Genomic DNA, 72089 nt, shown 5'->3' with positions numbered 1-72089 from the left:
AATTTTACATTTTTATATATTTTATTCATCTTATATCATATTCAACTTTATTATTTGCTTATGTAATACAGGGCTCTCTTGTAAAGCAGTTTTATGTACTGAAGAGTCTACCCTGTATAAAGAACACAGAATAGATAAATAAATAAATAAAAAAAAATGAATGAATGAATGAATGAATGAATGAATGAATAAATAAATAGATAAATAAATAAAAATAAATAAATAAATAAATAAATACATAAGAATATATAGACTGATAAATAGATAGAAAACAAGAGAATATAAGAGCGATTGAAAGAGAGAGAGAGAGGGAGAGGTAGAGAGAGGGAGAGAACATGCGAGAGAGAGAGCAGGTTAGTCTTTTTAATAGGAATCATGAGTTTTTAATGTTGAACAAAACAAGGCTCTCTCGATGTGAGAATTCCTTGTAAGTATCTAAAGAGTCCAATGGGGCGTTGCAAGAAAGTCGAGTTGCAATCAATTGCATCTTTTTTTTTGCAACAGAATCGATTGTAACTTGCAATTGATTGCAAATTTGAAATCAATTGCAGCATGTGCAAGATTTGCCATTGATTTGGGGAATTTGAAATTGATTGCGACTTTCTTGCAACACCTCCTCATATAGAGTAGGGGGGCTACGTGGTGAGCTTTTCGAGAGCCAGATACAACGTAATATACCAAATGGTGTTCGGAGCGATAATTATCTTGAGAACAATAACATGGATAGCCTAAAGTATACGTGGTAAATCGAAATTCACTGTATTTTCGAACACGTCGTGATTCAGTTTACTTGAACATCAAGACAAGGAGGAAGGAAAAAGATATGTAAGAGATGATAGGGGGAGACGGGGGGGGGGGGAAGAGAAGGAGAGAAAATCATACAGAAGAAAGTATTGCATATCAACATTATCAAGTTTTGGAAGAGGGAAGGTAGTGAAAGTGAAGGATGAGTATCGTGAGCATGGAACGATCCGGAGAGTTTGCTCCTGGCCCGTATCGAGTTTAGTCGCCCTGTCGTTATTTTGTTATACTTGCATTCCATGCGGGGAGCAACTCAATCCATCACCAGTTGCACCAGTGCACGTTATGTTTGTATAAGAGACAATACAATTGCAAATTTTGATTTATTTAAAGTTGCACAAAATTTGCCCATGCCGCATGAGAATGGGAAATCGCAAAACCGACGAAATCTTCCATGCATGGGTGTATATAATGAGCTCATGGAACAAAGCAGATACTGAGCCTTCAAAGAAAGGAATTTCATGATGTACTTGAGTGTATCATGAAGATAAGCGCATAATGTGAATATGAAAGCCATGTTTTTCCAATTACAAATGATTTGAAGTGACATATAGAATGTGCCTCAAGCTTGTATAGCCAGAACTAAATCCGAGAGATCTTTTCCAGAATCGCGTTCCGGGATAATGTTCGACGGTATCTTTGTGTGCCATTGCCTACGGGTGACGCGTTGCTTGGCAACCACTTGTCCTGCTATGGTCAGATTTGGCGAATTTCTGGCGGGGATCATTGTAAGCTCCCATTTTTCTCTTTGGATTGCTTCATCGGCGTGGGTCATTTGTCCCGGTCCACAGAGGTGCTTGCTCTCCCTCGCGAAGACAATTGGTCTTTTGTCGACACACTGTCTACCAGTCAGGAATCGGGGATAATGGCAAAATGCGGGAAAAAAATGTACAGCAAACCCATAAGAACCAAGGATGTTTGTAAAGAAATAAAAAAAAAAAGAACGAGACATTACAACATGTGTACGGAACTCACACTGACGCTAATGCAAAGTAAGATGAATTAGCTTTTATTTTTATTTAAACCAAAGACAGCTAATTTCCCTTTACATAAAGTCCGAGGATTATCTTAAAGTCATTTCTTTATCACAGTCTATGGGATGCTGTTACCTCTCCAAAAATAGACAGTTTGACAATAATTCTTCTTCAAAAAAAGGAGAAAATGGACGAAAATGCAATCATATTTGAGCTAAACAGAAGCCATTCTATCAAATTGATTAAGTTCAATATCAAGGCTAAACATTAATGTCTGACAAGGCCGTAATACTTACTAATACTAACACTAACTGTAACATTAGTCAAAGGCAGAGGTAAGGCAAAGTGAGCATCGGATCTCGGTATACATGGGCCTGATCTCGATTTCTTCGTTGAACCTCTCACCACCACGGGCGCTTAAATTTCAACTGTTGACATCAGCGACCTTAGGCACGCATCCTATTATCCTCCACTCACATCAACGACAAAGCCCTCGACGACGAGCGATGCCCTCGACTCACGCCGTGATTACCGCTTAATGGTCCGCTTCGTTCAGTGTCGGAAGCGATTAGCATCGCCCTCGATCTCTGCGTCATCGGACTCGGCTCGGATTAGAGCATCAAGAGCAGAATGCTGTAACTGTGCCACTTTCTCATCGTGGCGATCAAGGAGGCGGAGGATCAAACGGCGAGTCGGTCATTAGTCTCGCATCCAGTCTCATGACAGAACGAAAAAAAAAAAAAAAAAAAACAATTACCGAACCTCGTCCAAAGCATTTTCGTTATCAATATTGTGTTACTTGCCACTTCCCGAATAATTCATCAACGTTCATAATGATGTCTGATACGTGAAATAGCAAATCCAAAGCATTTTTGTTATCAATGTTATGTTATTTGCCATTCCCCAAATAATTCATCAACGTTCATAATGATGACTAATACGTGAAAAAGCAAGTTTGTAAAAGTTCATTTTGCATCCGTCTAGGCTGTCAGGGTACAGAATTAAGCAGCTAACTTGATGATAACGCTGGTCTTACGACATCCCTCCCCACACCCTGGCCATATTATGTGAATTAATGTAATGGTTTAAGTACAGTGTCTCGAAGCACAACATAAGATCCCCCAACATGTACCTAAGAACAGAGACAGATGATGAGACGAAATGCTACTCATGACTTATTTACCTCACGCACTCATTCATGGGAGTTAAACACGGTGAGAACAAAGAGTAGAAAAGGAAAGATGAGAAGGAAAGGAGGATTTGCTAACCTGTAGATGGGAAATGAGGAAGAGATGTAACCGTTTCTTCTGTGACATGCGCACTGCTAACAAAGCTCCACTGCCACAAAGCAACTTATTTTGCAAATGTTTTACATTTAAAGGATCGATTCAATTGAAATCAGCCTAGAGTGTATAGCCTGATGTATTCCTACCAATATAAAAAAAATGACAACGGAATTTACGTGCCCCGTTCTCTTGGATAAAGGAAAAATTCAACCAAAGAGTGCTAGGAGCAGCACTGGAAAAGGGATCACACCTGCTGGCGTAACTTAATCAGTCAAGCAATTATTAGATAAATCAAACACTTTACAGAGGAACTAAATGAAAACAGAGGATTAAGACTGTATCACTTTGCTGGTGAGAAGCCGATATCTGCGGTTCCCAGCTTTAAAAACAAAACAAAACAAAATAAAACAAAACATAAACAAACCAACCAAATAGAAACCTTATTGGACACTGTAACATACACTGATGGATGAGACAAATATTATTCATTTCAAGAGTTTAACTCTTTCCCTTTTTATTCACTTAGATCCTGTCGTCTACAATCCTTGATATTTCAGAATGCTAATCCAAGCCACTTTCAAAAGTAAGTCTACATTATATCAATGCACACCAGAATCATTTTGTATGATTTCGCTCAACATCCATGATATCGAATTGATACTCATTCATGTTATTCATAACCTAGCAAGTGTTTTTGTGGGTAAACGGTAGATTGACATGCATGGTAAGTTTGTAAGCAAGTTCTTAGAAGGTTACCAAACGGCATGATATGCGTATTTTGGCTGGGTCTTCATGTCACTAGGTATCGTTAAAAGAGCCTCCCCCGCCAATAGTAAAAACATTGTCATGAAAGACCAAGACAGATCCAGTATAAGATTTTTGATGAAATTCTATTATGATATAATAATGTTATATTTGATTTAATTGAATAAACCTTTTCCAACTGATCCTTCTGACAGGAAAGAATGAATGCTTTGAAGCAAGCAATGATGGGACTGACTGCTTAAAGTCCTCTCTAAACATACTAAAGATTTATATAAGCAATGGAGATAATAAGCTTCGCCTAGGGGCACAATCACGGCAGTCAGGAAATTCGAACCATGGACCTTGTGACTGATAGTATGGGGTCTTAACCACTGAACCACAAGAGCTCTATGCTACCCTCAAACAAGTGTGTTAGTGTTTGAGTAGAATACATATATACAAATCATAATCCTGCAAGTTTTTATTCTTGTTTTCTATATTCTTTCAAATGATACATGATGATCATCACAATATCGGTTCGCCCATCACACATGTGTGTGAAACATTAATGTATATCGTCGGTGCTCGGGCAATAATGCACTATCCATACTTTTTTAAAGTGCCTCCTAATTACCTAATGACAATTATTTGATACTCAGTAGCGTTATGATCATTATGTTCTCTCGTCTTGTTTCGCACGCTACAAGGTGAGTAGAAATCATTAAAAAAATGTTGTCGCAGACGTAAAAGTGGAAGGTACGACAGCGGCCGCTAAACGCTTTTCAGTGTTAGGGGGCTCCGGAGGAGGAGGGGGGGGGGGGGGAGGGAATAATGTTTACGTGTGATGTGGTCAAGAGTTTATGTCCGATCATTTCCCCCTCCTTTTTGTGTGGAAATAATCTCGAGACGGACTTCAGGAACAAAGTTTCTTATGTGCGTGTTCTTTTTTTTTTCTCGATTTTTTTCTTCGTTTCTTTTTTTTTCTTCCTAGAAAGCGCCTAATGTGCGTGTGTGAGGGAGAGGGGGGGGGGGACTGCAGACCCCTCCCCATCGCTTCCGCAGCACTTATTTTATTTGTTCGTTGGGGAACGATTATGTAGAAAGAGTGTGTGTATGTGTGTGGTGGGGAGGGGGGGAGATATTATATATATATATATATAGATATATATATATATATATATATATATATATATATATATATATATATATATATATATATATGTATGTGTGTGTGTGTGTGTGTGTGTGTGTTTGTGTGTAGAGAGAGAGAGAGAGAGAGAGAGAGGGGGGGGGGTGGGAAGGGAGAGAGAGGTGGCAATGAAATTCCCATTGCTAATCTAAACTCTTATCTGTTAATCTAAATGGCATTACTACAGTCAACATCATTCAAACTCAATCAGTTATTTTCAAAACAACAACAACAACAACAACGTAAACGACGACAACAACAATTAAAGCAATCCAAAACAATCAAAAATAATGTTCAGCGCTGAGTGCTTCATGACACATTGGGCAACTGTTGAATACTGGACTTTTCGAATGCCAGTCTATCAGAAAAAAAAAAAATCGCATTATTGTATTCAGCATCATCCATCTCCAGTCAGTCACTTTCAAAACAACGACGACGACAATAACAACAACAACAATGATAACAACAACACCAAAAAACATCATCACCGACGATAACAGCAACAATCAAAGCACAGATGAGAGTCGTTGTCGAATCCCTGAAGGGGAAACACAATACACAAGTTCGATATTATTATTTTCAGAACGACCTTCTCCTCACTGTGGGATGGTGGGTATATATGGAGGGTTTAGAAGGAGGAAAGCAATTTGCACGACGGTTTATATTGATCACTTTTCTTACGTGCTCGAGACACTTCATTCGATGGAGTGCAGCTAGGGGAGATCTGTCTTCCCATCTCTCCCCCTCTGTTTCCTCTTCCTCTTTATTCACATCGCTTTCCCTTACTCTCCCCTCCCCCCCCCCCTCCAGCTCTCTCTAAGAAGGGGATGTTTAACGGACCCCCAGCTATTTATAATCAACCTGGCCCATACCCACGGGTGGGGACTGCGGGGGTATCTGTTAATCCACACGTTTCGTGACAATGCATGAAACGAAGAGATTGTAAGCGGGAATATATAAGAAATGATATCCAGCCCCATTCCTTGGGGAAATATTGATCAAGAGGGAGAGAGAGAGAGAGAGAGAGAGAGGTAAGAACAGATAAAGAGAGAAAAAACATCACATTGCATCCTTTTGTTCATTCCAATTATACGTTCTAAAAAAATCAATACATAAAGATATACCGATTAGGCCTACACGGCCATACTTCTATGAAGAATCGATGAGCGATGTGGTACTGTGAAAAGTGCTTCCACACGAGGAGGTTCTGAGTTCGAAACATGCGCGGAGAACGTGCATTCCTCGCCAAGATGTATTTATTATCAACAGACCTCAGTTTTACCCACATATGTTTATCTTAATGACAATGATGGGAAGCTGTATTAAGAGTAATCCTATCTCTGCAGCCTGAGGCACTGTGTAGTATATAAACGTGTCATCGAAAAGAAAATGCTCAAGTTTGATTCAGCCTAATTAGTTTTTAAGTTCTTATCACATTGGCAAATTGTGAGTAATTCACAAGAGCATTTTTCCTTTTCTGTGCATGTCGTCCAGCCATTGGATAGACTAGGCCGGGAGTAGTGGCGTGTGCCTGTAATCCAGCTACTTTGGAGGCAAGGACGGTGATATGGCTCAGTTGGTAACGCGTCTATTTTCAAATGCAAGGGTACCGGGTTCGATTACCAAGCCTCACTGAGCAATGTTGTGTGCATTCCGTCCCCTTGTAAAGGCAAAACACTTTGTCCCTTGGATAGGACATTAAAATAAGAAGGTCCCGTGTGTGAGTTAGCCACTACTCACGCATGTAGAAGATCTCTCTTCATTCATTAATCGCAAAGAGCAGGGTATCAACCCGGTGAAGTGGTCCCCCTACCCACCCACACAGGAAAACGGGCGAATGATGCCGACCCCTCTCGGTTCGCCCCAGGGGACCAGCAATACTCGGCAAACGGTATATCAACCAGGCGCATTGTGTCATACGCTTGAATGAATAAATTGGGTAGACGAAAGGTTTGTCTCTTTTCCTGCAGTCATCATGTCTGCCATTCTCTCCACCTCTCAAGTTGTCAACTTCGTAAAGTTCATCAACACTTTCCTGCTAAGTGATACTCGTGGGATCATCCCACGAGACTGACACCCACGAGTCATACGGCCCACGAGTTCGACATTGAATAAAGGTACATGAGTCATACAACCCATGAGTCATACGACCCACGAGTCATACAGCCCATGACTTCGACACTAGGTAAATAAGACCCATGGCCGCCATGAGTCCGACACTCGGCAAAAAAGGTCCACGAATTCGACACCAAGCACAACAGGCGCACGAGTTTGACACTAGGTAAAAAAGACCCACGAGTTCGACATTACCGTACGGCGCTTAATGTGTCGGTCTCGTGGGCCTTGTTTGCGTAGTGTTGAACTCCTGAGCCTTGTTTGCTTAGTGCCAAACTCGGGACCTTGTTTGTCTGTAGAATCGGACCCTTGGGCCTTATTTGATTATATAGTGTCGATCTCAATGGTTGCGTGATTCGTTTGTGTATGACTTGTGACGTGCACCCCTAGTCACTGCTAGTAGCAGTCTCAAATCTTCCCGAGGCCTGTCTTCGCAACTACTGAAGGCCAAAAAAAAAAAAAAAAGGAGAAGAATTACATCCAGGCTATAAGAATAGAATTCGACCAGATTACAGTGCTTTCAAATCTATGGATCACAAAATTGAATAAATGTTAGCAGTAAATGGGACTAATTTTCTTCTCCTCAAATAATTCTACGACAAGTGGCCCTCAAACAGGTGCTAGCCATTGGTGGGAACAACTTTACCAACAACGGAATGTAAAAAACGGGGATGTATTCGTGTCTGCAATATCATTTTCTATCAACTCCTTGTTAAAGGACATTTAATATGATCAGAGACAAGTAAACATTTATCATGTTTATGAATGCATTAGATTATAACAGTTTCTCCGGAGTCATGCGAGCTAAGCTCGTCGGACTTCGAAAATACAGGTCATGAATATCGACACATGAGAAAACTATCCATCATATCAACGGGTTGAGTATCGCGGCAAAGGTCAGAGGAGGATAGTGTAGAGACCTTTTTCTCTCCCTCCCCTTCTGTCTCTCTATACCTCCTCATTTATTCCTCCCCTCAGCCACCCCCGCCCCCCCCCCCCACCCGCTCTTTCTCCCCTGTACAAATGTACACATACTACATCTGGTTTTCAAAAACAAGGCGAAGAAAAATGTATCTCACAGACAGTGCAACTTATTGGCGATGGCTTCTCAGTTTGCAAACACTTCGACATCCATCACCAAGGAGCTGCGCAGGCTCGTGAGGAGGAGTGAAATTTAGGAAAACTATTAGGCTTTTGATCTCGTAACATTCACAGGAAAAAAACAAACAAACAACACGAGGCCATAGCAATCGAAACTATGAAATGAATAAAACTGTCTTTGTTAGCAAAGTAAAGTCAAGCAGACAGTATTATAGTAGTTTCTTACACTGCATGTGACACTTTACAAATATCATGGGTATAGTTTTATAGTGTTTATGCTCTTACGAGGGAGTGTCATTAGTCGCAACCTATTATACCACCTGTTATGATTACGGTTTACGCGTGATGATGTCATCGCTGCACGAGTTTCACTTCAACCCTTTTTACTTATCATGACGTAATTTTTGTAAATCCTCAACTCTTATCCTGTCTTAGGGAAAGTTATCTACTTAATAAATTGCCTCTTTTTGAGTTTAGCGATGTCTCCATCTTCCATCAAGTTACTAAGACACGTCATTTGTACAAATGCCAGACGCCGGTAAAAGAGAGATGAAAATGGCTTTGAACTGAGTAAGGATGTTCGATAATATAACAAGTGAGAAGTGAACGTGTCAGTCGTCGTGGCGAGACGGGCAAATTAGTCTTGTGATCAAAAGCTACCCGACACATATCGGTTTCAATCTAATATACCAAAAGGAATAACCCTCTTTCGAGTCATTGCTGAACTATTATAGACGAAGGATTAACAAAAGGCGACGAAAGACGCTGGGGTGCAAGAAAAAAAAAATGGTCGCAGTCATTTTGATATCATATAGAAACAATCAAGCCGAAGCGTATCTTTCTGTTTTTATCATTTCCCCTTCCAACACAATTCACCTATTTAGTTGCACGTGCGGATGAAATTAGGTGTTTATACCTGGTTAAGTATTAAACGCATTGTCATGTTATGATTGATGTTGAGTGCGATGGAATGGGAAAATGACGAGTGTTTCATGAACAATCATCTGGTTCCTGGATTGTTTTGCTCCATCGATGAAATGCCAAACATGTTTTTCGTCTTGTATTTCACATAAGCGATGAGCAATTTAGCACTTTGTCATTTCAACTTTATACATTTCTGAATTTCGATCAAGAGCGAGCGTAATTGTACCGTAAATATCGTTTGTATTGACTTTTACTCTTGAATATGAAGACATCAGGTAAAACAAAGGTGTGATCATATTCCTGAATTCATATCAGATGAGGTTTTAAGGAGAATTCTTTGTTTACTTTCAATAGCCTTTAAGGTGTCTTTGATGTCTGCTTATTATTTCTTTTCAAATATTCTCTGCACACTCTCGTAGTACCCTATTCCATGTTTAAAGTAAGCCTTCCCTTATTCTCCCCATTCTTATAAATTTGTCACAACGCGGTTCACTCTGATTACACTGCACTTTAGAAGTTATGATGTGGGCATGGGCATTCAAACAGTATGGGGTGGTCAACCAAAGTTTGTTGCGCTTTTATTTTTGCTAGTTTGTTTACTTTAACTTCACCCATTTCTTTTAGAAATTCAGACAGACACGATCTTATTCGTAAGTTTAAAATTGTATTCTAGTGCGGCATGCGTCTTTAATGTCGGCCCTTTATATATGGCCGCTTGATAATGCGATCGATGGAGCAATGCATTCGTAAATTTTGAACACATCGTTTCGCCGTACTTTGTTTTTAAGCCTGCGCGGCGTAAATGTAAAACAAATTGTACCGGGCTCTATGCGCATATCCTGTGTAAGCTCGCAGAGTAAACACGGCACTTGTCCTTGATTACCGTTGCGCCCCACATCATCAAAATGGACATCAACTTGTGTCGACAATTGAATAACCGCGGATTCAATTTCACTATATCTTCAAGCTTTCATTATCTTTTTCTCCAGTTCCTGCTTTGCATTTGTTTTCTTGTCTTTTTCATCTGATCAAACCGGCAGGGTGTTCGATACATGAAGTGAATAAAATTTGTGTACTAGTTGCAGTCTTTACTTGTGCCTGCGGGACAAAGTGATGTTGGAAGAAATCGGAAGAGGACCGAAGTGGAACAATAGAAAGAGAGAAAGATATATAAATTATTATATATATATATATATATATATATATATATATATATATATATATATATATATATATATATACAAACAGATGGGAGAGAAAGAAGAAACATCATAGGAGACACACACACAAACAAACACACGCATACAAAACTATTTATCGTGTTGAATAAATCGAGTTTAAGGATTTAATAGTATGAGGGATGATATCATTTATCTTCCGCATAAACCTCAGTGTTATAGGTCTCGTACGCTGCCATGGCGTCGGCCTTATGCCAAAAGGGCCTTAAAGAACTTCCCCTGTTATGCCAAAAGGACACTAATAGAATACAAAGTATACAGCGTTAAGGGCCTTTTGGCATGAGGCCCACGAGGGTGACACACTTTTAAAGGGGCATTCCAGATGATTTTCATAAATTCACATCGTGTAGTACATAAATCGACAGCTCAATTTATAGATTTGTGGAATTTATTTTATTGTGATCTTTGAGCAGAGAAACCAATACTTTGAAAAGTCTTACACAACACTGAACAGTCTTGATGATATTATGAGCCTCAGGTATTTCAGAAATGTAGCAGTGTAATTCCATTAAAATGCCGCTTGATTGACAAGTTCACCTGTGTAGAATGTATGCATACCTTCTTCTTTTGTTCTGTTTCCTTCAGCCCCAACTCATGCATTCTTATGGTGAGGCTGACATGTACTCACTCTTGTTAATTGCAATTTGTTATAAATTTTGAAAACATTCTTATTTCTCATCCCAATCACAATACATTCTGAAACTCTGTACTCGGTATAAGTATCGTTGTTCGAAATTGTAAAAAATTAGAAAATCAAAATTCTCTGTACCTGGCTTGTCCCAAAATGAATCTCTGATCGTTCAAGAATCGTTTAAGATATTTCTTTTCACAAGACAGAAAGTGTTTATTTAGATCATAAACCTATTAAACTACGCAGTTCCACGTTTCAATCGTGAATCCAAGTATGGAGCTATATAGTGATTAGAGTGATCGTGTGTGATATTATTTTGTACAAGAGTGTGTGCGTGCGCTCGCGTAAAGTGTATGTATGTGTGTCTGTATTGGTGATGATGTACTTGGGATGCGGGCGTGTGTGTGTGTGTGTGTAAAAATGTGTGTGTTTAGGTAATGGTTTTTGTGATGTGTCTGTGTGTATGTAAGTATATGCATATTACTAGTATGTGCGATCTATATGTGATTGTGCCGTTTGCCTGATGTGTGTGTGAACGGTGTGTGTATTATGTGTGTGTGTAATGGTACATTGCATTGTGTGCAGGGAGTATTACAGATGACTTTCTATGTTTAGAGGATATCCAAACAAAAATAACAACAAAAACACCGGTCAGTCACTAGGCTCGAGTTTCAACACCTTCTGCGATCACGAGGTTTGTCAAGGTGTAGGCGTGCGGATCGAACGAAACCCGAGCCCGAAAAGCTCCCAACACCCTTGCTGAGACTCCGTGCCCTCCCCCTCCACCCCGTGGTCACGCTGACTTGGCGATTCGAAAATCCGATAGGGAACGGTCGATACGCAAAGGCAACGACCGCCCAGTGCGTCAGATTACCTTTGATATGATGGAGCCTACAAGAGTCAGCAGGGATTAATAACATTATCTTCTGCAAAATAATGGTTATACCATGCACAATTATTGGCGTCCCTTCAGTTTAGGTTCATTTTATTTCATTCATCATTAAAAACGACAACAACAACAACAACAACAACAACAACAACAAATGCAGAGAAACATGAAACTACATGCATACGGAACATTTCATTTCATGTGAATGGGGATTAACAAAAGCAAACAAACAAAAAACAAGGACAAACAACTAAAAAGTGTTTGTATGAAATGCACGTTAACCTTGGAAGTACAAAAATATCATATTGAGAGGAATTTTACAGCAGAATGAAACACTCAGCAAAAAGAAATACTACTACTAATGATAATAAAATATAAAGATAAACATATCTTCATGTTCAAAACTCTTATAAAATGAAAACGCATTTATGAGTATACATTTACTCTGATCCATATTTAAAGTAATGGAAGAGTTTCAATCTCGCAAATATGAATATAACAATAGTTATTGATAGACCAGTTCGCAGTTAGCAAAGGTTCAAATGACCCCGAATGTTAAACAATGAAAACAAAACAGTTTTAAAGCTAGATATCATAAACTAATGAAATAATTTTTTATATGTTAGCAAGCTTCCTTTGATATTTAGCAATGTTTTGTACAATATGTTGTTCATGTATTCCTACAATTTATACATACTTTACGTGCAGAAATATATAGACTAAAATGAAATGAAATAAAATGAAAATGTTCGTTCACTGCAACGTAAAGAAACCGTTCAGCCGCTGTATGACATCTCTTACTACAACTCAACTCTTTCTGTTTATGACATCACTCATTTTTATTAGTTGGAGCGGTCACACTGGCAAAACTTCGAGATCTCAAAGATCGCGATCTTAAACTTCTCGATCTTTTTCCAGTCTGACAGAGCCTATTATTATGTGGTTTTTCTCAGACGAACCTTATCCGCTCATGTGCAAAATGTAAAAAGCTGCCTTAACACTTGCACGCATATCAGCTTGCGCCGTGTTTTACCCATCGGCACGTACCATTTCTTGCCAGTGTGCGAAACATTCGTAGTACCCAACATGCTGGAGGATGCATACCAATGCGGTCAATGCGTGAAATGCGTGACAAAATTGTCGGCATGTTCAAAATTTTGGCACGACTAAACTTTTCATATTTTTCAAAAGCAAATTTCGTGAACTATGCACAACGTAAGTTCAAACCAGAATTACCAGCGCGTGCCATATATTATGCGGGGGTGCAGAATTACATGGACCAGTTGAAACAAGTCACGTGACCCCCCCGAAAAAACAATGATAATTGCAAGTATGTTATGACGTGGAAAAATACACGTGAATAAAGAATGTATGTGATATTTACATGCGCCCTCAGAGGCTGCATACACAATTCTTAAGGGCTCCTGGATAGGTTGTGGAATTTTGCTACAAAACCGTTTTTATAGGAGGAAATCGTGAGTTGTGTTACGTCATTATGTAAGGACTCCATTTCAGGATATCTTGATCATGATATTGTGCAATATTAATCTCGCGATTCCCTTTTTAAGTGTAATATTTTGTATTTCATAGAATAAGTCGTACACTTCATTTGAGTTTATCATGGATATTCATGTGTACAGTTCATCTTTTTGTACATGTATTCCTCCTTTGAGCTATTTTATGTATTCTTTTCTATCATTTGCTGTAAAACGTCACAATTCGGCCTTTGGCTGCGACGATGTTGATATCAATAAACCATTTCAATTCAATTCAAAAGTATACTTTATGCACCTCTAGGCAGTGTACTAAGAAAAAATTACTTACCCTCGAATTCTATTTTAGATAGAATGTGAAACTACAACGTAGCTCTATAAGACGAAACAAGAGTTCATTTTCTTTATACTGATATATTTTTACCTGTTAATACTAATCGATTCATGCGCTGTTGATGTTGTTTGTTTCTCTAGAAGAGCAATTCCATTTCCCCAATGCAGATAACCAGATCTCTAAACCTAGTTTAAATATGGCACCGGAAAAGTTTGATTTCAACGTTTCTCTCACTTTCCTTATTGTCGGGGTAATGCACTTCTCGAATGCTAAAAGCATTGACTAGACAAATAGTGCATGATTTTTTTTTTGGCAGCATAGTCGCTTTGACTCGTCTTAGGATCAGTGCAATCTCTTGTTGTCACTTTCTCACCCGATGAAGACCCAAAACATCAAATAGGTTGTCTGGATTGAAGAAAGAAATATGACTGCGGCTACAGGCAACTCCCGTTGTATAAGAAGTCCGTAGGACCGGCACTTTTGTTTTACGTCGTATTGAAATTTCGTTATAGTCATTCAAAAAAAGTATACAAAGATAGTAATATAGATAATAATTTGAGGACCAAAATCTTTACTTCGTTATAGCAATGTACTTGTAGCACCTGGTTGATGTTTAAGATGTACCGACTGCTCTTTTATTTGGCCTGTGCATATTTTGTTATTATGCACATAATAAAGCAGAAATTGCAAAATAAACAAAACAAAAACAGGCAAAGCATGAAGAGTAGGCAGTCGAAAAAGTGCCTGGTTCATTTCCTTCTTCTTGTCCTTATTTTTTCGTATTCCTCTTCTATCTCATTTTCATTTCTCTTCTTCTTCTTCGTCATCTTCTAATTCTTCCTCAAGTTTCATTCATTTCTATTTTTGTAGACGGCTCTATTCTCTTCCTGAATTCTTAAATTATCATTTCCTTCGAATAATATAGGGATGGGTCGGCATAATCGTTGAAGACCACTTAAAAGGTTTATTTGGTTATCTTTTTTTCTAGAGTAGAACGTAACGGGAAATGATTGAAAATCGATGTTAGTGGTCTTCAGAACTGAAACAGAAGGCGCCATCAGTCGCGATTGATATTCACAAATGGCTCCAGAGAGGCGCAACAAGATTGGTAAAGTAAGCTGTGCATCGTCCCCAACTCAAATACACTTTAGATGCTTGGGTAAATTTGCAGGAAGCCCCCTATTAACGACGTGTGGCGTAATAATTGCTTGATTCAACACATTGGCCGTGTCCTCTTCAGAGAGTGGACCACTGGAGACACTCGTTATCGCTCATCTCAGCGAAAGAAATACTCACCTCCTTTTTCATTTCTGTTCTCCCTTCAGACAAACAGGAGGAGGAAACTCCCGCTCTCTCGTTTCCTTTCCTCGTGGCACGCAATGCGCACATCAGCTACGGAGATCGTTCTGCGCACGTCATACATTCTCCCCAAGACGGTCTGGAAAACCAGACAGGGAGAGAGCGCGGGATGACAAATGAACTGAAACCTCGTCATTCGAGCGTCCGCCATCACCGACGCCACAAGGTTCCCCGCTCGAGCCCGCCGAAGACTTGCTCTTCCACCGGTACACCTCTCAAATGCAGAGTCAGTATCGTTCTATGTTTAACTCTACCAAGTTGATGTTACTCACACTTTTCCCAAGGAATGTACTTTCCAGGATAACACTTTTGAATCTCAGAGGAATATTAATCTGCGGAGACGTTTAATAAGGAATACTACGTCCTGATTTTCTTCTTCTGATGACTGGTTTCTTCAGTATAACGTTATTTTTGTTTGGATGTATTCTTCGAATTTGGATTAATTATAAGGATATTTCTGGTACAAGCAAGCCGTGATTAATTGCTTTAATCGCTAACATCATTCTGCGAACAGACTTAAATGTTTCAAGTTCGTGGACGTCTGTTTATTTGTTTGTTTGTTTTAATTTTCAAGAGAGCAAATTTGAATTGTTTTAGAAAAGTCTAGAGAGGGAGGCAGCCTAAGTCGAGGAGGCGCACGGAGTCTTTTAAAGACTGTATCAATCTGAGATGACCACATTGTGATGGGCATCATCGTTGAGCCAGTCAAAGTGCAGCTATTTGTGGAGAACCACCTGCTGGCTTGGTGTAAGTTGGCCATCACGGATTACCGCGTCAAGATCGACTCCCAGGCCGTGATCACTCGGCGCGGTTACCCGAAACTTTCCCTCCACTTTGCCCTCTCACTTACGGCGGTGAAAATAAAGCGAAGGCGGTGAACGGGTGCATGCACACCACTAGGAAGAGTTTCTGAGTATACCGGGGTAGGAGAGAAAGAAGAGTCATTGTAGCTAACTTGTTGTGCGCCGGTATTGGGGTACAGATGTTTCAGTTTTGTTAATTTGCATCAAAACCGCAATGGCCTCTCCCGTCTCCTACCAGGCTGACGAAGACCCAATCTCCGCAATGGAGGTGTACCCCTTTATGTCGCAGCATGGCAGCGTCCTCAACCCGTACTCCTACGATTACTCTGACACCAACGGCACTGAGTATGAGATGATGCAAGCCTACACTGTGAGCATAGGGGCAAAGGTGATTCTCATTCTCAGCTATACCCTCATGATTGTTATTTGCGGCACCGGTAACTTCCTGCTCTGTTGCGTCATCTACCGCTTCAAGCGGATGCGCACGGTGACGAACCTGCTCATTGGCAACCTGGCGTTGTCGGATTTCCTGGTGGCGGCGGTGGTGGCGCCATTCAACTTCTACTACTATATTCACCAGACGTGGCCTTTTGGCAAGGCCATGTGCGTCATAGTGGGATTCCTGAAGGCCGTGTCGCTGTACGTCTCCGTCAACTCATTGCTAACGATCGCCATTGACAGGTAAATCGAATCAAACGCTAATTAACTTCGTAGTTGTTGCGGCGGGAAGCATGTAAATAAATTCGATTTATTGAATGAGGATTTTTTTAAAACCAAAATGATATGTTTCTTATGAACTATCTACTTTGAGAATATACACTGAGAGGAACAATTCCTGCGCTGTCAACAAAAGACAAACAAAAGAACAAAAAACACCTCAAAACAAAACAAAACAAAACAAAACAAAACAAAACAAAACACGCCACTAAACAACAAAACAATGGATGGTACACCTTCAGCAACATCTCGTGTTAATCAAACTACACCTTAAGCCATCTAAAAGAAGTATAAAAGAAACGTTATTGAATCAAAATATAATGACTGAAATACACATTTCATCTTGTTGTTTATTGATATATTGTGATTATTCTTATACATTTTAGTCCGTTATCTAATATGAAGATTATAAAACACATTTTAAGGGTCAAGCACCTTACCCCCCTCCCCCGCGACTTGTCCCTAACCTCTAGGTGCTCCTGCACCTTTTGTATTAAGAAAGGTAATAGATTATATATTTCTTCCAGGATTGTCACGCTCTAAGATTTTACTTATTGTGTCAACCCATGCAACCCTATCAAACATTTTTGTGAGACGCCTTTCCAGTCGCATTTCCTGTCAGTGTCAGATAAGTGTCGAGTCAGTCCGACAAGTGTCGAGTAAATCCGATGTGTATTAGACTTGTGTTGTGCGACTAGTGGGCGTATCCAACCGACGTTCTTTGAGAATCTGTTGAGTTTCCGACGATTAAACAGTCATCGGATTAGTTAACTTGAGTCTCTTGGTTCTGGGGGCTCTTCTGACGTTGGTATCACCCTCGCTGATCCTTGGTGTGAGGAGTCTCTAGAGCTTGTCAGATCAGATTTCATCGGAACTCATCGGATTGCCGACATTTTTGTATTTTGGGGATCAGATGAGCCTCCGATGGTTAGTGGAATGGGGCATTTACAGGCAATGCAGTTTTCATTGCTCGATAATCATGATAATCCAGTAAATGTTATTCTAATTTGTATAACAAATTCAAAATGTACCCTTTGTTTTATCATATTTTGTTGTATATGCATTTCCCCCGTAAAATATTGTTCATGAAAAAGTTTCAGAAAGCAATGAATGAAAGAATTATGTAGCTCGTTGCAGGACCCTAGGGGAAAACTTTCGTAAATTCGAAAATCAATTATCAAACGAGACATGAAAACTCGTCACATTGAGGACGAGTTAGGTGATACGCTTGTGGTCATCAGATGACGGTCATCTGTGATCGACAAAGAAAAGAATGTGATATAGGCACCTTGAAGTTATATTGAGCGTGCATGCGAAACCGTTTCTGTAACCACTCGGCCACGGGACATCCCCGGAAATGGTAAGACAAAAAAAAAAAAAAAACAACAATGTATAGATATAACAGGGGGAAAGTCAATGCCCACTCAACTAACGTGGCCTGGTGAACATCTATTGCATTGCTAGACGGAGAAGCGGCCCTGTAACGACTGAGGTCACTATGCCATTTCTGGCAACTTGGGAAAAATACGTCCCGCAGACATAAAACCTATAATCGGCTGGTTTTGATACCTTGCCTTTAATCACAATTTTCAGTGTAATGACGTCATCAAATTACAAAACAATGACATCGTCTTGAAAGACAATTGTTCAAAGTACAACACCTCAGTCGTCGTCAGTACATACTATGATCGGTTTGACAAAGTCAACCTGCAAAGTGTTGCTGCAGTCGAAGCAATGTGGTCTCCAACACACAAAAAAGAGGGATATGGCGTGTGTGTGTGTCTGTGAGTGTATATAGGTGCGTTTATATACGAACGTGATTTCTACATGAACGAATATGTAATACAAAATTGAAGAAAAAAAAGTAAAATAAAAAAAAATGTTTCGTGATCTTGTGGGGTTCGAACCCGCAATCTCACGTCTCTGAGACGGCGCCTTTAACCACTCGGCCATACGTCTCGACGAGAAAATATGGGGAACGTAAACTTATGTATGTGAAAGATACATGGGGAATCGTTTTGTCCACATTCCATTTTCATTTTCAGTTTTAAACTGCAAAATTGTCAATCTGATGAGGAGATTTCAAAGAATAAAATGCATGATTACTGCAGCTTATTGTCTCAGCTACAACATATTAAAGTTTCAGAGGAAATGAAGCAAAATCAGCTGAGATAAAGGTGCTTAAACGTTGTTAAGTCAATTGATGCTTTAAAAAAAAAATCACCTCCCATAGACAATACACGTAAACTTGTCCGATTTTGCGTCTTTACCTTTAATCACAATTTAAGGTATGATGACGTCATCAAATATCAAAAGCATGACATGGACTTAAAAGGCAAATGTTCAAAGTACAACATATCTGAATTTGGGATAATATTGAGCTTAAACAACAGAGATACGAGCAAATGAATGTCAGAAACAGTACCTTAAAAAAATTAATTCCACTTTTTTGATTTCAGATGACGATATGATGACGTCATATTGTAATTATGGAAATAATGATACTTGAAACGTTATTTTCAATTCATATGCTTTTGTAATATGCAATAAAAACATAGGGTCACCTGACGTTTTAAAGAGCTATGGCGAAATAAACAAAGACATGTTTTTTCACTATATTTGCATATAGATGCGCACGCGAAATTTCAACTTTGACGACAGTGCATTGCTTTGTTATTTGTCAAAATCGATCAGAAATCAATGGATATTGTTACTCAAAGTATCAGGAATCCAGATCAGTCAAAAAATGTGCATTTTCATGTTACTGACGCGCTGTGCGCGCGAAAATGCGCGGACGGACGCGCACGCGCAAAATTGTTTGAAACGCTTAAGATTGTCTGAAACTTCGAGATTTCCCATTGGAAAGTTGTTTTGAGCCTTTTAAATGTTTGACGCGCGCTTACGCGTCCTAGATGACGTCCTAGGTAATTAGCATCAGAGAAAGAAAGATAGAGCGTGACCTGAACTTTATGTCCACAAAAACTGATACAGAAAGGACCTTTAGTTATGAAGTTATGATCGATCATGTAACATGGTCCGAAAATCACAAAATGGCGCCTAGATGACGTCATAGATACGTTACTGTCATGAAAACCTTATTGTGGCTAGATATTGTCATGAGACATGTTGACTGAAAATGTCATGTTACTCCGTAATGTCATTCTTGAGATATTGACGACACAAAATAGGCCAGAAAGAAAGAAGAATAAGAAAAAAGACAGATTTTGACAATCACAATAGGTGATACGCTGATAGCGTATCACCTAATAAATGGTTTCTTGCCGGTTAAGTGACAATTATTGATACTAATTGTATAATGGTGTATGATGAACAACGTCATCACCAGACTTTTGCAACTGCTAAGCGTGTCTGCTGTATTTCTGAGGATTGCCTAACATAGAAACATTTCTTGCAATGCATATCTGTATTCCGGGCGTGAGATCTCGATAGTTTGAATCCCTTCATTCGACTATTTTCAACATGTGGATACTCAGGAGGCGAGAATCCATTTATTTGAATAAATTAATGCGTCAGTTCGAAAATTCAATGTCGGCGCAGGTGCCTAAACATTTTCCAGGATACCATAGTGCTGGGGAGGGGGGGGGGGGGTCCCTATCCCCATACCTTGGGTAATTGATACGAGTTGGTCGCAGGTTGGAGCGCAAGCGGAATATTTGAAGTCAGGCATCGCAAATAGTGTCCACTCAGTTCTGCCTCTGATTTCACGCCTGAGGCGCTGAAATACATCAGCAAAGGTTTAGCGTGTCTGTCACTTTTATCAAAAATGCTGACTAACAAACATGAAGGAAAACTCAAATGTTGTCTGTTATGCGTTTTGATGTCTTCCTGTCGATGTTGCCTTTCTTCTGCCTTCTTCTTACATTATTATTTGTTTCAAAATTCGTATCAAGACGCCTCCCATACACTTCAACCTTAACAATGCTTAATATTAAAATAGAAGATATAGGTTCATTGCCAAATTTTATTGCTGGACCTATACAAGACACAATATTTGCCTCGTATCAAGGCTAGTGCTATAGGTTTTGTTAATTTTGAAAGTGTCAAAAAGGGTGTGTATTAAAAACTTTGATGCTTGAGACGAAATAAAAATCTTCTTCAAAATGTAAAGATTGACCTAGTAGCCTCATACAGAATCCCTCGGGCAACTCTGCCAAGAGACTCTCCGCCTGTGACCCGACGCAGGTTGCCACTCTGCCCTCGTTTTGCATCCACACGCTGCCTTTATAGATTTCTCGTTTCTATACGTTACATCCACATCCCCATTTTACACGTGACCGATTTTTTTCCCTCTCAGATTGAGAACGAAATAGGCCGGTAAAAGCACGAATCTTTAGCATCCCATGTTAAGTGAGATTCTCATCGAATAGTATCCCTCCAAGTATAGTGTCTTTAGTCAAGGCAGAGGGTGGTATCTGCGTTTTGATTACAAACAAAAAGAAACGTGACCAGGATGGAGGAAGTGAACGCTACACTACTAGTAGTGAACATGTGTCAACCTGACCCCACACTGGCCCGAATTGATCTAAAGTCGATATGAACTAAGGGCACGAACTGGTTAACCCGTGTTTTGACAGCGGTAGCGGCGTTTGTCATTACACAGCTTCGCGTTTGGATTGTATCCCTCAGGGGGATCCGAACACACAAACCACGCGAGCCGTGGTTAAAACCAGACCTGGGTGTTCAACAGCAAGGCACAGGATTACGTTGCTGTTATAATTATATAAGGCTTCCCATCCATCCTTGTAAAGCAAGAGCGGAGAGCAAAGTTATTGCCACAGACAAGGGTGAGTTTGGGAGTGTCTTGTATTACTCAAGCGTCTCTACAAGTAAAAATTCATCAACTAGTCACTTAAAAAATTGGAAACCGGAACATCATGTGCTCTTTACTGAGTCTATGAGGCATTTTAATAACAACCTTTAGATCCACGACGCGAACGCTCAGACGACGCAGCCTCCCGGGTTGAACAAAATGAAACAGCTGCCTCGCGCATATGCAGAACACTATTTTATGCCTAATCAAAAGGCGTCGTCTCACGCGTTCACGTCGCAAATATAAAGCTCGTAATATATTGCGGAGGCGAGAGATTAAGTTAATGGGGAAAGAAAAGTAGGAAGAAAGGGAGGGGAGGAAAATGAAGTTTAAGGGTAAGATGTCTGAACGTGTATAACCCCTTTATTTAGTTTACTTCGTTGATTTAACAGTAACTTAAGGTAAATAATTTTATTCCATGTACAAAATCAGCGAGGGGATCCATAATGTGTGTAGTGCTAATACTTTTTCAGTGGATGCCAATGACGAAGACAATATCCTCATAGAGCTGGAATTTGTTTGTTTTGTTTCGTGTTATTTCGTTGATAAGCTGCAGTTGTATTTTGGAGTGTTTGTCTTGTTTTGTCTTGTGTGTTTTGTTTTGTTTTGTTTTGTTTTGTTTTGATCAGTGACAAATGTTCCGAACTCAGACCTACAAAGCTTTGATCTGATTTTGCTTTTTTTTTTCTCTCCTTCCTAGGCCAGGATATGTGTGAAAGAATAATACTGTGTTCTCACGGGGAAAACAAATGGGTCAGCAGATGACCTCACCAATACGCTCGATGGTTTGAATCATTTATAGCCCTTGTAAATGTCTGTGTCGAAAGCGCGCTGTGTGTATCAAGCCAGGGCATCGATTTCGTCTGACCCGGCATTCTCCGGACTCTAGAGTATCCATGAGCAATGACCAGTACCACTTCGGCTCCTTTGGCGAGCGGTCTGTCCAGGCGTGTCGATACGTCACTGTCAGCGGCCACGTGACCCATAAAAAATCTAATTCGTACTATCTCCATCATTTTCCACTTCATAAAAGTAGGCCCTCGCGGCGTTGAGTTTGGGATTAAAAAAAAAAAAAAAATCACCAACCAGTGTGTTCTAGAGCGCAACAAATGCGCTGTTAGCTAGGTGTACAGTTTGGTTCTCTCTATAAGTCTCACATCAGTAGAAGGCCCTGTCATTTTTTTTTTTTTTTTTTTTTGGGCACAACAGATACTAACACAAATCTGGATTAATATATATATATATATATATATATATATATACATGTATATATATATATATATATATATATATATATATATACATTCAGATATTCAGATGTTCTAATCTGATTAGGTGTGGTTGATGAGGGTGAAGACCTTTTCGAGATACACCTTTTGTGGAGACTGGACACGCTATCCTTTAAAGATAAGGGGACAAACTTGATTTATTTCGACGAAGATTCAGAAAATACCCAAAATTTTTACCGCAGTCTTTCTCGAAGGATTTCTGAATTTTAGCAAAACCTCCCCTCCCCCTTGCACCTTTCAGGACTGGACTGAAGTAAGTTGGTCTACCGTATAGATTAAACATGAAAGGCACTGGATCTTTCGTGTATATTTGATTTGATTTGATTTGATTTTATTGGTTCCTGCATTATATCATTGCTCATGCAGATACATACACATAATGATGGTACCATACATATAAATGGATATTCATTATATGTTGTGATATAATGCATGGTATTGTGTGCGAGGATATTGTAGCGAAAAAAGTACAATGCACACTAAGCCTTTACCATTGTTCAGTTTTCACCCCTTCAGTCCGGTACTTCTATATCGTCTTTAGATATAAAATGAGTCTTGAGTAAAACCATGTTGGACACAGTGGACTATTTAAAGAAATTCTAACTGAGACCTGCTGCGCTGAATGTGACCAATAAGAAGATCATGAATGTCTTTCTGAGCTCATGAAGGAATGATTTGTATCTATGTCAAATGGTTAATACGAGAAGAGGATATAATTTGTTTTGTTTTAAAGCATTTGTTTTTTGTTTTTGATGCTACACTCAGAGTACGTTGCGATGCTCCTTTTATGTCAGCTGTATTCTAAAAAAGGAAGGGATTAAAATATTTGAATGCCCTTAGTCATGCACACACACACACACACACACACACATATATATATATTTATATACACACGCACATAAGTGTATAGGGGCCTTATGTCGTATATATTTTGTATCTTACTGCACATTGATGTTTAGGTTTCTTTCAAGTGATTGTATAAATCTATTCACCACCTGTCCTTTTCGACCTATCTTGCGATGAACTATTCAGGCGACGATTCGCAAATTCATCATCCGACTATCAAAGACGGCGTGTTATTCACATCCCTCCGCCAATCTTTTTAAACGCGAATTTCCTTTCTTCCCGTGGGACGCCAAAAGCACAAGATTTAGCCAGGGGCGGGAAATCAAGCCGCTTTACACAAACAAGTGAAAATGGCATACAATCAACCCTGACTAAGCGGCTACTTGTCTGTAGCGGCCACCTATATTTGGGTAATACATCATTGCCATATAGCGGCAACAAATCTTGTATTTTGCCTATAAGTATTTCTTCCGCGAGATTCTCTGTGTATACATATTGGCCTTTCTCAAAGGCTAACAAATTTCTCATCCGGGGAGTTCTCCAAATAAAATGCGAAATACTCTTTCGTTGTATGCTTGCTTAGCACCCATTCAATTTCGAGAGAATTAGTAACGTCTTTACCGGGAGGTCTTCCTCCCACCTTCCTAAAGTGTCAGGACACGTTGCATTTACAATGTTTTCCCTTGGTGTCTATCGTGTTCCATGCTGTGTGAAAAATCAAATTTTCCACTCTTTACACCGTTGGTCTCTTTTGAATATTTATTACTTAATCAATTTATCAATCAATGGATTAAATAATTAATTAATTAATTACCTCATACATTCCCTCATTCATTCATTCACTCATTCAATTATTTATTCACTCATTCATTTACATATGTATTCATTCATTCATTCGTTTTTATTTTCATTTCCAAATAATACACATATATTACTAACGATAAAATATTAGCATATTCCAGTTAATACGTAGAAATACATCTTGTGTCATAAAAGGCATCGACAAGGCAAGAAGCAAACTTGTTATGACGTAGTACTTTCACTACATCTGTATTACTACAAAACATTGTACATATTTGCTGTACGTTAAAGTTTAATTGGTAAATCAACGCTGGCAGAAACAGCCCAACACTTTAGCAAAATAATGGTACTGGATGGTAATAGTGGATGAACTTCTTTGACCAAACATTTGTTGTGTCTAACAAAAAAGCGAAGGGGAGGTATACTGTCCATATAGTGTTTGAATTTGGGATCACAGAAAGATTAGCACTGAGCAAAAAGAAGCATAGGTTATTTCAAAATACGAATGTATAGCGTCTTCATGGTAATAGAAGTAAAACACGAAGAACTGCTCCTACCGACATCTTTGTTTAAGGTATTCGTCGGCTTCATTTTATTGAAAACCTATATTCTTGTGCAAATCCAGTCTTTATTTTTATCACATTCTTATCTCATCTCGTCATCATCTATGATTACGTAGCTCGACCTTTCTCTCTGTCCATTGCATTGCCAAATTTTGCATACAATTTCTACGTAATTGAAGAACAACTTTTATTATGCCGGTTTAACATACCACTGCTGGGAATTGCTTTCCAAGCCTTTTCAGTCACAACTGACAAGTAACGTGATCCAGAATAAGCCTGGAAATCTAGCCAGGTAATATTCAGTGGAAAAAGTTCTACTTTTATTTGCTAAAGAATTACTCGTATTCGGTTATTCTAAAACTGCTATGAGCGAACTTGTGATTCAGTACTGCAGATAAAAATCTTATAAGTTGATTGTCTGGCAACACACTTCCATACTGACAAGAAATTGGAAACTTGAAATCTGTGTGCTTTAAAAGAAAAAAAAAATCGAAAGTCACTATGGCTTTGTCCGCACTGTAACATTTTAACAGAGTACCTGACAAGAACAAATGTTTGAATTAATTTTCTTTCCCCCAGAAGAATAGTGCGTACCCCCAGAGATCTTCTTCACGGCACGTATCTCCAATGTGTTATCTCTTCGTGAAGTTCTTTTCGCTGTTTGAACAACAGCTTTGATTCCTACCCCCCCCCCCCCCACTCCTTCCTAGTCCCTCTCTGTCGGCTGTCAATTCAGCTCGTCACATGCTCTTGCCAGCCAAAGAACCCGTCTCTGGGGGCTCGTGTTTTAAGCACCTGCAGCGCCAGCGGTCTTCAAAACGCCGGCATGACTACGAGAGTCGACAAAATAAGCGCGCCATTCCCGTATTCGCGTCGCAGTCTTATTCCTTAATGTGACGCTAGCACCTTTTCTTCCCCCTTTCCTTTAGCTTTAATGCAGTAGAAAAAAAAAACAAGAAAAAAACATAACAAGGAAAAAAAAAATCAACCAAGATATCGCAGAACAGCAAGTATGTAGTGTGCCCGAGAACTCTTAAACTAATAAAAGGTGGTGTGTTCTTTTTTAATCCTCCATCCGGATGTTCTTGATAATGACGTCAGTGCTTTCATATGCGTGATGAAAGAAAAATATGACACAAAAGAAAATCGTTTTATTGCTAGTTTACTGGTTGGTACACTGATGAAGAGCTCAGACCATGAATTGTCGTATGTACCTGAAGCAGTTTGCCTCAGAACGTGACTGTAACCAATATCACCCATTTGGTGAAAAACGATGATGGTGGTGGTGGTGTGTCTGTGTGTGAGCGCGCGTGCGTGTAAATCTAAACGAACCGTTCATCGCTTTCTTAGTCAACCGTACTATACTCATTTTATTGAAATTAACTTGAACAGTCCGGTAAAGTTTCCTGTCAAAAAAAAACCCAATAGCGTGGGGATTCATGGGTAGCCCGATTGAATCGATCTACATTTCGGTGCCTACAGGGCTACATTCGACAACTACGAATCGCCAGCCCCCCCCCCCCCCTCCCCCGGTCGGCGAATGATGTGCATCGAAGCGTACGCTTTTCGGTAACAGTCGACTCTAGTCGAGATTCTTCGGCTGTGTGTGTACTTACATAGAGATCAGTGATAATGCTGTACACAGTACGTTACGGGGATTCTCAAATATATCCGAGCCTTGCCAGCCTCCACAATCCATGATATCCGCATACGCTGCCGGGCCTTAAACACGAAAGATGACTTTGAGATGCCACATAATGATGTGTACCGTTACCTAGGCTACGGACACCTTGCAAAAACAGGGAAACAAGCATTTCGAAGGGAGAGGGAGAAGTTTGATCCTTTTGGGCCTGTCTCAGCTACCACTCGTCTATAACGGCTATATACTTGCTCTTTCGGGTCATTTCAAACTCTCCCTAACATCAATGTATCTCAAACCACCTCTCTTAAACAACCACCTCTAAGCAAGTTTGATTGTTTAAAATCTATTAAGTGAACGACATTAATTACCTGTGTCAATATGAAGAAAATGTTTGATTGAACAGATGTACAAGTAAGATACAGTATTGTTCAGGCAATGTTTTTTTTTTTTTTCTACAATCTTTTACCCTTATTTTGAATACCTCTTGTTTATTTCGTTTGATGGTTTGTTGGTTTGCGTTTGCTCTGTTCTGTCTGGAGTGTTGGCGAAAGACCTACACGACATACCAACCAATATAAATGTATCTTGAACTCGGTCACGTGATGAAAAAATGTTTCTTCACATTATCCGTCTACTATCGGATAATAATTCACAATATTTATATAGCGCATTATCATATGAAATGTCTCTAAGTGCTGTATAGGGGAAAAGAAAAGGAAGAAGAAAAAGAAGAAAGAAAGAAGGTACAGTTTCAGAGATTGTTATTCATTTCTTTCGGATTCATTCATTCATTTCCTCATTCGTGTGCTGAAAGAAAGGAGGTTGAGGTCGAGACAGAGAGAGAGAGAAAAAAATAAAGCTCCCTTCTGACATTGGCCTGACGTCATCTCAGCGGGATGGGGTGTGAATGTTGTGACTCGAAGGCGCGAAAATGTTGCAGACGACATTTAACCGCTCCACCGCGGGAAGCTGTTCCGTCAGGAGCCTGTCCCATGGGAAGTTTCTATTTGTTCTGCTTGTCCATCAATCACACTGGAAATATCTCTGTTGCCAGTTACAATCAAGGATTATTATGTTTTCCACCATCGACATAGACCTACGTGTTGCTTCATGAATAAGGGAATAAGGCAAGCAGGGGTTGAGAGCAGGAAAGACTTGGCGGCTAAGCTCGTCCCCTTCAAACATCCTCGAGGAAATTGACTATACGTCTTTCTATGGCAAGGCTTTCAGGGCGCCTCTTAAATGGAGCATTTCATTGGTGGTGTCGAAAGCAGGTGAACGAGTTTAGTTGTGGGCAGCTATGAAACCGCTCTTTTGGGGAACGATTCACATAAATCCCCTTAGGTTTGTCTTCTCGAAGTCTTCTGCTGTCTTGCAAACCTAAAACGTTCCCTCGAATGAAACCGTCTGCGATTTTAAACACTAAAGTCTAAAAGACTAAAATGCACCAACTGAAGTAAAAAGCAAAGGGTCTAGCTTGGTTGGCCTCCTTTCAACTCTGCACTACGTGGTCGTGAATTGATTTTGATATTATCTGTGGTGAGGATAAAACTTTTTTTTTATTATTGACTGATCTTACTCAGTGTTTATGAAAGGGAAGAAGGAGGAAAGGAAAGAAAGAAAATGAAATCTTGAAAAATGAATGGACTCCTATCACAATAATCAGTCAAATATGCAAACTAATAAAATTGTAGCTCTTTGCAAGTAACCAATGTGGTAAAAATCTCGAATGACCTCACTGGTGATGGCACACATTGTGTGGGCACGTAATACCCGACGTTTTGAGATTCTCGCCATATGGCCCCCTGAAGCGGAATAATAAGAACGTCTTACTTAAAGGCTACAAGAGAACGCATCTTCAAAGGCTTGACATCCTCGTCTTGTTTAGAGAGCAGACGACAAATTTCTAGGTTTTGTTCAGAAGGCACGTTCGTGCGACGTGCGTGAAGCAGCCGTCAGTCTGCTTCGATTATAAAACGATCGCGACCCGCTCTTGCTTTCTTTCACCGACAATCTACAAGTCTAATTATCTGCAAATATTCTTAACAAAATGGAATCGAGGCCAGACATGGTCTCGCACTTTCATCTGGCTGTCATTCTTTCTTTTCTTACCTTCGTTCTTCCTTTCTTTCTTTCTTTCCATATTATTTTTCGCTTCTTACTTTAATTGTCAAAACCTTTGGCTCCTTCACCATCACTCTTTGAGCTTCTCTCTCTCTGACACGCACGCACACACACACACACACACACACACACACACACACACACACACACACAAGTACACATACACTTACGCATTTTTCGAGTTTATTTTTCTTTCCTGACCCCCCTTTTTTGAGAAACGACCACGAACCCTTGATATTTACCCTTCAACCTGAACTTGTTCGTGTCACCTCCATTTACAAGTCGAAAATATTCGAGATCATTCTCGTCGTGTGCTTTAATGGGGCAGGGTAAAGACGGGCGAAAGGCAGAGAAAACAAAGAGTTTCTCTTCTAACTCCTGTCCCTTTCTCGACTCCTCATTCTTTCAACACTTGCCCTCCCCTTCTCTTTCTCTTTCTGTATCTCTCTCTATCTCTCTCATCTATCTGTCTATCTATCTATCTGTCTATCTATCTATTTATTTATATGTCTATTTATCTTTCTATCTGTGTATCTATCAATCTATCTATCAATCTGTCTATCTATCTATCAATCTGTCTATCTATCTATCTATCTATCTATCTATCTATCTATCTATCTATCTATCTATCAATCTATGTATGTATGTGTGTATTTATGTATATGTATGTATGTATGTATCTATTTATCTGTCTATCTCTCTCATGCTCTCTCTGAATCATTCCATTGATATGCCACTGATGTCGTCTGATACCGTGAATCGAAAGAAATCAATGTAGCGCTTTCACCTGTTCCTAATCATGATCAATAGCTTCAGCAGCTACTAAGATTTCAACCTATCAAGAGTGGTAAATGAAACGAAAGTTGTATGTCTTCTAAACACATATTTATTGCTCAATGATTAAATGAAATAATATAATCATTAAAGATTGTGTCATTAATGTCTCTATCCGTCTACCTACCTACCTACCTATCTATCTATCTATCTATCTATCTATCTATCTATCTATCTATCTATCTGTCTGTCTGTCTATCTATCTAATCTATCTAACTTTTTATCTAAATATATATCTATCTTTCTATCCATCTACCTATCTATCTATCTATCTATCTATCTATCTACTTATTTTCTATCTAAACAGTTATCTATCTGTCAACTATCTATCTAATCTATCTACCTTTTATCTAAATATCTATCCATCTCTTCATCTATCTATTCATATCGATCTATGTATCTATCTGTCTATATATCTATCTAGTAAGGATCGCAATATTTTTTAAGAGACCCTTGCCTGACAATCAATCATCCACTCTCTCTTCTTGAACAACGATAACATAAAATTAAGTAGTAAGTGACTCTGGTGACCCCTCCTCTTTCGATGTGACCCGGTATAAATATGTCTTTATCCGAAAAGTCGATTTATGTGTTTTGTTATGTGTTCTCACTTCCCCCCTGTCAAGAGTGTGACAAGACATTGGGTATGGAAGCTTCGTCCGTTGAGGTGCTTTTTTCCCTGATTGACAGATGGTTCTAGGACCTTTCCTTTCACTTTCTCCTCTCCTCTTTTTCTTTATCTTCTCTCTATCCCACTCTATCTATCTATCTATCTATCTATCTATCTATCTATCTATCTATCTATCTATCTATATGTCTATCTATCTATCTATCTATCTATCTATCTATCTATCTATCTATCTATATGTCTGTCTATCTATCTATCTATCCATCCATCCATCTATTATATCTGTTTATCTATCTATCTACCTATCTATCTACCGATCTCTCTCTCTATCTAACTTCTCCAAATTCCTCTCTCATATCCAGCTCCTTTTCTGTCTGTGTTTCTAGTATCTTTACCTCTGTTTCCTGTCGGTCTTCTCTCCTCCTTTCTCTTTCTGTATCTTCCTTTATTTCTCCTCCTTTTTCCTTCTCTGTCATCTCTCTCCTCTCCTCCACCCCTGTTTTTATTTCTCCATCTCCCACCTCGTTCTCTCCGTACCTCCCCCTTCTCCCCTCCCAATCAGCCACGTCATCCTCATCTCATATTCCTATCTTGTCTCCACTGGCGGGATAAGAAGTGCATACGTAGCAGACGCTTGTGCCCATCGCAGAGCTATATGGGGAATGTCAGATCTTTTCTGTCTATTTTTGTTCACTCACGCAGACTTTTCGCCCCGTTTTGCCTCCCTATGTTCTCTCTCATCCTTAGCTCCTCAATTTTCAGTCATGTTAATATGTCTGTATCCAAGATGACAGCAAATAAACACTCTGGATGCAATCACTTAGGGAACATGCATGCTATTAAGTGACTCGAGTTTGTCTCCCAGGAGGGGAGGGGAAAACTGCTTCTGACGTCCCTCTATAAAGTTACCCTCTGATTGACAACTCTTAAATCACTAATACAACGTTGAATATGACACTCTTTCTACGTGATTAAAAATATAATAACATTAACACTGTCATATTTTGGAAAACCTAATGAATTGATCACTAACATCACTTTTTGGATACCATAAGCCTGGGGGTTGCAAAGACTTTGCGAGCTGCTTACCAGAATACGTTGCTGCTAATCCGAATCAAGCTTTACATATGCTGAAATCCAGCTTTAATCCTCAGGTTGTCAGAATTGTTGACCTGTCATGTCTGCCAGATAATCTACAATGTGCACAGCTCTACCGCCTGTTGATTCACAGTCATTACCCGAGGATGCGACACTTCCCCCAATTAGAAACTCCGGCAATAAACTGTCAGAAATGTCTGAAGTGTCTGCTCCATATCTCAACTTTCTTTGCAATGACCTTCGACCGACCAACTAAAGGCAAGGTAAAGACAGAAATCATCCATAATGTCTAAAAGAATTGAAATTTATGTAAACTCGTCAAATATCATGACATGATAAATTGGTATTGTAAAGGATCTGGACCAGAAACAAACACACAAAATAGAAGAAAATGAAATACCCCATAGCCTGCTGGGATGATCGGAACCATTTAACGTGTAAACACGGTTTATTGTACCATCTGCATATTACAGCTATCACAACTAGCTCATACTATTCAGTCCCAGCCTGTGGGCAGAGAAAACGGCTATTTGATCTCTACGATTGAATAACTTCTGAGTGTAAGTTAATTGAACGTCGGACAACGTGACTTTGAGTTTAGGGTAATCGTAAAACACGCAAGGATTGCGATCCCCCTCCCCCCCCCCCGCCCTTTCGTTGGCGCCAGCTATATAGATTTATGCATGCCTGCTGTTCATGAATAATCATAGTCGGACTGTGCTAACATCAAATGATATCGCTATGCTCTATTTGCCCTTGAGTCCTCTTCCTTATCTTCTGATGTGATGTATGTTTCAATGCCAAATTTTGCTCATAAAACATTCATGCGTCAAACACTGATGATTTAAGTCTATAGAGGAATATATTAAACGTTGTTGACTGGCGAATATTTGGTTTGGGAGAAATATTTATTTCGATAATATAGTGCCACCTGGTAGACAAAAAGCAGTTGGTGGACCATGTGATATCTTCTATGGAATATCTTTCATTTGCCAAGGTGCATCCTTCTGCAAAAACAGTATTGTACTGCAAAAAGACAAGGCAGATTAGAAGAAAAAATATATATATACACTGTATATCATATCATTGCGCAAAAGGGGGAAAATGCTGTCTGTAAATTTTCAACTTGCACATTGGGTTGACAAATAGAAAAGAAACCTCTATATATGCACACACACACACACACACACACACACACACACACACACACACACACACACACACACACACACAAGACTTTGTGTAGCGCTTTCACGCAATTGGCAGCTTAGTCAATGCCAGGTGCTCTGGGTAGAGCGTATTTTGCTTTCCTTATGCTGATATGAACGTTATAACTGTTTGTACAGACTAACAAGAAAAAGATGTTGATTTGGGACAATGATATCGCCATAAATGCACACTTAATTGGACGGCAATTCCAATGCCGAATGGCTGGGGCTGTTTTTTACCAAGTTGATTCTCATTCCACGCCGGACAAGTGCACTCCTTTAGACTCTCCATGGACGATTCAACTCTTCTGGGTCCCGCCTTTGGAGTATAGTGATCACCATGGCAACGCCACGCCCCTGAATGATGTATACCTTCCGTTTTGCTCGTGGAGAAAACAAAGTAGTCACCCTTCAGTTTCTATTATTCAGTTACTACATCCAGCTTTCAAGTAAACCATCGATGACTGTTGAAGCATCAGAAGCTCTATACAACAGACGACATTTCCCCCCTTTTCTCTTTCTGTGCTAGTGAGGGAAAACTTGTGACTTCATCACCTCAGGAACTTTTAAATTGCCTCTGTGGTTTTGACCGATATCATTTTGAGAAAACCAGGAGAAAGTCTAACATTCCACTGCTTTTAAACATGGTCCGACTTTGGTTAAACTTTCACTCTCTTCCTTGATTGATTTTAAAACATAATCTTAGAGTTATCTTGGACACGGGGTGGCTTTTCACTTCAAATCTTTACCCCTGAATCCTCTGCCGGAGCTGCAAACGGCTGACGTGGTTTTTTTTTTCGCACCTTAGTTCTCATTTTCGCACACCTGATGACGCACTCACGTGCCCAATGTACAGGGTTAGTTCTCTGCATGGGCACACAAGAGTTTGCTCATACCTTAAATAGCGTACTCGTCGAATCCCATTTCCAGCAACGTGATCTTTCGGCGTTGGCCCGAGCACGAAGCGATCTTCCTCTCTTGTGAAGCAAAATGGCGGTTAAAAAAAAACCGAAGGAAAAAAAAAAAAAAGAACCCAGGATGAATAGCAGACAGTCACACTGCTTTCGGCAGAGGGAAGCTGTAATGTGTTGGCCGACATCTAATTGGTTGTAGTAATGTCGAGAAAAGGGAAGCACGGCGGGTCGTAACAGCAGACCGAGTTTGATCATTCAATCTTCGGCGGGCCGACCTGTGAACGACACCGCTCGCTTCCAGGGGGTGTTTCACGGTAACTGATGCTTTGAGAGTCATCGGGGTGGTGTCAAAATGACATTAGCCATGTAAAGAAGGAAATAAGAATGTTCGTACTATGATATCTGCGGAGTAGAAGGCTGCTGCCATCCACGAACATTATCTAATATCCACGATGCCGCCGTGTATCATGCTTTGATTTCTAACATGCCCTTGAGGTAAAAGGCTCGCACCTCCACCATGAAAATCTAAAAAGAAAAAAGTCCGCAATGCCAGTCGTTGTTCCGTCAAGATCGGGATCAACTTTCCATAGTTGTATTCCCTCACCGCTTCGCTAAAATAGGTTGTCTCGGACAGTGAATCTCGGAGCATGTTAACAAGCCAGTTCAAAGTTACATTTTGAGCGTGTGCAGATAAAGGTTACGGCAGACCTTTCGAAATTGACTTGTAGCTGAGATATTTAAAAACTGTATAGGTCTTCATAGAAAATGCAATATCAATATTCTCGTATCTCTCAGGTGTGTGATTTATGCGAATGTTCAGCTTAATGTGAATTCCTTTCCACCACATTAGCAAGAGACAACCATGCAGCACTTAAATACATGAATAATTACAGCTTTCTGCATGGCTGTTTTAACTGCTTTTCTTGAAAGATTATTCTACATTTTGTAAAGTCTCTGTCTCCTAGAGGCCATTTCAGACAAGCGCTAACTGTGAACTAGGTGATAGCAAAGTGTGAAATAGCCCTGGTAAACCCAGACAGGAGAAATTGCTGCGAGGGCGCACTTTACTAACTGCAGAACTGTGGACCTACGTAACAAAAGGATAAGTGTTTATCTTTTTCTTGCATTACGAAGGAGGTAAATGAAAATACTTTGGACGGTGACGTGTCCACATCCAAGCACAGGCCTACCTCCAAGGGTCATACTGTGCACTCACTCAATAATTGGATGGTAGGATTCATTTAGGTTTACAAAAAAAAATTATATAAGGACGAAGAAAGGAAGAAGAATATGAGTTTTAAATGAAAGTGAGCATGGAAATACTAAAGCGAATAAAGCTCCTTGAGAAAAGGGATGGACCTTTATCAATAGTCTGAGCTACAGCATCTGTAATAACCAAATATTTACATGCCTGCACACACGCGATGTTCAGTATCAGATCTTCTTTAAATTTAAACTGCGCTCATCATACAATATCAGCTACAGGTGGAAAATAAAACACCCGGAAGGACAACCCAAGACGTTTGAAACTAATAACTTTATATCTTGAAGCGAGCAGGGGCGGATCCAGGAATTCCGTAAAGAGGGGGCGTGTTTACAAAATTAAAGGGGGGGGGCGCACGCACCCCTCCCCCCATTTTTTTCTTTTTATTTCTTTTGTTTCAACAAAAAATAAAGGGGGGGGGCGTGCGCCGGTTGCGGTCCTCCCTGGATCCACCCCTGGCGAGTATGAGATTATGCAACATTGGATGATAGAAAATAAAAACAAAGTAATTACTCTGACGACTCTGAAACTATCAGTATTTTTTCTTCTTTTTTTTTTTTAGATTAACGCTAACAGAGTCATGGAAGTTGTATTGCTTTTATTACAGTCAATTTCACTCCCATAAAGTTTTCGGCAAATTTCCTTTGTATACTTTCTTTATTCTTCGGACATGGGACGGAAGCCAAAGAGGAAAGAAAAAGTTGTGAACTAACAAGAAAAGAGACTATAATCGAATGAAATCTCCCATTTTCATGGCGTTAAGAAACAACGCTTGGGGGCAAAGAGAGGACGCCACGTTCTAGTCGATTACAGACCGACTCTGGCGGTAATCATTCCCTTGTTTAACCCGATCTTCCGCATGACCCTGGCAATGTTTGTAGTGGCTACGATTACAGCGTCTTGTGGCTCGAAGCCGTCGACGAGTTGTGCCCAAAAGACTCCCCTTTCCGCTAAAGGGAATGGCTATATCGATTGGGCGCTCGCCCTGCCGCCACGCGCATTCATTCGCACGGGCTGATCCCCAACATGAGTTTTGAGATATATACAGGGGGAGGTGGGGAGGGGATCATCGAATAAAGAATGAGGAGGTTATACACTGGTATATAAAGTGAGGTGGAAAGGCAAGGACAGGTGACATTAGTCTTTTTAAGTAAGATGACACACGTTTAGACAAATGAAAAGGCACAGAGATATAATAATTATGTATATTCTTTGTATTTCCTTAATATGTATGGAAACGCTCCATCCTGCTTGAAACATGCGAACATCCACCATTATGGAGCATTTAATGCCATATTAGGTTTTTGATAAACAAAAAGGCTTATATATATATATGATATACCAGGGATGCACACAAACCCAGTGAAGTAGGTACGCAGTTTTTCATATTTGTATCGGTCCATTCCTGAAAAGTTACTGATCAGACAGTGATTTTTACTAGTCTGGACAGTCGGATCAGTGCCAGTTTGCAGCACTGGATAAACGTATAGTATTACTTATTCTCTGTCCATGTTCTTATATCTATCTCTGTGTGTATATATGTATATACATATATATATATATATATATATATATATATATATATATATATATATATATATATATATATATATACATTATATATATATATACACACACAGATAGATATAAGAACATGGACAGAGAATAAGCAATATGTATATATATATATATATATATAACACACACACACACACACACCTACACACACACACATGTGTGTGTATATGTGCGTGTGCTCGTGTGTGATTGATTATTATAGTTGTCAACGTAGCATGTGATTGTAATATACGCATATATGATGCATATATTCCAAATACTTTTTCATCTTTATATATCGAATATTCTGAGGAAAAACATAAATTCATCATCACCATTATAGGGTTGCCTTTATTACAACTTTTTTTTTTTGGCGGGGGGGGGGGGGGCCTTGAAGGCCAGTTCAGAGTTATCATTAGTGTGTAATGACCTCTGGAACCACAGAATTTACAAAACATGGAATAAGCGTTTGGACAAACAGTTGAGAACAGCCAAGCAGAAAGTGGTAATGTACATGTAAGTGCTGCATGAAGGTCTTTTGTTAATGTGGTTGAAAAGATTACATATTCACCTGTACATACCAATATACACCTGGTTTATACATGGATATTTATGATAGTTTCTTTTTTTTACTGTTATGATAGTATTCATGAAGACCTATCCACTTTTTTGATACCAAAGTTACGAGTCGATTTCAAGAGAAGGTTTGCAATGACCATATTATGCACAAGCTCAGATTGTAATTGTAAAACAAATTATTGAACAATGTTGTACCAAGTTAAAATTACTTCTTTTAAAAGTATCGAACGCCATTATGTATCTTCAACTAAGATTGCAATCGATTTAAGGACATTATGCTGGAAGATGCAGATGGAAAATTACTCAAGTTAAAGGGGTATTACAGACGATTTTCATAATTTCACATCACGTAGTACATAAATCGACAGCTCCATGTGTAGACTTGTGGAATTTATTGTGGTCCTCGAGCAGAGAAACAATACTCTGAAAATCTTTAACAAATTACACTGAACAGTGTTGATGACATAGGAGCCTCAAATATTTCAGAAATGTAGCAGTGTGATTCCACTTGATTAACACGTTCACCTGTGTAGAATGTATGCATCCATCTTCTTTTGTTCTGCCTCCTTGAGCCCCAACTCATGCATTCTTGTGGTGAGGCTGCCACGTCATCATCCTTGTTCATTGCAATTTGTTGCAAATTTTGAAAACATTCTTATTCCTCAACCCAATCACTATGAATTCTGAAACTATGTGCCCGGTGTAACTAATTTATAGTTGTTCAAATGCAAAAGTCTGAAAATCATCCGGAGGTCTCCTTTAATTGTTCTTCTCTCTGTGGCAAATGAAAAGAAAGAAAGAAAAAAAAGGAAGATGCCTCAACGGAGCAGGTTTCTTGTCAATTGCATGAAGAGTGTTTTACCCTGCTAGATATCGTCTTTAATACGAGTGGTAATTGTGTAAGTGTTGTTAATTTAGTTTTGAACATATTGCTGACCAACATCGCTTTAATCAAATAACAAGAATGGCATTTCCTTCTGACAGAAAGCCTCAATTAAAATGTTATCACAATCACGCTGAGACATATCGATTTTTCTTTTTCTCAACATGAATCTGAATTTACATGAAAGGAATCCATTCTCTCGTTTGAAGTTTATATCATTAATTGTTCAAAACTGCAAGTAACCCTAGATGAATGCTCTAAGGTTGATTCGCAATTCTCTTTACAGATTAAAGCGGCTCGATGTAATCAGATATTTCACGTGATTGATTAGGATCGATTATAATGTTGACGACGGAAACCTCCCCATTTTTATTACTTCCTGTATACACTGGGAGCAGACAGTCGTAGATGAGAAACTTGCTAAATTATCGATCTGCGCTGAGTATCGTTTGGCAATGAGACGAGCTCAGTTCATATACGACGGACATTGGCACTCTCTTCATTCATCAGGGGCGTCACCATTTTTTTTTTTTCAAGGGGGGTGGGTTTATATTTTTGGTTCCACTTAATAATAATAATATTGATAATGATGATAATAATGATAATGATAATAAGAATGGTTGCATTTATATGGCGATTTATACCGGTGTTTCTAAGCGCATCGGGTTTCATCAGCTAACAAGCGAAAAAAAAAAAAAAGCCTGTGGCGCAACTTTCTTATTCGACTTCCGGGTTTCATCAGCTATCAAGCAAAAAAAAAAAAAGCCTTTGGCGCAACTTTCTTATTCGACTTCCGGGTTTCTTAAGCTGACAAGCAGAAAAAAAATTGTGCGTCCTTGCTTGATAAGTAAAACTTTCTTAAAGGGACTAAAAGGGGGGTGCGTTCGCACCAACGCTGCCCCCTCCCCCCCCCCCCCCCCCGTGACGCCCATGTGTATCTGTGATTGGAAAAACACTGGCTTCCTGCTTTTATGCTTGGCAATAACGCTATTTCGGAGACTGACTACAACAATGCTTTGTTATACATATTTCTATTCATATACATTATACATACATACGAATATGAGATGTTCAACTAGTTTGATCAGTAACTGAGAAAGTCACTGAAAAACGAAAGAATTTATTTGTGTGTGTGTGTGTGTATTACTTGTGTTTGCTGTTTACATTTTTCGCGTACTACAATTTAGCCATTCATATTTTCCCTCGATATTTCTGCTTCTTAGTTTTTGATAAATAAAAAAGAAGTTTCTTAAGATTCCAGTTCATAATTTTATAGATATAGATTTACATTTTTATTCATAACATACTTTTATGCAAAGTGTATTATTGATATGCTGATATCTTGTATATATTTGTGTTATGCATTGTATATGATAAATTTTCTTTGAAATTATTATATTTTGTACATAATAAATTGCAATTGGTATTGTACTCCCATACCCCATGAGGGTCGTTGAGTCAATAAATTTCAACTTTAACTTCAACTTCAACTTCAACTTAAAGCTTCAATTTCAACCAAAAGTGTGTCCCAGATTGTTTATATCCAGTACTAAAAATGTGAAAGCTATGAAATATTTTTCATCTGCGTGTTCAAACCCCTCACCTACCATAATGTATCATGGAATTATTAGTTAAAGTCATCAGGATACATCATGAGACATTCAGCCCACGCGCTCAATGAAAGTTAGACTCTTGAAAACACAATCATACCCGCACAAATTATCTCTCCCTCACGCATACTCACACACATACCATCCACACAAACATGCTTGAACTTCTCACGCAGCTAGGCATAAGGGACAATCTGTTGCATTTGTTTTGCTAAGAGTGAAGAGGTTGGCCCACAGTAGGATTAAAATTCGTTGATATTCTCATATATGCAGGCAGGGGAAAAGTCCGCCTACGAAAAACCTCACTAATTAGAATTATTGATGACTCTACGGACAGCGAGACTGGACTACACGATGTTCGCGGCGGGTATACACCTGCACAAACACTCCCCGGGCAGTTCACCGTGTTTCTCTCCTCACCACTTATAGTACTCTCTTTCTCTCCATGCTTTTAGGTAGCTAGACAGCGCTTTTATTTTCTAACTCTCTTTCTCTATATTTCAGGGGTTGGCACGAGATTGTTTTCAGCTGAGTAGCATCACAGGTTTTCTATGATATACCCAATAGATAGTAGCTCTGAGTTTTCACGCGATATCCAGTTTTAGAGAAGCAGCGTACACTTTATACTATACAGTATATACGGAAGTTTCCATTTGGACCATACACTTTTATTACTTTTAACATCATTAAAATGGTTTTGTTTCCTATGATTTGATGCGGAACATTAGGATTATAACAAAGCAAGTATAAGTAGTTATTTGAAGGGAAATCTGTGTGTATGAATATGTATAGCGCTTCATTGCGATATTTACGTATGAGAACAATACTCTACCAATGGAACTATATGGTCATGATTGTGTAACATGTAGGGAAATACGAAACAAAACGAACAATTAAACTACACTTTTCAATCTTCTCATCGAATGAAACATAAGACTTTGTCTTATATAATCCCATTAATTCCCATCTTTTACAACACGCGAAGTTAGAGTTTAAAAGCCAACTTAACAGTTTCCATCGCATGGTGATTAATATCATGCGAACTTGATAGGTCAACGGTCGATGAATCAAATATAAAAATAAGAAAATTAAAACATCTAAGTCTCTACCTTAAATGTTTTATTGGAATGAATCTATTTTATTTGGACAAGCCAAGTGAGAAATCTTATCTATTGTCCCCTAACCGCGGACGCCAGATCAAGTTTCGCGGAGATGATGCCCTAAAGACGCATTTCAAGTGCACGACATATTAATATATTAAATTGTCATGAACCGTAGGCTGTCGTCGGGGGTTGGTCGGGAGTCGTATTACTATCTGTGCATGGCATGTTCCTTCCTTTGCAACATGCACAATGTACACCACCAGAGCATTATTCCTACACAGTGCTCATATGACATTATTATTATCAATCATATGTTCATATAGATAAAATAATGTAATATCATATCTTGCGTTTGCCTTAAGTTTGTATTAGTTTTGTTGGAGTATATAATTCTCTTTATAACCTATAATATATATATATATATATATATATATATATATATATATATATATATGTATATATATCATCAAAAATAAAACTGAAACCAAGTTCATGCTGTATTCACCAACAGTGTATTTCGGCACACAAATTTTCGGGCGATTCGCTCTTTCTGAAGTGTTGATACTGAGAGAACAGTCTCAACACTTGAGAAAGAGCGAATCGCTCGAAAATTTGTGTGCCGAAATAAAATGTTGGTGGATACAGCATGAACTTGGTTTCAGTTTTATTGAAGCACGTCATGCTTTAAATGTTTCTTTGCCAGTAATTAAATTCCTTCATTTTCGGGACATCTTTGCAGTTCTTGAGAGCCGAACGCAAAACATTTTCTGAGTACAGTCCATTATGCAATTTCTATGTGAAACAACACAAACGTTCCTTTATGTGATAATGTGCACAGGATTAAAAAAAAAAAGTCCAGCAAAATTCGTATAAGTTCAAGCCAAAGCAAAATGTGGTATCGCATCAATATATCATTATTTTCAATAGGCAGGGACATTTATATTGAATACATGGTGTAGGTTATCCATATTCAATTTGATATGCCTTGTTCGCATGCATATTTCATTCTTGTTCAATTGCGTTTCCAGCTAATACAAATCATAGTAGCCTACGCTTTATTTAAATAGTGGCGCCACTTCCTATGATGTCTAAACCTTATTACGCAGGGTTTTTTTTTTTTTATAGTGTTTCACAATGACATTTTTTTTTCCTCAGAATATTTGTGCGCATATTTGGCTTTGTGACGTCTTTCGTCCGCTAGCCCTTGGCTGTTCAACTGTAGATAAACTTACTCGGACAGTCAGTAGTCAGAAGGACGGTTCTCATCGCAGAAGGCTTGGTCCTTGCTTTCTGTCCAAAATTTTGACCTTTTTACTTCCTTCCATATGAAAAGGAGGGAAGAGGAAGGGTTTGTCTTGGGTGTGCCCCGGAGCTAATTTGCATTTCTGACCTTTCGCCGACTATTCAATTTAAACTGCTGCAGCTTTAAGTGGATGTAAACAGCCACGGTTTGTTCTCGAAAGAGTGCGCAGCCGTAAAAAAAGTCGGATCTTACTGGCGACAACATGTCTGACAGAATTTAAAGGGAAACATCAAGCCGACGTAGAGGCCGAAAGTCTACAATTTACTGTACCATGGCGCAAACCTTTGCAGCATATAAAAAAAAAATAAAAGCTTTATAGTGTGATTTCGAATTTGACGTTTCTTCATGTAGGTATATAATTTATACATACCTTACGATAGCGTACAGGCCGTATTTTTATAAATTCCTTGAGGTTACGTTTTCTGTTCATAAACCTATCACCATACTGTACGTGTTTCAGTCTGAAACCGAATACATTTGCTACATTCTCGGGTTTCTTTGTTTATCTTAATCGTGTGGGAGTGGAGGAGTCGGGGATGGAGGGTATTGAAAGGAAAAATGTCTAATTGCAGTATCCCTTCAGACAGGTGTTGATGGCCCACAATACTTTCATGTGGCATTTCTTCTGTTCATCTTCTTTTATTTTTGCGTGTAGTGTGCCATTGTCTTGATGTACTTGTCGACTAGTCACCAGTCACCATCCTCAAAATATTGACTGGATTCTCATCGTCAACGCGATAGTGAAATTCTACCATCTTCATTTTGATGGGTTGGCCATTGAGATGGAGTGACAGATTTGTCTATTCTGAGACCAGGGAACATCGATGAAGAGCCGGGTAATGCTCGCGATACCAAAACCGAAGATATGGTGGCATCCCTCTTCTTTTTGTACTTGTTATGATCTGCGATCAATGAAAACTTTCTTTCTCTCTCTCTCTCTCTCTCTCTGCCTATCTCCCGCTGCCTCCCACATATCTCCCTCTCCCTCTCTCTCTCCCCCGCTCCCACCCCCCCCCCCCTCTCTCTTTTACTCCATCTCTCTCTTCTCACGCTGATACTCACATATGAGACGTGCCTTATTCTGTCGTTTTTATCAATGGGCATCTTGTCTTCATTCTACAGACAGATTGTCACCACGCGAGATGCCCTGCGTTGGGGATGCGATCCTGATAACACCATCGTTTTAAAAAAGTAATCGTACCGTCAAAATCTATTGCCACTCTACACACATATTATATACGATAAAACTGGGATAACTGATTGCCAGAATCGATAGTGCGAAACGATCCTGATAGTACCGTAGTATACAAGTATGGGTGCGGCTTCGATTCATCGCGTGCGTTCGCTCCTTTCTCCCACGCGTCATTCATCTATCCCAATATGCTACGTATAGACCTCACAGCGTTGTTATGGCGTCATTTTACCCTTGGAGCGAATGGTGGGTGCGCACTGATTAAAACCCCCCTCTACTATAGCTACACATCGCCGGCTCCCACGTGCGCGGTTCTTATACGTATCTATTCCAGCTTTTCATCATCTTTTTTTTTTTCTTTTCAACGTGGTCATGTGTTACTTGTGCAGCAGACCCCATCCCCCTTGAAACTAGAACTCTTGAGCAAAGCCTTTTAAGTGGCAAAAAAGAGAGAAAAAAATGAATCCTTGAAAAAAAAAAGAATCCGTGGGGAAATAGCGTCACTTTTTCATTCCCGTCTGACGTCATGTTCTGTCATCATGGGAGCTCGGAGCAAACTTGAGGTTAGTTTTAGTTTTCTTTTTCTTTGAGCTTCCTTCGTCGTGATGGAACCTCTCTATACGCGAGTTGTCCAATCATCGCTACAAAGAGTAAACACCTGTCTGGCTCAGGACAGACTCTGTATGATATTGATTTGGGTTTTTCATCTTTTTTCTTCTTTTTTTTTCTCCCTATTTTTTGTTTCTTTTCATTTCTGGGTCGCCGGCGGGTTGGAGATCATACTCGAGGCGGTGGCCAGCCCGTGAGTCCAGAGCACAACAGATAGCGTCCCTGCGGGATTTCCAAGTCATGTTTAACATTTCGGATCCGCTTGCTGCTTTCCGAATGAAAAGTACAGCCTTTGAAGACACGCCATGCAAAGATACAAAAAAAAAAAGACTGAAGAAGCACAAGATAAATCTAGCATCATTCAGGTCTCAAGCAGAGAGTAGCGAACAAGTTTGACCTTTATACATTTCACTCTATCTGAAGACATATAGTGCATGTCAACCTTGCCCAGTGTACACGATTCCCCATGCAATCTGGTAGTACATGTAGCAACAATTCGAACCGGAAAAGTAAATAAATTGAAAATGATTTGTTGCTGTATTCATCTTGAGGCTTCTGATGAGCAGTTTGTTTCTCCTCGGGGTACTTTCTTTCATACAAAGGGACAGAGAGTAGTACGATGAGCGGGCTCGATCCATAGCCTTAAAGGGAGACGTCATTTCACCCCCTGTATATCATCGAAAAATCTCATTAATTTCACTTGACTACACATCCCGATACTCTATAGCGTGGTTTGTTTGTTTGTTTGTTTGTTTTTTGTGTAGACGTTTCTTGTACACAAATGCGCACTCTCAGGTGAATGTGTCGTACTTTCATAGATATTCACTCCTAAATATTTACTGCAAACCTCTCTTGCCTTCCTTGTATGGAGTACCAAAGTGTGATGCCACAGTCATTCATCGCCATGGAAAGTGGTTCTAAACAACCTCAGCTGACCCGAGTGTTGATGTGCGGACCAGGGCCCCGTTTCATAAAACTTGTTATCAGTGACAAGTTGTGATCGTTGTTTCAAGCTACCGAAATCCTTGCATCTAATTGACTGAGAGCAAATTTGTCATAAGAATGTGGCAGTTGTCACTGATAACAAGTTTTATAAAACGGGACCCTGGTTTCAACCAATTCCAACGCATGTGTGAACACAATTACACAAACATTTAATTTTTTTTTTTTTCAATTCAATTCATTTATTTCATTCTCATTTTCTTTCCAACAAAACATAACACGAGGTAAATCAGAAAATCCATCATAAGCATGTATACAGTACGAAGTGCGAAGGATTAACGATATACAACAAACTAATAGAGATGAATCATGTATACATATGGGAAAATACAAAGTTATATTTTGAGGAGGGAAAAAAAAGAGAACTGAGAGGTCCACTAAAAAGCAGTGCTTGTAGGTTGTGGACCACTCAAGAATTTCTTCCAAAAATACACATACAATTACAAATACATTACACATATGCACAACAACATGGCATAACTAAACTAAGGAGATACAATCGAACGGAATGGGACAAAAACAGAATTAGTGGAAGAAAGGGAAAGGAAGAAAGAGAGAGAGAGAGAAATGAGAGAGAAGGGGGGGGGAGAGGGAGGGAGAGGAAAGATAGAGAATGCCTACACGCTGAACAAGAGAAACGGAAGAGAGAATTGATGAGGTGCTTCGAACAGCTGGTGACTGCACACAGCTGTGTAGAAATTATGCAAATAACATGCCGTATTTCATTGCCTAGTAATGCCGTTTTTCACTGCGTAATAATGAATTAAATAACCGATGATGACCCTCATGTTTGCTGTAACCTGTATAGGTAATGAAAATAAATATCTTAGCTAGAATTTAACAAAAAAGATTTCAAATTACGCTTAAAAATATATAACGATGAAGAATTTTTTATTTCAGGACCTAATGAATTCCAAAATTTAGGGCCGATGTATATAAATGTGTTCTGAGCTAATAAGGTTCTCAAAAGGGGTAAGCGAAACTCATTAGAGCTCCTAGTAGGATAATCATGAAAAGATTGATTTCGTGGAAACATTGAATTAAAAATATTGGGAAGAGCATTTGTGTTATAATTGAACATGAACTGGCCCAGTTGAAAAAGAAACAAATCTTTAATTTTTAAAATCTTATATTCAATGAACAATGAATCTGAATGAGAACGTGGCGAAACCCCACAAATAATACGAAGTACTTTCTTTTGTAATAATAATAATTTATCTAATAAAGTTTGATGGGCGCTACCCCATGCTAAAATTCCGTAATTAAGATAAGGTAATATTAAAGAAAAATACAACGTTAACAAAGACGACGATGGAATGTGAAACTTAAGTCTGTTGATAATACCAATATTTCGTGAAATTATTTTACTTATGTTGATAATATGAGGCCTCCACGAAAGTTTATCATCCACTGTAATACCAAGGAATTTTATGTGGGATACACGTTCTAATTGAGTACCATCAAAAATAAGATATGTGCTTAATGTTTCTATGGATTTACTAAAAAGCATATACTTAGTTTTCTGAAGATTAAGTGATAATTTATTAGCTCTTATCCATTGAGTCACTTTTTTCAATTCAGAGTTGACGGTGTCAATTAAAGTAACTAGGTCTTGATGGGAAAAGAAAACATTTGAGTCATCAGCAAAAAGTATAAATGAGAGTGTATCAGATGATCTGCAAAAATCATTGATGTAAACAATAAAAAGTAAAGGACCTAATATACTACCCTGAGGGACGCCACATTTAACAAATTTGAAACTTGAGTTATTCTCGTTCAGAGATACATATTGTTTTCGGTTTTGCAGGTAACTCCTGAACCACTCCAAGGCCTTCCCCCTTATGCCATAATGTGACAATTTATGAAATAAAATGTCATGATTAATTGTATCGAAGGCCTTGGAGAAGTCCAGGAAGATACCAACAAGATGTGAATGATTATCTATTGTATGCGCGGCATTATCAATAAACTTCAATAGAGCGTGAATAGTGGTGTGTTTCCGACGAAACCCAAATTGAGAGTTTACAAAAACATTATGAGAGTTAAGAAAATTAATTGTTCTTTTAAATATTAATTTTTCTAAAATTTTAGATAAGGATGAAAGTAAAGAAATGGGTCTATAATTGCTGACATCAAGATCATCTCCTTTTTTAAATAAAGGGACAACCTTAGCAATTTTCATTTGATCAGGAAGAATTTGCATTAGAAGAAATCAAAAATGATAAAAAGGTGTTATACAAAGTCCGAATCACCGTCTATTTTGTTTAGACCAGAACACAGACAAACACGTTCACAGCTAGCGATAGAGAAGCCCATGTTTTTAATACCGACATAGATATTATCGTCATCGAACTTCTACGAGGCGCCACAAGAAAGAGTTCTAGAAAATGATAAACAACACGTCTCCGGATGCATTCGGATATTTCTGGTTATCGAATCACATGGCGGTTTATTTCAGTCATATTTGCTCCCTTTTTCGAGTACGATCGGGAGGCTGACGAAATAATACCGCGGATGGGATCGGGTCCAATTCAGTGAGGCGAAGAGCGAAGCATCGATCGCGTCATGGGGAGCGTGACTAACCTTACACACGCACCCAAGCACGCACGTGGTTTGACATGCATGACAAAATCCTGACACGACCGTCGTGAGTTGCACACCGTTAAAGAGGAAATCCACCCCCAAAATACATCAACTTCAAAGGAAAGAGAAAAATATTCCCTACAGAACGATACAAAAATGATGAAAGTCGGAGAAGAAATAAGGAAGATATAACATTCTGAAATTTCAGGTGTTTTTTTTTTTTGAAAACATTTCTTGACCAGTACTTATGAATATAAGCATTAGCAAGTTGACGATGTCATGCTCTCACATTTTCTCATTTATTTTGTATACAGAAATGACAAAAATCTCATATTTCAGCCGTAAGAATATGAAACTTGCCTTAAAATCACCCAAAATAACAAAAAAGAACAAATGTTAATGTTGTCTTTGCGCTCAGTGTTTGTGAGGTAGGGCCTTTTCGAAGATGAGTGCCTTGACTCCTGAGGAGCTCGCTAAAGATATGACACACTAACTACTTAACTAAGTGAACTAGATTAAAGAACGAATGAATCAATGAATCAATTATTAATCAATCAATAGATAGATATTTGATGAATTAATAAGCACATCAATAAGAACATGCATACATCTTTCAATTAATTTTTCACGCAGTGAGTAAACATGAACAATGACTAATCTATAAAAAAAGCTGTTCTTTAATCATTTAATCATTACAAGTAAAACGATTTATTGTAACCCTTGCCATTAGAATAATGCGAAATGCTGCTTTAGCCGTTTGATTATGTCTTGGTGAAAAGAAGTAAAAATCCTCGGCGAAAAAAAAAGTACTAAATACGAGAGTCTGGAAAATTTTTCATGACGGATATGTCAGATGCCTCAATACAGACACACATGGATTAGCTGAGCACTATTCAATTAACGTTCCATACCTTGTAGTTTTGTGGTATCATGAAAGTCATATAGGTAGCAACTTTTACTGAAGTGTCGTAAGAAGTGCTTCGATACTGCCAAACTTTCATTCCGGAGAGTAGTGGGTAACCTTCAACAACAGCGTGAAGATGTTCTTGGAGTCTTTGGTAAATGTCAGAGGTATGAAGAAGGCGGGGGTGCTTTCTTCCAAACTTGTTGCTTGTTAGAGTAGATTTCGGCTCGCCCGGGGAAAACACATGACTACACGTTCCACTAATCAATGATATGGTCTGTTCGTGCGAGCCATCTTTTCTCTCCCTCTCTCTCTCTCCCTCCCCCCCCCCCCCTCTCTCTCTCTCCTTTCCCTCTCTCTCTCTCTCTCTCTCTCTCCATCTCTATCTCTCTTACTCTCCCTCTCTCTCTCTATCTTTCTTTCTCTCCCTCTCTGTCTCTGTCTGTTTGTCTGTCTACCTCTTTCGCTCGTTGTTCGATTGAAGAGGCCTGATATAACATGGTTGCACGAAAGGCAGTCGATTTTGCACATTTCGAATGCAAACTCTTCAACCTGTTGTAAAAGTATGGGGTGAATCTCATTGCGAGATCAGCCCGTCATCCTAGTGAGGCAGACCAGTTCAATCTCATGAATGTCCTCTCTTTTGAAGTCATGATTATTGAGTCATGAGATTCAAACGCATCTTCAGAGGAAAGCTCATGAAACTAATTTGTGTTTCCTTATTCATGATGGCATGGCATGCTGAACGGAATGGCGTCACGAAACTCTGCATAATTCATATTCTTTTTCCCCTCCGCTTTCAGGTACTTGACGATTATGAACCCGCTACGCCCTCGAATGACGCATTCGACGACGATGACGATCCTGGGTTTCATATGGGTGGTGTCTTCGGCCGTCGTCATCCCAAGCACCATTAACACCGAGACGCACGTCGACACGAAACCCGACGGCAGGCAGGTGATCCAGTGCGTCGAGACGGGTTGGAAGAGGAACTCGGCATTGCTGGCCAACACTCTCTTCCTAGTCATCGGCGAGTTCTGCATCCCGCTCACCCTGATGAGCGTCATCTACTTCCTCATCGCTCGTCGTCTGTGGTTCCGGCAGGTTCCGTGCGACCACATGACCGAGCAGCAGGAGGCTGCCGCGGAAGCGTCGAAGAGGAGGACGATACGGATGCTTATAATCGTAGTGGCTCTCTTTGCCATATGCTGGGCGCCTTACAATGGTTTCTCTATCGCCCGGGACTTCTATCTACCGAGTAGCGAGGACTCTAAATACAAACTGTTCAACACAATGTTCTATCTTGTCGAGGCCCTAGCCATGTTGAATAGCATGTTCAACACGCTCATCTACATCTTCTTCAATGTCAACTTTCGCAAGTGTGTGTTCCAGTTATTTACGCCGGCGAACCGGACGTGTACGTCACAGTCCACCGTGAGAGTGCGCTATTCGCGTCCATCCCAGGTCGCCAAGGGATCGTCGAATAATTATGATGCCTGTAACCATGGAAACGGGAGAGGCGATCTGACGCAGGATACCGCCAGGACCTCGGTGTATCAGACATGAGGAAAAATTAAAAACGAAACATGAATACATGTATGACTCAAGACAATACTATTGCCTCTTCACCGCATCGGAAAATTTGTGTCAAAGACAAATGTGAATCCTATGAAACCAGCAATTTAGAACCGATCACAGAAAATTTCACTCAGCAATTCGTCAAGTTTATAACGAATATGATAAAGAATGCCCTCTGAGTCCTTATTATCTTGAAATCATTATTTGGCGTGAGGTGCTGACACTCATCATTTCCCTACCTGTTTGACAACTGCGACCTATGTCCCTGCCAAGGAACTGGGGACAAGGTTGTGATATCACACATCCTGGGGTCTAGGTTTTCTGTTCGTTCTTCTAACGTATTCGCTCATGCCAAGGCTATTCCTGAATAATCAGATATCATGTGTATCTTACACGTTGTTACAGTTACGTAGCTACGTTGCTGGGGTGACGAGGAATCTTGTAAACATAATTATTACAGGTGCCAATCTCGGTATCTTCTAATGTATTCTCTTTGTTTGTTTCTGTTACTCTTTTTGCTGTCTCTGTCACTCTTTCCTTTCATAGTTTTTGTTATTAGGTTATTTAGTGAGACTTATAAAATAAGCCAGTTCGTAATTAGCTCATGGGCACGTTGGTACAAATGACCTTTCTTTTTTCTCATTTGGTTAGGCACTTCAATCGTTTTCAATCGTTTTCAAAGAGACATTATGGGTACCGGTAAGCTTGCCAGACGTAATAATTCATGAAATTCGTGTTCAAACAATGAATGAACTTGCGTAGATCAGGTGACCAGAATGGTCCGTCAATCGAACGTCGGGGAAGCATCCATTTCATTGCTTTGCATTGAATGCATTAAAAAAACTGTTTTATTCTTATTGCCAAATACCAGGTTTGTTGTCAGGTGGATGTACTGACATTTACAAGGATTGCATGAATAATCATTGTATGACAGATGCTTATCTCAGTGAATTTAAAAACCAACTTGCCTCTTGGTACAAATGACCTTTTTCTGCTCATGCGCAAAGTGGAACTACGAACTGGCTTATACAAGCTTTGCTTCTTAGTAGGTCCCCCACATTTATGTTTGTAAAATTGTCTTCTCTTTTGACATTTGATCACGACGTTATGTCTTATGTTTTATCGATTGTGTCATGATTTTTGTGCTTGAGATGTGGAACAATCAAATCAAATCAAATCAAATCAAATCAAATCAAATCAAATCAAATCCTCGAACACAAACACAAAATGAGATTCTTAAGAGCATAGATTTGGGGAAAAGTCATTTTCTCGCCCTCGTTTCTTTTCATTGCAACTTTGGAGTCCGAACAAGCTCAATTTTGGTTCACACAAACGAGACATCTTGGGATCAAAAGAGAGACCCCGTTTACAGTGAGTGAAAGGACCGGGCTCGGCCGCGGCCGAGCCCGGCCTTCATTTCACTGTAAACGCGCAAAAGGCCAAATGTGGTACCAAAATCGGCCGTGCATTTGGCCAAGCTCTGGAGGAAGTCTCGGCCGCGGCTGAGCCCGGCCTTTTCTCACTGTAAATGCAAACTGGGCCAAATGCGGTACCAAATTGCGACCAGCGCGCTCCCAATTATAGTTGTTTGTTTACAAACCGGCCCTGCATTGTAAACGGGGTCTCTGTTGCTGGATCTGTGCTCTATGCCGTCTTAACACAAGCAAAAGCAAAAATCCCACACCTTATTTCGCATACACAAATCTCGAGCTATTTTTTTTTTCTTCATAATGCTGCTGCATTAATCTCATCATTTTTCTTGTGTATAATTACGATGCCACATTTTCTCTGAAGTGAACTCTCACGTTATTCAATTATCGCCCCCCCCCCCCTCCTTTCGGGCATGGGGTCCATTTTACGAATAGCTGCATTACCCTCTAGCGTACTTCCTACAGTAGCGTGCGAAGGAAATAATTGTTCCAACGGTTTCACACTTTAGGAAGATTGGTTTGTTTTCTCAAATTATTTGATCACAGTGATATTATGTCGTTAGTGTAGCCACTTAGTGTCGTGTTATTTCATTTATGCAGAAAAAAGTTCTTGCATGTTTTTCTATCCAGTCCTGATTGTATTAGTTTTGAGGTAAGGCTGAGTGCACTTGGAAAAAGTATCGTTGAATATTGTAATCGTAAGTGTGCATTGTTAGCTGGGGGAAACAATATTCAATATTTTGGAAATAAAGGAGTAGTTTAGGAATATAATTCTTTTTTATTGAGATCATGCGCGTTTCAGGAATGAAATATATATATATGATATCCAATTAAGGCTGAAACAGTCATCTTCCGTCTTGAGAAAAAAGAAATATTTTTTGGCGGAAAAACATAGATTAATGTCTTGAAATTATGTAATAAAATGGAAGCATAGCAAGAGTATTGAAATAGCGTATTATGGTCACTGCAGCATTAATGTATTAAGGCTTTCCTTCACTGACAATGACTGACATTTCCATAAATCTCAAATGCTTTCTTATATAGAGGACATATTTTAACGTATCAACAATGAAGTATAAATATTCACTTATAAGGAAATGATTGATTTCCCGTTATTCATTCACAATTAGTTCATTGATTATCAAAACGGATAACCAAAATTCGTTCCTGTAGATTATCTCAATTTCGGCAAATAGTCAAGACGTGAGAGTAAGTTAAATATTCGTTCAACTTCTTTTTTTTTTCATCTTGGTTTTGTAGCTATTCAAACGATTTATATGTTTAAATAATATACTCAAATTCTTGAATATTAGTGTAAGTTAGCCATGAGAGTAACCAGGCCTTATACATTTTCTCAGTTTTCTTCTCAATGAATACAGGCGTGAGAAATATGTACAATGTGATATTTCCTTTCGTAGAGAAGAGATGTCGCAAGATATGACTCAGTTATCCTATCTGAGAAAACTGCTCGAATGTCCAGAAGTACTCAATTTCTAACATTTTGATCTTTTGTTGTCGTTATCGTCTATTCAGTCTTTCATTGTATATATAGTAATGAAAAGAAAAGCGTAGAAAGATGTATAGAGTATAATAATATGATGTTTTCGGTCGATTTATTGTGTTTCCCATCCGTGTTTTCTCTGTAATGTGATGCCAGTAACGAATCGTAAAACGGTTCACAACATTTATCTGTAGTAAAGTCGTTAACTCTCAATCAGTATAGTCAATTTTCAGAGGGTTTTATTTTCAGTAAAATAAGCTTTGTATTTGAGCTAAGACAAATCATCGCAGTTGAATAGTTCATCCTTGTAAGCGTGCCCTCCGAATATTGGTCGTGTTGGTATAGCAGGAAATGAAAGTACAGACTGGCAAAGCTTCTTTTATATTTCCGATACAATATCAAACAAAATTGTGAGGTTAGATGCTGATTATCCTCTTTTTTTTTTTGCACAAAAGAGTCACACGAAATTCAAATACTCAATCAGTGCATCAGTACCAGATTAAATATTCTAACGAAAGTGAAAATTCAATTCTCTAGTAAATGCAGAAATTATGAGATAAGTACAGCATTTGTAAATAGACATGGCATTTAAGGAATGTGGGTGGCTTCGGGGGCAGATCCAGGAATTCCGTGGAGTGGGGGCGCCTTTACAAAATTAAAGGGGGTGCAACCCCCCCCCCCCACCCATTTTTTCTTTTTATTTCTTTTGTCTTAACAAAAAAATAAAAAGGGGGCGCGCGCCCGATGCGCCCCTGCCTGGATCCGCCACTGGGCTTGATCTCCCGGATTTCGTGTTCATTAAATCACTGCTGAAAGTAAATATTACCGAAAATGTTAGTCTGTACGGGAAATGTGTCAAAGGGCTTATCAATGTACAGATGTTTCTTATTGGATTCAATCTTGAAACTACTAGCCCGTTAAGTAGTTAAGTATAACGTACCGTAACGTGATGATGATAAAAGTTTTTTTTTTAAACTTTCATATCATTTATTGAGGATGATGCTTGTATATATGTTGGTGCGTTAATCTGCATTCAAACAATTCCACATTGCCACATATAGCCAAGTAGTGCATGCTCAATGTCGTGAAGTACTAGTATACCACATGATGCATACCCATGCATTTAATAGGATATTAAATATCCTATCATATGTATTCACATGGAACTACGTGTGAAACATCTTATTTAATTTTGTCCTCCTTTTCCGTTTTTCTTCGCTCTACAATCTCCATGAAAACAGAAATGCATAAAAGATGTAAAGTCTGATGGCTGTGCTTTATTTTTTTTTTTTTTTTGGGGGGGGGAGGTGCGTTCAATTCCCAAACAGGCATCATACGTACAAAACTACAGACAGACATACATACAAACATGCCCCTAAAGATACAACGTAATGTAATGTTCATATAAATGTATATGAGTAAACATATTATATAAACATACATAACATAAAGTCCTGAGTCCTCACTCATGTGTGAGGGTGTGTATGTGTGTATGTACAGACAGGGTATGCACACACACCCATACATGTTCATATTATTTTGCTGAAATATAGATGCTCCGTTGTGACGACAGGAACTCGTAGTTCCTCGCTTTAATTGGTAATAAAAGTTGATAACAAGAAGGAAAGTGGTTTTTGCGTTAATTTTGTTGTTGTTGTTGTTGTTATATAAAGAGTGTTATAAAGAGTGTTATAAAGAGTGCATAATTATATCAAATGGGAAAATACCATACAATAGTTTTGAGTGGGAGAAAAAAAGAGCTGGAAGATGCTATGGGAAGTAGGATATAAAATTCATATGCCTACATGGAAAAGTGTGTTATATATATATATATATATATATATATATATATATATATATATATATATATATTTATACATAAATATATATATATATATAATATATATGCATATATATTATAATATATACATATATATAATATATATATATATATGTATATGTATATGTATATAAAAGTATATATATATATATATATATATATATGTTTTCATAAGAATATGTGTGTATGTCTGTGTGTATGTGTGCAATGAGAGAAAGAGGGGATAATTATAGGCAGTAATATGTATAGTTATAACTATGTACGTTTAGGAACGTTTGGATTAATAACGTAACGTCTATTAACATAACAAACATAACGTCCACCGGTTTTCCACTCAAAATAAACAGAATACTAGCTTATCATTTTGAGCAAACAGCCCACTCATAGTTAGGCTTTCAAGAAAATAAAAAAGTGCTAACGAGCCAATTTTTAACATATTCCACAATCTATATATATATTTATATAATATATATATACATATATATATATATATATATATATATATATATATATATATTCATATATACATTTATATATATTCATAAAATATGTGTGTATGTGCGTGTGTATGAGTGCAATGAGAGAAAGAGGGGATAATTATAGGCAGTAATATGTATAGTTATAACTATGTACGTTTAGGAACGTTTGGATTAATCACGTAACGTCTATTAACATAACAAACATAACGTCCACCGCTTTTCCACTCACAATATACAGAACACTAGCTTATCATTTTCAGCAAACAGCCCACTCATAGTTGGGCTTTCAAGGAAATAAAAAAGCGCTAACGAGCCAATTTTTAACGTGTTCCACAATTTATATGCTGCCAATTGAGCTTCCAAACCCGTCGCACCTGTATTTTGGTGGGACTTATGAGGGGGAATTTTTGTTGGAAACTCCTCTCCTAGGACAAGTAGTAATACCAAACTATTAGCAGTCAAAGATTTGTTGCATTGTATTACACGAGCATGTCGTGATTACAGCTTACCTGTCCCTAGAAAGCAAAGAATAACATGCCACTCTGTATTTTTCAACAGATATTCTCTAGTCATTTTTAAACCTATCTAAGCCTATCTATCTCAAGTAGTTTATAACATTTCTCTCAAAACGATGTGATAGCATTTTTACGATTTCATGAATAAACACAGTCAATGAAATGGGAATTAATGCATAATGGCATTTCTCTAAAAGAAAACTTGGTGCTGAGTTGTTAGAGAGGCATGTCCTCTTTTGATCCACACCCAGGTCACATAGTAAAGGGGACGGCGACAGGGACTGATATAAGAGATGAGGACGAAATGTTGTCGTATATCTTACCTTTCTTGGAATTAATTTGAACCAGGATGTATTTCCTGTTGCCGCTGAGTAAAGCAATGAAGGCCGGTAATCGAACAAGCGAGGCCTTTAAGTCCCCTTCGAAGGTTAAAGGGATGTGATACAGTTTTGGTTGGGATGTGGTTTGAGGTTTCCAACTTATTTGATGATGATTTTTTTTTTTTTTATTCTTGAGATAATGAGAATTCCTTATGAAATATGAAAGATCATATACTTGTAAGAGATATTCAAAGTTTATTTTACAAAAATTGGTTTTGAAATGGTGAAAAGGTGTGACCCACCTTCCATTGTAATGGCTTTGTTTTGCTTTGTTTTACCTTGGTTTTGGATATCTCAGCTATTTCAAAACCGATTTTCATCAGATAAACTTTGAATTCCTCCAACAATTGGAGACTTCTTAAAATCTTATGAGGTGGCTTCCGAATATCTCGCGAAAAGTTAAAAGCCCAATTCTCACCTCAACAAATACTATACCAAAGTAACCATCCCTAAAGACAATGAGGATGCGCTCTACCAACAGTAGCACAAACAGCTGTTCTCAAAGGGATTCGAACCAGAGACCTCGTGATTGCTAACCCGTTCTCTTATCCACTAAACGAGCCGAAGGAGCTCTTGTGCATCCTGTTTGCAGTTGATGTTGATGTTGGCCACGTTGTAACTTGTAGAGCAGTTAGTAAGTTGAACATCTGTTGTTGCCTATCAAAATGATAAGAAAAATCATATTGATTGCAATGACAATGGTAAGAATAATAATTGGGGATAAAACGAAGGACCATGATGATAATAACAATAAAAATAATAATCATTATAAATGAGGATAAGAACAGGAAGATACGGTATTCAATTCGTGAAAAAGACCCTATATGCCCCGAGCATCAAGTATATAGCAAGGCGGAAAAATTACACAAGACTTCAAAGTAGCACATAAAGTCTGCGTAAAAGGAAATTTTCCTGTTATGTCAACATCAAAATGGGAGAATGGGCAGAGGCGGCAAGAAATGCCTTGCCACTCACGTTAGAATGCAACCGTAGAAAGAGACCAATGAGCTAATAAAGAAAGTTTCCTCATCTCATTGTTTGCACTATAGATTGGAATTCGAAAGAACTAGGTGTCGAAATTGTGTCTGACATATGTTGGATCCCATTTTGCTCGCTGCCTTGTCTTTTTTTCCCCTTTTCTGTCGAAGTCAAAACAAACAATTTGTTGCATATTTGCCTAGTATCGTTTGCTTTGATAACAACCGTCCAGAACTGGCTACTTGAATCGTCTCAGTCTGTAAAGAGCAAAATGATTGTCCACATGATCAGAAAGTGTGACATCCCAAAGATAGAAAAGAACCCCCACCCTCTCCCCCCCCCCAAAAAAAAAGAAAAAGATATATATATATGTATATACACATATATATATATATATATATATCATACACTACTTGGAATATGAATAATTAGGGAATGTAACTATAAGGGAAGATTGTAGACGTTATAATACAACAAAATTAATTACAAAATTGATGACAAAATTGTTTGTTCCCTTTTTCTTCTTTAAAGCAATTATCTTCTATCTCTGCACGCAAATTAATTGGAATGTTATCACAAGGGAAAAGGCAGAATGAATGTTTCTGTGAAAATTTTTTTCTATCTATCCGTCGCAGGACTGGATTTGGCTTGACTTGAAGGCAATACTTGGGGAAAAAAAGTCTGAGGAGAAATCGCCGAAATCACGTCCTGTTTTTTGGCTGATTAATTGACTCAGTATCATCAAGGACTCGGTGTAAATCAGGGCGCTTAAAATATTCATCCATGAAATATCCGATGTTTTGATGTTGGCCTTGTCCTGGCGAGCGCTCTTGATGCCTGCTTGATGAAGTTATTGTCAGGATTGATTGTTTGTCTGAGTCGCTGCCTCCCTTGACAGCCTTCCAATCTCAGGGAAATTCTGCTGAGTTTGTTGAAGGGTCGTGCGCCTCTTCCTTCGACAACTAATCCGATGCAGGCCTAAATGTATGTTATGTCGCACATTGAAAGCCAATGAAAGTAGGTGTCCAAATTATGTCGTGCATACACAGCTTATCCGACTACATTTTATTTTGAGTTTCTTTTCTCCCTCCCTCCCCCGCTCTCTTTTTACAATTGCAATAATACATGTGAAGAAGGAAGGGTGTTAAAGCAAGGAGCTTATCTGTGGCATTGTCCTGAAGTGGAGTTTGATGATACAGTTTCGATATACAATAAAGCTAAAACAAGGCCTCAAAATTCATCTCCCACTCTTTGGAACTGGCGTTTCCTTAACGCATTTCTTATGCATAAATATTCAACTACGAGCAAATGTCAAACGTTCTGCAGGCATATGAAAACTGCGCTTTCACTTTAAGGGAGCGTATAGTTTTGGTTAAAGAAATGGTACAGTATTGGTGGGGATGAGGATTGGACTTTTAACTGTTTTTGCGAGATACCAAGAAACCACTTACGAAATAGTACAGAGGATACCATTCTAAGAGAAATTCAGTTTATTTGATGAAAATCGGTTTTGGAATTGCTGAGACATCAAAACACAAAGTAAAAAGAAGCGATCGTAATAAAAGGTGGGTCCCAACTTTTATTACGAAGAGGATCACTCTGTTTTGGTTATTTCAGCCATTTCAAAACCAAATTTCATCAAATAAATATTGAACTCCTCTGTCATGCTCCTTTATATTTTATAAGAGGTGTTTTTTTTTCATTATCCCACCAAAAAATGTTAAAAATGTTAGAAAGTTAGGTCATAACCAAAAATACACGATCCCTTTAAGACCTAACGTTCCTTTTCGAACATTTTTTGGTGAGATAATGAGAAACCTTTTTATGAAATATGAAGGATCATGTCATTCTAAGAGGGATTCAATGTTTATTTGAAGAAAATAGATTTTGAAATGGCTGAAATAACCAAAACAGAGTGATCCTCTTCGTAATAAAAGTTGGGACCCACCTTTTATTACGATCGCTTCTTTTTACTTTGTGTTTTGATGTCTCAGCAATTCCAAAACCGATTTTCATCAAATAAACTGAATTTCTCTTAGAATGGTATCCTCTGTACTATTTCGTAAGTGGTTTCTTGGTATCTCGCAAAAACAGTTAAAAGTCCAATCCTCATCCCCACCAATACTGATTGCTTTCTTTTACTTTGTTTTTGGATGTCTCAGCCATTCCAAAACCGATTTTCATAAAATAAACTTTTAATTCTTCTTAGAATGGTATCTTCTGTACTATTTCATTTAAGTGGTGTCTTGGTATCTCGCAAAAAAAAGTTGAAAGCCCAATCCTCATCTTCCCCAATGCTATACTAGTCCTTTAACTACGATCGGTGCAAGCAACAAAAGCACAATCACACACTTCCGAGTTGAAACGTGCTGGATGGCTTGAAATGGCCAGAAATCACAATCACAAATTGAAAACAGCAAGGAGGTATCAAACCTCCTTGAAATTAGCGACAGTAATGACAAGAATATTTGGGAGGTGGGATAACTGGACAGGTGAAAAGTCTCACAAAATACAGAGCAGGCGTGTTCTACTCCTCCGTGGGAAAACTGCAGTTCTCATCACCTTTCGATATCAATCCCATTCAATTCTAAGAACCGTCTTATAATTCACAAATTTATTTTGCTCGACAGAGAAGAATGCCTCTGCAAGCTTGGCAGACAATCACTGGCCTTATTAAACATTTCACTCTAATTTTTGACGAGAACACCCCCAAAAGGTCAATAAAGCAAGCAAGCAAGCAAACAAACAAACAATTAAGCTGTTGTGTGAGCGATGTTCGAGACATGCACCTTTTGCTGTTTACAATAGCCAATTCATTTGTTAGTTGATAATATAGCAATTATCATGTGGAAAGTACACAACAATATATTCTCTCTTTTTTCTCCATATTAATGATTCTTGCATCGAGTTATTTTCATTTCAACTGATTGAAATTTTGCCCTTCATCGACCAAATTAAACACCAGTTAGTTAGTGTCTACCTAATAACCATGAAAAAATTCATGGACATGATACTCGCATGGGATTCGAACTCACTGTCTCTTGATTGCTAGACAGGTGTCGTATCCGTTAGATTACTGAGCTTACGCTCAATAATTTGATGGACGCATGGTTCTGATCCCCTATCGCGCTTATAACACTGGGTATTTATTCCAGTTAATGACTCCTGCGTCCTGCGTCGGGTTGTTTTGACTGAAACTGACTGACAAATTGCCCTTCATTGGTAGCGACGAAGAGCAACTTGTCAATTAGTTGCAAGCAATCATTTTGTTCAAATTAATCCATTCTTTCGTCGAGTTATTCTGTTGTAGCTGATTGACAAATTGCCTTTCATCGGCGTAAATTAGCATCAATCATTCAGTGTTTTATTAGCAGCCGTAATTATTAAAATCAAGAAGAAAAACTGTCATACACGTATTATCTGTCCTACCCTATGTATGCTGGTCATTTTGTTGTTGTTGTTGTTGTTGTTGTTTTGTTTTCATACATAAAGTTTTGAAATAGCCGATGCGTATGATATACATGAAGTGCAATTTGTCAATCAGTTGCAATAATTTGTTATAGGGGTTGGATACGTCAGATGGAAAGAAAGTAACGAGCTAGGCAGAATCTTATGTAGAGAAACCATTCTGGTATTGATGAAAAATAAATGACTACGTTCTCAAATATGTAGTGTTTCTATATTGATATACAACAAGCAAAGAAAGACAATTCAGCATGTTCAGAAGCGGATGACGAGAGTGGAATGGAAAGGGATTGCATTGATTAACTTGATGTATTCTTTAATTTTGAATACATTGTTCACTTAATGAGGAGATGCGACGTCCACATGTTCGTTTTACACACAACCAGTTCAACGACCGTAACAACGAAGCACTTAATGGTAATCAAAGCAATCACTTAATATTACATTCTGGTTCTCAGTGTGTTAACTAAATCTGTGGCCATGTACATTATAATGCATGATCTATGTCCAATATCTATGTTGACACACAGTGGAATACCGGTACTAAACAAAGAAAGACTATTCAGAATACAAAACGTCAAAAAAACAAAAACAAAAACAAAAACAAAATAAAATAACAGCCCAATCTTTAGTGTTCTAACAAACCTATTTGCAATGAGTGTCATAGATATGGATTTGGATACTGATAATAACAATGACATAAGCATAAACAAACAAAAATATGGAGAATGTAGGAAAACGTTTTGATACAGGTATAGTATGGTTCGTATCGTATGAAATAATCATGGGTAAAATGTAATTACCTACACGTATGTCTTTTTACCTTCTTCATGAAACTTTGTGATGTTCTAAAATCCATTCCAATTCGGACATACCAGCTATCTAGCAACACAGTGTATTCGAATCTGATAATGAAACGATCATAACTTGGGTCATCTGAAAAAAAAAAATAATATCAAATAAGCATGCAAAATTTGTGCAATGCTGAAAGTCTACTTTCTAAAATGATACGAATCACAACCAATGATGAAGAAGAAAGCGAGAATAGTAACGAATTGCGACCGCTGAGGGCGCTATTCGAGATTGACTCGATATACTAGACTATGAATTGTGCCGCTGTGTTAGTTTGTTGAGATATTACAAAAGAGACATTTCCCCCTCCGTATGGTCACGTCCTCTAAAGGTTTTAACTGTAACTATATATAGTACTACTATTATAGATCTTTATCTTTTATTCCAGCTATGATAAACTCCACCAATGAACTGCCCTGGTGCTAACAGGATGACATGCTGACATTGTATAGTATCAACACAAGGTTCAAACAAAAATGAAGTAAAAAGGAACAATGTCTAAAATTTGCATAAGTATGCAGCGGGCCGCCGCTGGTACGCCTACGTGACACCAGTAGATTAACCATCAGATCACCCTTCGGTCACCGAGCGATTTCATAAAAATCGGCCGCTGGCCGGTGGTAGATCGTCCAGTTGCTGATGGGACGTCGCTCGGTGACTGCTCGGACTCTGCGCGGCTATGATCCCCATATTTTGCAAATTTTTAACCTAAAATCGACCTGTGACAGACGGGAAATCGACAGGACATCGTTTGGTCATCGCTTGGGTTTTACAGCCTCCTCAACATCTGCTGTGAGGTGCCAAAATATCAGCGGCGACCGAGCAGTCTACAAATCGGTCGGTCACCGCTCTGAGTTGTGACCGTCAACCTAAGATCGTGTAGCAGAAGACGTAATGTGACAAACACAGTAAGGGAAGCAGCGCCAACTTGCGTTCTGTTTTAGGTAGTCGCACGCGGGTGAAAAAAAAATAAATGTTTTCACAAGGTTTTTTTGATAAATGAATGAGGGAAATAATAGTTACCGAAATAGAACTAAAGAAACTAAGGAGCAAAAAACAAACAAAAAAGTCCCAAAGATATGAGCATGCCATATCATGCTATGTCATTCATTTATTCATTTAGTTTTGGCGATATTATTATACGCTATATGAAATGGTCTATTATTCTTATTCCATTATCAATATTTCTATACCACTTTAATTATTTCAGGTTGATTATTAATGTATTCTCATCTTATCGTATAAATTCTCTAATTCTGTAACATAGAGTGGAACAATGAAATATCTGACAAAAGAACAACATGACCTCAGTTATTCACGTAACGCCATAAATGACCTCATCTGCTCAGTGACGCTTCTTTTGACAATGCGGTGATATTGTCATCACCACAGGATGACGTCTGGCAGATGGAGACGGCCAGAAAATTTTGTATTGAAAGCAAAATTGCAAGACGATTTGCCCGTTCGAACTCTGGCCAACATTATATTGAAAGAGTTTCGTAAAAGAAGCAAATAAAGCAACAGAAAGCTCGCGAAAACAATTCCGTTTAGTATGATATGGATTCTTTGTCGCATTTATTCTAATTGTTTGAACAATAACAGTAATAAGCATAGTAATGATAATGATGATGATAATAATAAAAATAATGATACAAATAGTAACAATGATAAGAATATTAATAATAAAATATAAGGAAAATAAAGAAATGGTATGATATGGTTTACTTTATCCAGGGTAGCATCCTCTGCAGTGTTGAAACTACTCTTCAAGGGGGCCTTGCCACAGTTGCCATTGTTATCACCCCAGCGTTGCCAGGTACCCACCTATACATCCGGGTCGAGGGGGCATAGTGGGTAAAACGTCTTGTCCAGTGATGTAGGCACTTGACATTATAAGACGGAAAAGGCGGGATTATTGTAATATTTTTGTATATTGACTGGCTGGTGTGGAGTCCACTGATGTCCACTCATGTCTTGAATGGACATTGGTGGAAGAGGAGTGTTTCTTAATTGTGGAGAGGAAACTATTTCATTACACATGATTCTACCTCTTCCCTCGACATGAGGGACCAGTCCATAATCATTACACCATAAATATGGCTAGAAATCACACTTGATTTCACGGATGCATTTCAATTCAATTCAAGTCAAGTCAATTTAATTCAAGTCAGTTAAATCAAATTCAATCAAAAAATTTAATTCAATTCAAACCAATCTAATTCAATTCCATTCAATCCAATTAAATTCAATCTAATTCTGTCCAATTCAATCCAGTTCAATCCAATTCAAATCAAATCAAATCAATTGCATTTTGATTTCTATCAATCAGTAAGCTAATAAAAATACAAAGTATACATTAATGAATCATAAATTGTTAACAACTTTTAAGCAATGCAGAGGTCTGGCATCATTATTATTTGTTTGTTTGTTTGCTTTTTTGTTTGATTGTTTGTTTGTTTGTTTTTACTGTCCTTCAGGGGAAAATAACGAGCACCAGACAGTATGGTATTCTGTGCAGTGCAAGCGAGAGAAAGCTTAGCGATGAATGATGATCCCAGAACCACGTCGATATATTGCTGAGAGATAGTATGGTAGAAGAAAGATGGAGGGGGGGGGGGGGGGTATAGGAATAAACCTCAATGCCATGAATATCAAACGACTTTAATAGAAGAAGTTCACCGTTGTTTATCGAACGCTTGGAGGTCACGTGTCTGGGAGATATACCATAAGGATTCCTCTTTAACAGTGCCAAGAAAGAAGTCATACAACATGTAGACAGGACAAACATGCTTGCACCCAGGATCTGTCATGAAAGAGGGAAACAGAAAAATGAAAATGAAAATTAAAGAATATAAGCCTGTAACGCATTTCCTCTCACTTTATTTCCCTCTTCTTATTCCTCTTCTCATTATCATAATCATTATTCCTTTCCTTCTTCTTTTTCCTCTTCTTCTTCTCCATCATCATTATCTTCTTCTTCTTCTTCTTCTTCTTCTTCGTCTTCTTCTTCTTCTTCTTCTTCTTTTTCTTCTTTTAAATTCTTTTCTTCCTCTTCTTCTCCTCCCGGGAAAAATTATGTTGGATTGATTCTTCGTCTTTGCTCCGTCATCAATCGTCAAGCTATAGCGCAGTAAAACCGATTCTAAAACACTATCTTTTAGTACGCAGTGTTTTTACGTGACGGCGCCATCCTTTCGGCACATGTCTACTGTACATGATATACAAGCATTTCACTTGTTTCTCCTCTATTACACCCATACTACGTCTACGAACCAAACGTCAACTTTGTTGTGGATGATGTGGAGTGTTCTTTCGAATCTTCGGGGGGGGGGGGGGGGGGTTCCGGGATTCTTCCACTGTTATTGAAGAGTGCGCCTGAGCGTAGAGGACGCGCCGAGATTGAAGTGATAAATCTGGATCGATTGCAAATTGTTCGATATCAGCGCACGGCCTGAGGCCCAAGACGATCGTGAGGGTTGGAGCAAGGTGGTTTGGTTCAACGTCACAGATGCTCATCGTCTCCACCTATCCCAGCATGCCCAGCGTACTGGATTAGACCGCTCGTTTATGTATAATGATAGGTCGTAACTAATTGCCTCGCTATTTCATTCAATTTCATCCATTTTCAATTCAATTTTGTCCGGTGAAATTTACTGCTTTCATATCCAATAGACTGAAATTTTGTCAAACTATCATTTCTATCCTCGTTTTGTTGATTAAATTTGAAAATTATTCCTCAATTGTAACTGACATTCCTCTAAAAGATTTAGATATGCTAGTATATTAATCTTTTCATTCAAATCCGCCAAGTGTCATATGGATACCAAGTCCTTATCTCTGGGAGACGATTCTGAGTGAAACTCCGGCAAAAATTTATGTCATTAGACGAAAATTAGTTTGGTGTGTCGTGTAAGCTACTGTGACTGATAAATTAGAACTGAAATTGAAAAGAAAAACACCCATCAACAACAGCAAGTGACAAAGCACGAAACTGAATGACAACGTTTCAGAATAGATAGTAAAAGACGGAATTGAAGCAAGCATTTACATGTTCCATTTGCATGGTCCGGGACGAAACGGAAACCGAATTTAAATGAAAAACAAAATGAGTAAACATGGTGAATAAAATGTTCGGGGAAACTTTCTGCTCCACGGGCTTCACGCACGACCTCAACGTACCTTGTCTGGTCGATGTACTTATCTGGATCAGATTTTTAGTTGAGTGAACCAAAATATTGGAGAAAAGTAGTCATTATGTTTATTCCGCTGAATGTCAGGCAGTACCAGGGAATGTAATGAGATGAGTGAGTTTCGCAGCGTAGGATCGATCTTTTCGCAGGACCTGAGAACCCAAGATTTCCTTATCGACCCGAACTTTTGTCCATCGTCGTCCTTCCGGGCAGCAAATGGTAAAAGAAAACTGGATCATAAGATTTCAACAGAGATTTTCAGATAGCTCAGGTCATCTTTGATACTTAATTTTAAACTGGCTACACTTTAACTCAGAAGCTCCGACTGTGTCTTACGAAGCGTACACGACTATTGAGAAGTATTTTACATGTTGATGTAAAAAAAATGCTTCGAAGTCCGTTGGCGTTCTCAAAATAATACCGCCATTCTTCTAAGCACTTTTGACCACAGTTAACGAGGTACAAGTTATAATTCGAGGCATCGTTTTTACGTCTTGTTATGCAGAGCGTCCTGTCTACTTTGTGTATTGTGTACATAAGGACAGACATGCGGTGATACAGCCTCAACGTTCATATTGATAACATGGCGTTTTGGAATGGGTTCAAATATAATCCTTTAATAATCATCTTACGTGGAGACATCGCCTGTGGTACTTTAAAGAAGGTAAACAGGTGAGAAAAACGCTGGTGTTATTTCCAGGTATCGGATCAGTAGTGTAGTGTGTTACAACAGATTATTGCCCGGAAGGATTGTGGCGGGCGGGGGGGGGGGGGGTGGCTCTTATGCTCCAGGGTTGGTATTGACGAACACTCGTCAATGTCTTCGCTGTGATATTACTTTTGTTACTTGAACTTGCCACGAAAGATACGGGATGGGATCGTGGAGGGGTGTTAAAGGGAGGGCTTAAGCGATTTGGGCTACTCTGTCCCCGGTGCATCGTTTCTTGCCGATTTACTCTAAAGTCATAACAATCTATACTAGCGCCAAAAGATTGATTTTCCCTTTAAAAAGTCAAAGATCTTAAGACATGTGGAAAGAACTATAAAAGGGTATAAGTCCGGTCCCAGTTTTAATGCGCACGATATCTGCTCGTTGCGATCTTGACCTCCCGACTTCAGTGATTTGGCGAAAACGTGGTTCTGAAGTGGAACAACTTTGCCTATATACCTCCTCAAAAAACAAAACAGGACAAAGGCAACACAAATGAGGAAGAATGATGAAGATGAATAAACTTTTGACGAAGAATTTGCTAGCAAGCCTTGAAAAAAGTCACTTCTACCATAACAAACGTTGTTCAGGATGTATCATGTTCCCGTAGACAGTGGGTTAAGAAAAGTGCATGCCAACCACCAGACAGACATGGTTTCTTCGGGATGCAATCTTCTCCCAAGAGAGAAAATAGTGACCTGTAGATCTGCGACGCGAACGCTGAGACGGCGCTATTAAGGCTTAAAAAAACACATGGTTTTCTGCACATGCGCGAGACAGCTGTTTCCATCGTCCATCGTGGGAGGCTGCTTCGTCTCAGCGCTCGCGTCACAGATCTAATGCTCTCTAATCTACTGAGATTCACTTGACACAGAAGAAAGACTGATTTAAACGCGCACGCAACAAGGAACCTTATTCATGTTACATGCGCTACAAGTAGTTTCCACATTAACCATCAAGGGACAAAATACCTGTAAATGTCATTTGCATTACCGATAGGGTGCCCCTCCCGTCGTTTTGCAAAAACAGGTGCCTGTTAGTCTTGGGACAAGATAGTGAACACGACATGCCATTGTGTTAACACAATTATTTGTTTGTTGTAATGATTCATGTTTTCATTTTTCATTTCATTTATTTCATTCTCATTTTTCTTCCAACAGAAAATAACACAAAGTAAATCAAAATTTCAGTCATAAGCATATATACATTCAAAGTATGACAAATCAAAGGTAACCAACAAACTAATAAAGATATGCACACATACCGGAATTACAAAGTTAAGTTTGGAGGGCTACACTGCGTTCGCAGAAAATGTATCGACAATGACATTTTGCTCCTCCCTCAAGAAGTAAAATAACAACTAAAACAACTATTCGTGATCATTATCATTCGTGTGTTAGCAGACCCTTGTCAGGTGACGCCCCACCATTTATCATGTGACATAGGGGTATATCACGTGTCCTCTGCATTTACATGATCGATCACCAGCTAATACTGGGGTAGATCCATGCTCAAGTCGCCCTAATCGCGTAGTCCTCCTGCCGACAGTGCAGCGACTCGCTGTACATTCATTGGCGCCAATGGAAAGGTCTGCTTAGTCTGGCTTCTAGGCGCTGAAATTCACTTAATTTCGTTTTTTAAAGTGTTTTTCGTTCCAGTTTAATGAATATATGGTGGAATGTAGTTTCGATGTGGATGAAACCACGTATTTTTAATCTTGATCTCCCGATTCGACTCAACGGGATCAGCTCTTACATACAGTGTATGTCTCTTTATCCTCATTGCCTTATAGTTCTTCCAAAGATTCTTGATAAAGTTGTGACATCATCAGCTCATCTCATATGCATTTTTGACTTTGACTACCATCACTGTTTCATCAAACTTGGAGAAGCTTTGGTATTCCTTAACAACTTCTTCGTTAGTCGCTTTGCCGTGATACTGTTAATCTTTTTGGTCCGTTTTTCTCTATGTATTATAGCTCAACTTTAACCCACTGAATATATTCACTTTGCGTCTTTGCGTCGATCTAAACAGCCAGTTTGTCATTAATTTCATATCCCATCGCATCGCACATGGATTCATTTCGTCAAACACATGAAACTGCAAGGAGCGATGACTGCAGTTGAAACTAACATTCTGCAATGAATGCATGATCACAGTCATGACAGTAACATCTATTGGCTCAATATTTGCTTGTCTTGTCTCATTGGGGGCCAAAATAAAACCCTTCAAATTGTAATCATTCATGGAGATTAGTTTAAGGGAATTGTAATTCTGCATCAAGATATGAACCCGCAAAATCTATAGTGATGATGGTTGTGACCCACATGAGAAAAAAAACAAAACACTAACAACTCCATCAAGCTGGGAGCTGTAGAGGCAACGTTATTATCCAAAACCTTGCCATATCATGATGCTATAATACTCTCCTTGCACTGTTTGTAATAACGAGTAATTTAGGAAATAAAATAGTTATCGTGCGCGACTTTGCATTTTATTCTCTCAAATCGGTTGTGAAATATATATATATATATATATATATATATATATATATATATATATATATATATATATACATATATATATATATATAATGAAATGAAACGAAACGAAAAACGTATGTTTATTGTGACGTTTCTTGCAACAGATTTCGCCTATGGTAGCGATGGAAGAGGAAATGCAATGATCTACTTTACCTTGCATCTAAATGATGTATTGAATTGTCTAAGAAATGATTTATCTTTAAAAAGTTAAATCTTACTAAATTTTTACATTGTTGGTGCATTTTCGTTTCTATATTGCATTCTTAATTGTTCTGGAAAAAGTTGCAGAAATAAATTAAAAATGTAAAGAAATGAATCACATCGAGTTATTCACATTGATCACATTGATTTACTTGTTTACTTAAATCAGCTTATATCCAATTACAGGGTCCTTTTCTCATCTATTTGAGTGAGCTTGTTATGTCTGTACTTAGTTTTCTTTGATATCTAAATACACGTATGATCATAATGGTTCGATTAAATTCAATTAATTCAAAGCAATTTCGGTTCATTTTTCTTCCACAGAATATAGAATAAGAAAAATACAAAATATGATCTGTGGTATACATTGGTTGACTGCAGGATGAAAATTAGTAATAATTACCAGATAAAAACCATGAATACGGAGTTTCAAACCAAACTTATCTCATTATCTATGTTCTTAGAGAGAAAAAAAGTGAGGAGTCCACCAAAAGGCAGTGTTGTATATATAGTGGACAAGACCGTAGTATGTAAGAAATTCATTATTTTTTCAAAGTGTCAATCTATTTTCCATAAATGGAGTCTGATGTATTTTCATCATATTATATCTAAAATATTATTTACACATATACCATGAATTATTGCTATAAACTGATTACGCTTACACTCAATTCAATTCATTTATTTCATTCTCATTCTTCTTCCAACTAAACATAACACAAAGTAAATCGGGAATTCAATCACAAGCATATATACATTACAAAGCACAGTACAAATTCAAACACACAATATTGCAAAAAAATGCATCTTGTACCGAAACAGCCTTAATTGTTGGCAATGTTTAGATGTTTTATATAGTGAAAACTACTAAAACCTAGAAAGCCTACTGACCCCGAAGTGAAAAGTTATTTGTTTTTGTTTTTTTTTTTTATACACAGACACCATGCACTTGCATTAAACGTTCAGACCCAGTTCACCCATTGCCTCAGATAACCTAACACGACTGCACACGACCATGATGACAGTGCAGCAAGGCAGCAGAATACGTTAAAACACATTAACTGGGGAACAATCAGTATGTGTTATACCTTTTCACGTGACCAGGGGTGAACACATTAACCGGAGGTTTAATGAGTTGCCACCACCTCTTTTTTTCGTGTCGGCAGTAACACATTCGCCACGGTAACCTGGTAACAACGTTCCTCTCAATAAAGCATGACCATTGTGTCGCGAAAATGAGCCAAGGGTACAGTTACTGTCGCTAATATCCACGATCTTAAAGGGATCGTAATTATAGTGTTGGTGAAGACCTAACTTCACTTTTCTAACATCTTTTGGTGAGATAAGGAGAAACCTCCAATGAAATATGAAAGAGCATGTAATTCCAAGAGGAATTCACTATTTATCTTTATGAAAATTGGTTATGAAATGGCTGAAATACCCAAAACGGAGCGATCCTAACATGCCTAATAAAAGGTGGCACTCACCTTTTATTACGATCGCTATGTTTTACTTTGTTTTTAGATGCCTCAGCCATTCCTAAACCGATTTTAATCTAATAAACTTTGAATTCCTCTTAGAATGATATGCTCTGTTCTATTTCATAAGTGTCTTTTTTTTTATATCTCACAAAAAGTTGAAAGCCCAATTCTCATCTCCGCCAATACTATTCCATCCCTTTAATAAAGAAAAAGTTAAGTGAACACCCACAGATAGGAAGACAAAAAGAAAATATACCAGAAACGGAGAGAGCAGGCGTAGTTTTGAAACAAGAGTGATATAACACAACGAAAGAGAGGAAATGGAGTCATATATTATATATATATGTATATATATATATATATATATATATATATATATATATATATATATATATATATATATATATATATATATATGTATATATACTGTATATATATATATAAGAGAGAGAGAGAGAGAGAGAGAGAGGGGGGCAAGAAAGAGAGAGATATTGAAAACCTATAGCGAGCAACAATTGCGTCGATCATTTTCAGCCAATTGCAGTCAGCTTCATTAACTTGCGGTTTCACCGGTTATATACGGATGATGAGATTCCCGACTCCGCTTCGGATGCCTGATTACCATGACAACGGGACCCCCCAATCAGGACGCCAATACTCGGGACATCTCTTTCAGACAGCCACGTACGCACGTCAGCAAGATAACAACAGGACTGACCGGATATCTTCATAGGATCGTGGCCTGGAATTCAAAGGGATTTGTTCTCGTTGTCTTCCTACTGGGATCCTATGGATTCCACAGGTCGGGCATACATGGCGTGGTGCTCACGCATATCAAACTCCTGGTAAAGGGCATGCATATCGCACTTTTTTTTCATACGAAACCAAAAAACGTGAGCTCCAGCAAGCATTCCCCATAGGGATGCACACGGACCATTTCTTGGAATGCCCTCCCCCTCCCAGATTTCATGAAGATTTCATTTTCTTGTAGAGTGTCGACACATTTTGAAAACACTCAAAACTTTGAAACTAATTCGACTCAAGTAGCAATTAACGACTTGATGTTTATGACTTTCAACCGTGTTCCTCAATCTCGTAAGTAGGCTACTTCACCTGAAATAAGGGGAAGATGATATTATCAACAGCCCTTTACCTGAGTTGTTTAGGGTTCAGAATCTAAATATCTGTGCTTCGACATTGTTCTGTAGATTCAAATCAATTCAATTCAGTTCAATTTAATTCAATTCAATCCAATTCAATTGAATTCAATTCAATTCAGTCCAATCCAATCCAATTCAATTCAATCCAATTCAATTCAATTCAATTCAATTCAATTCAATTCAATTCAATTCACTGTGGCATGCTAAGAGTGTCTACTTGCAGTTTTTACATTACTGTGAAGAGCACGCGTCTTCTCCTCTCTCTCTCTGTGATTGTAATGACGTAATAGTTTGAACATGCTGTACATGCTGCTACCTATGCACTGGTGTGCTTTGTCACGCTATAGGCTACTGTGCCTTGCTTTACTATGCCTATATGACCATGCATTAAAAAAAAAAAACCTACAAAAAGTCGTACGCACTGATTTTGTGTGAGGACTCAAAATAGGTGACTTGGGTCAACCTAGTTAATCTTGAGTTTTTCATATTTTTTGAAAGAGCAATACTTCTTCTGCATTCTACATTTCTTTAGCATTTATACATAGAGCCAAACCTACACTGACCGTCATGTTTTATAATAATGTTTCCGTCAATTTACTGTGCATCCAAGCCGGATATTATGATTCACTTCATTCTACCATATTTGATGTACGTTCCTTCATTGAGAAATATGAACATATATTGAACTGAATTGAACTGAATTGAATTATGGTTTGAGATCATAGAATGAAAGATAATTGTATTTTTAGCAGTTTTTCTAGATTTTTTTTTGCTATATAATAGTATGATTATATAGGTATGTCTTAGAGTCCTCTTTTCATT

General features: G+C 38.5%; 1 protein-coding gene across 1 annotated transcript; it reads left to right on the top strand.

The window, feature by feature from the left end:
- Positions 1-16095: 16095 nt before the first annotated feature.
- Positions 16096-49531, top strand: LOC140240548 (prokineticin receptor 1-like). The gene is made up of 2 exons (XM_072320313.1): positions 16096-16562; positions 48769-49531. Exons 1-2 carry the CDS (start codon positions 16096-16098, stop codon positions 49529-49531), a joined length of 1230 nt encoding a protein of 409 aa, XP_072176414.1.
- Positions 49532-72089: the final 22558 nt, after the last annotated feature.

This window comes from Diadema setosum, chromosome 17 (genome assembly GCF_964275005.1).
Source record: "Diadema setosum chromosome 17, eeDiaSeto1, whole genome shotgun sequence".
In the NCBI taxonomy this organism is placed as follows: Eukaryota; Metazoa; Echinodermata; class Echinoidea; order Diadematoida; family Diadematidae; genus Diadema; species Diadema setosum.
Note: the sequence above shows the minus strand (reverse complement) of the source record. Positions and strands in the feature narration are given on the sequence as shown.

Bases quoted from the DNA above. Each gene is read 5' to 3' on its own strand.
- LOC140240548 (XM_072320313.1), top strand. From the start codon at position 16,096: ATGGCCTCTCCCGTCTCCTACCAGGCTGACGAAGACCCAATCTCCGCA. The intron at 16,563-48,768 runs GTAAATCGAATC...CTCCGCTTTCAG, and splicing joins CTAACGATCGCCATTGACAG to GTACTTGACGATTATGAACC.